The 56,456-nt window shown below is 38.1% G+C and overlaps 1 protein-coding gene across 1 annotated transcript; it reads right to left on the bottom strand.

Annotated features, from left to right (window-relative positions):
* Positions 1-3,204: 3,204 nt before the first annotated feature.
* On the bottom strand, positions 3,205-48,199 carry AHCTF1 (AT-hook containing transcription factor 1; the record flags this gene model as incomplete). Its single annotated transcript, XM_079550786.1, has 35 exons — positions 3,205-3,397; positions 4,023-4,110; positions 5,112-5,243; positions 6,443-8,288; positions 11,089-11,270; positions 11,893-11,991; positions 12,937-13,040; positions 14,246-14,676; positions 15,937-16,140; positions 16,886-17,081; positions 17,614-17,721; positions 18,239-18,389; positions 18,475-18,622; positions 20,157-20,288; positions 20,378-20,522; positions 20,681-20,868; positions 21,575-21,721; positions 22,831-22,887; positions 23,077-23,200; positions 24,164-24,257; positions 24,993-25,097; positions 25,803-25,943; positions 26,114-26,203; positions 26,288-26,378; positions 27,677-27,805; positions 28,741-28,802; positions 29,244-29,425; positions 29,524-29,656; positions 31,638-31,788; positions 36,654-36,738; positions 37,978-38,094; positions 39,234-39,441; positions 40,191-40,371; positions 46,725-46,978; positions 48,079-48,199. 35 exons carry the CDS (start codon positions 48,197-48,199, stop codon positions 3,205-3,207), a joined length of 6,819 nt encoding a protein of 2,272 aa, XP_079406912.1.
* Between the last annotated feature and the right edge of the window lie 8,257 nt (positions 48,200-56,456).

The raw sequence follows: 56,456 nt of genomic DNA, 5'->3' as shown, positions 1-56,456 counted from the left end.
TGTCAATTATCTGTGATAACTCAGTGAAACATCTTTACTAAAGCACGTCCTGACAAATGCCCTTTTGACAACAGCCTATAGCTCTATTCATGCTCAAAATCCTTTCATGAATATCTCCTACTGTTTCCTGACCATAGAATCTGCCATTGCATCTTTTTCATTCTGCTTTCTGAGAGGTGAGAATATTACAGAGGAAGTCAGTGTTCTACTGGAATTTTCTTTGGGGTCAAGGCCCCAAGGGTACAGACGCATAATTTAGCTTCAGCTTTTAGCTGCCATTTTAGCAGGAGTCTCAGCCATTTTTTCAGCAAACAAAAACAAGAATCCTTAAGAAATGTACTTTCGTGTAGAAAAACTTTGTAATTGCTCTATTCAGTGATAAGCAGCACAGAATAATCCCCGGGAAATTTTGATCTTGTTTACAGTAAGGCCTGCTGTGCAATTTCTTAGGAAGAATGCTTCTCTACATCCCCTAAGGCCTTCTGCTTACATCCACCGCAATGCTGTACCACAGCTTTCTCTTACAGGCTCCCCAAGGCCCTCTGGAACCACAGCCACTACTTCCCTGAGATAGACTAGCAGACATCTGCAATTCTGTCAGATGACTCCATTGCTCACCAACACACAAGAAGCCACTTTGTCTTTATAAAACTGCAGTCTCCTCCGTTCCTCCTCATTGTTAAAAAAAAAAACACATATGGCACGTACACTGGATATTCCTCTCCATTATATGCGACATTATCTCTTCCACTCTTGCCTTCACATACTGATTGCGAGTCAGCACAAAATAAACCAAATAAAATCTATTGTCTCCATTTCATTATACTGCAGTCTTTATCCTGTTAGGCTCTTTGTTTTCTCAGACTGTTAGAAAAAAATGATTTAAAAAATCCCAGAGCTTGCTTTTGCTGCCATTTCTCTCTGTCCTTCAATGTTCTGAAATCTCATTCATTATTATGCCAACACTCCCATTCTTTTTAAACTCCCTGGGCAATCTGGGAGTTTAAGCTTCCAAGAAATGCAAATTGAATGTAAGTATGAATTAATAATAAGATTAATAATCTTATTCTTATGAATTCTAATTATTTATTATATTAATATAATATATATTTATTAATTAAATATTAATATATTAATATTAATTAATATAATATTAATATAATTATATTATAATTAATTCTTATGAATTAATAATAAGATTAATAATAAGAATGTAACTGAATAAAAATGGAGAAAAACATTTTAACATTTAAAAGGGTTAAAAATCTCATAAAATAAAAATCACTGGAAGAAGCCTTTAGGAAGTTATTAAATCTCATGCCAATTTTCTTGTATTACCATAGCTTTCTTTTTTGTGCCAAAGCACTGCCAAGTGAGAGTAATTCAGCTGAGCTGATTATAAAATAAAAGAGGCTACAAATTGTTGCTAAAATTGTGCGTTCTCATTCATTGTATTTTCATACAAAAATAGTACCTAAGTATAAAGAAGTATCATAAAATGTTGCTGAACAATCTCCACCAACAAGTCAGTCAATTCTATCTGATCAGGAATCCAAGCACATTATAGTTTTGTGCACTACACAGAGCAAATGCTCAGTTTGAAGTCTTTTCTTTCCCTGTTACAGTATTAAAGTTCAATCTTTTGCCCATTTTCTGAGCTACTCGCAGGATGTAAAATGTACATCTAAAAAATATTCTCATAACTTCCCCTCCTCATCCTCTTCAATCATATGTACATTGTAAATAAAATTTTAAAAAATATCCAGAGTAAATAATTACTAACCTGACTGAAAGGTCTCACTCGAACTGCCACTTTCACACCGTCAACATTTGGCATTTTTTAAGCAGCATTCAGTCATGAATGCTTCCAAGAAGCAAAATATTAAAGAGCATGCAGCTACTTCTCTAGAATGTCCTGTTCTGAGACAGAAAAGTCATGGCCCCGAAAGAAATTTCTTTTACACGCTTAGTCTATTATTAATACATTCATTCATTATGTACAAGGTGTTAGTTAACCAATAAATTATTTCTTAAAGTAACCGTAGTAGCTTTTACTAATCGAAAAGTTTAATGTCAGGTTCCACCATTTTGTAGTCTTCAAAGTTGCATCCATATATAAATTAACATACATAAAAAATAATCCATTGTCTAAAAGACTGCACATCAAAATAGTACTTCCATGTCTACTTTTAAAAGAATAGTCTTTTTCATCTATTCCTACAAACTGAAACCTCATAGAGACATTGACTCTGTAGCCTAAGGTTGATAATGAGATCATTATTCAAAAATACGGTTTGTAATTCTGTACATTTTTGTACCTTCAGTGTTGTGATATGCAGGCTTCAAATACTGCAACATGTTTAGACAGTAACTATTTAGTAACTATTTCAAGTATAGTTGCTTTTGTATTAGTCTTATGAAAATATTTTGAAATTTATGCCAAAATTGTGTGGGCAATATCTCTCTAAATTTGATACGCTATTGTAAGCATCAACTCCTCTATACAGCTTTTTTGCTGACAACAAATTGTAAAAAATAGCAAAACATCTGAGATGTGATCTGGTTTTATAAACGAAGAGCAGCTTTCCCAAACTTTAAGACAAATACAAAAAAATATTGCACAGCATAAAATACAATTGTTTACATTTTGACTTCAATACAGTACAACTTAACCATGAACATAAAGAATTAACATTTTGTATTTGGGAACCCAATCATTTGTTCAAGGAGGTCAAACATTATCTATAAAATTTAAACCAGCATGTTTCAAATGTTTAGTTGGTACAGTAGTTCTAAACAAACTTTTTAAAAACTTTTGGCCTCACTTTTGAGCATCACAAACTCTCGTAAACCAACATTAAAATTTCTGAACAGTACAGGCTATTCAACCCACTATTCCCTCAAAAAGCTATCAGACAGTAAGCATATTGTGAAGTATACATTTTTATTTAACATTCCTAAAATAGGTTGTATTTACATATTATATAAATGTATGAAGTCTTAATATAAAATAGAAAACTGCATTGACTGAGGAAATCATACTCCATATGGAGTTACTTATTGAAGACCATTTGTTTATGAAATTTTACAATAATTTATATAAATTATCTCTTCCAAATTAGATGATTATTTTTCCTTTTTACTAGTCCACACAATTTTGATGACTTTATAAACAGTGGTGTACATTACAAACTTAAAAAACAGTTACAGCATCTTCCGGCGCACAACTGGCTTTGGAAAATTAGACAGTCTTTTTTTGTTCTTTCGTACAGTCTTCTCTGTCGCATCTGTGGTTTCTTTCTGTTTGCTTCTCATTTCATCCACTGGAGTTCCAAAAGGAGAAATGAAATTTATTTCCACTGGTGGAGGTGACCAAGAAACTTCTTTTCTCGTGGTTCTGCGAACACAAAAAGAATCAAATTGACTTTATAACCAACAATATTAAGTAGAGAAAAGTGGAATTACAAAATAAATACCAACAAATTAATATCTACCTTGTAGATTGGATTAAAGCAGAAGTAGTACATTAAAAAGCTTACTCTCGCTTCCAATCCTTCCCACATTGCTTCATGTAATCTCAGTCACTACTCTTAAGAGAGAGATTTTAGTGACTTTGCAGACTTTTAAAAGGTTAAGTGTCTTCAAATAAATTGTTTCCAAAAGAAAGCAAAAAAAGCAGGTCCAGAACCAAGACATTCTCTTTACTCACTGTCTGGCCCCTTCCTGCTTTACATGAGGAACTAAAGACCTTACGGGTATATGGTTTTCAAGATGGAACCAGATGACATAAGAGGACACCGAGTAACCACAGGGAGTAACTTTTTACCACTGTCCATCCCCTTTTTCTATTACCATTGGAACACAAAATCATTAAGTGGGGAAAAATGTGCTTATCAGACCAGCAAGCTGGACTGGCTCTTAAAGTGAGGGCAGAGCTACACAGCCAAATGGGGCAGATGAAACTAGGGGGCTAACAGCTGAATCACTACCATAATAAAAGTGTTCAAAAAAAAATTATGTACTTGCTTGCTTTCTTCACTTTTGATCTTGCAGGTCTACCTCTCTTCAATTTTTGTTTTCCCAGAGATTCTACGGATTTGATTTCCTCCTCTTCTTTAGTTGGAAGCTCCTGCATTAAAGCAACAAGAATGTTCTTAACATGAACGCATTCTTATACTCATAAAGAATACAAATGAAGGTTTACTGAAGTTATTATAAAGTTACAATTTATAAAGGCATTACAGTTTTTCTCTGAAAAAATAAACTTCCCATATCAAATTATGAAATCATCCTAAAATTCAGAAATAAACAAGTAACACACCACAGTGACCTAAAGTCACTGTGCCCTCTTTTAAAGCTAAGGCAACATTTATTAGTTCTTAACCTACATAGATACAAAATCAATTTTTGTAGCTAGTTTTCACATAACAACAAACTTGTTTAGCTTATTAAAGTTCTCTTTTTAGGTACATAAGGGCTGCTGCTAAAGTAATGTTTCCAGTTTTATTATGCTGGCCCACAACATCAGAGACAGCTGTTGATGGCATGTCAGTAGAGGGTGAACCTTCCCACCAATATTCCATTCCATTTTGTTGCCATGTGACAGATGGCAGCAAAGGGACAGTCTGACACAATGACATCTGACATGACAGCGTGTATGAAGTGAAAGCGTGTCACCAAATTCCTCCATGTGGAAAAAAATGGCACCCACTGACATTCATCAAAGCTTGCTGAATGTTTCCAGAAATCTAACGGTGGATAGAAGCACAGTAAAACAGTGGGTGGCACATTTCAACAGTGACAACAGCAGGTCACCTCTGCTGGTGCAAATTTTCGCAAGCATGGCACGCAGGCTCTTACACATTGCTGGCAGTAATGCATAGCTAACAGTGGTGACTGTGATGACAAACAATATTCTGGAGCTGTGAATTTGCTCTAAGAAATGGAACAATAACACTATTTGAATCTGTTGTAGTTTCCATGGCAATAAGTAGGAGGCATTACTTTCAGAGCATCCTACTTGTTTCCAAGGAAAAAGGCAAAGCGTTGAGAATAAAATTTGAAAGAGACACAGAGCAAAGTAAAAGATGTGACACAACTACAGTTTTTACTCACCGGTTCTTCCACAGTGTGGGGAGTACTAGACACATTTTTCCTCCTTGACCTCAAAAGAGGAGGTGAAAAGACAAATTGAGAAGACAAGTCTGGGTCTAAATCCTGCACATGTTGGTCTGCTTTTCCAGCTAAAACAACAATGAATTGTTAACATGCATGTACACTATAAAGGAAAGAGATGTTAAATTACACCTGAAAATCAACAGTACAATAGCTTCCTAAAATAAAGGGCCCAATCAAGTTTACAAACATACACTGTCAATGTACTATTCCATTTTAACTGCCTCTTTGAATCTGTTATTTTATAGTGAATGGCGGAACAAGAATAAATGAGTCATCATCCAGAAGGTATTCTGGTCCAGGCTGGATGGGGCTTTGAGCAACCTGGTCTGGAAAGGGGTGCCCCTGCATACAGCAGGGGAGTTGGAACTAGATGACCTTAAAGGTCCCTTCCAATGCAAACCATTCCATGAATTTATGATTCTAACATTTCAAAACAAAATTATTCATGCAGTCTAATATAAAAGAAGAGGAGAAGGCTCAGAGGTGACCTGATAGTGGCCCTTTGGTATTTAAAGGGAAGCTACAAGAAGGAAGGGGACAGTCTCTTTAACAGAGTCTGTGGTGATAAGACAAGAGGAAATGGTTTTGAACTTAGAGAGTAGATTTATGTTGGATATAAGGAAAAAGTCTTCTACAGTGAAGGTGGTGAGGCACTGGAACAGTCTGCCCAGAGACGTGGTGGATGCCTTGTTCCAGCAGACACTTAAGACCAGGCTAGACCAGGCTCTTAGCAACATGATGTAGCTGTACGTGTGCCTGTTTATCACAGGACTAGTTGGCCTTTAGAGGTCCCTCCCTACTCCAAGGATTCTACGATAAAGAACTCACTAGCAAAGTATATTTCAACAATTTCAGAAAGTTGTCTAGCCTGTAACAAGATGCACTCATTCTAACTTATAAATTGAATATAATTTAGAAGTGTGTCTTCTCTATTTCTCCACCATGGGGGAAAGGGATGGAAATAACATTAACTGACATCCTCCACTGTACTTATTTGATAGAAATTAAGCTAATGATAAGAAATTCAAATTAGACTTCACGCCGCTCAAAACTCAACCTCAACTCACTTCTTTCCACCACAACTAGCTAGCCAGACTAGTTCACAGAGTACAGATTCAGGTAGGAAGATTATTTTCCTCTTTCCAAATTTTTACTTTTGTACAGTTACAAGTCGTACAACTAAAAGCTGCACTTGTAATTATGATGTATGTTGTTTACAACTGAACAATACACTATATTTTACACATGAACATGTTACACCTACCTTTGAATTTCTTTGTCAGTTTTGTGAGAGGAGGAGAGAAAAAAAAGGATTCATTTTCCTCAACAGGCAGATCCTGATGCATGCTAGTTTTACGAGATCTGTTTCTTCTAACACGATCTGTTACAGTTCTTGACGTCTCATCATATCCTGATGTGTTTATGTCTGTAAGCAGCAAAGGACTGCCATCAGTTCCTTCAGGGAAGACTTCTTCCCTCGTGTTCTCCTCCAATATTGATGGTAATTGTCTCTTTCTGCCCCGAAACCCTGACCTTATTGTAGTCCTGGGTGTGGTCGACTGCTCATTTGGCTGCTCAGGCGTTTTTTCAATAGTATCTGTTTTTTCTGGTTTAGCTTGTGCAACTTTCCTTGTTCTTCTCCTAGGAGTATCAAGGATTTCCACTTCCCCACCTGAAGGCAGGTCTTCCCGAACAGAGACAGATTCCACGTCTGCAGAGAGATTCTGTGCTGCCTTTCTAGCACTTCTTCTGGGAGTGATAGGAAGTTTCAACTCTGTTTGAGGAAGTGATGATTTTGACAGGTCAAGGTCAGAATTTTCAGAAACATCTGAAGAACTCATTTTAATTCTTCTGCCTCTTTTAGCTGGCCCAGGTAAAAGAAGTTGGTCACCAGGCTGTAGCTCTTGATCCATAATAGTATTTTCAACAAGTGGTGAACTACTGCTTTTTAATTTTCTTGCACCCCTACTGGGACTGACTGCCATTTTTATCCTATGGTCAGTGCCACTCTGTCCAGTTTCTTGATCTCCTGCTGAGGTTTTTCCTCCTCTAGTCCTTCTAGAAGTAGTAGAAGCAATAACAGTACCTTCAGCAAGAGACGTTTCCTCATTAGCATCTTCCAAGAGTTCAGATGCAGCTTCCTTTGCTCTCCTTAATCGTCTTGGAGTAACAGCTATGGACTGTGTACTGCTGGACAATACCTGCCCATCAGATTGGCTGCTTTCTACTTTTTCTAGATTAGTCTGTTTGGGCTTTCTACCTCTTCTCTTAGGGGTAGCAGGGATCACAGATATTTGCTCATCTTGAGTATTTTCTACTGTCACAAGACTAGAAGTCTCATATGCTTTTGTTTGCCTGGTACTTCTTCGAGGTGACAGTCCAAAAAGAACTGGTTTGTCTGTCTTCAATACTTGCTCATCATCTGCTGATGGAATAATAAGAGTTCTACTCAGCTGTCTCCTTGCACGTGTTCTAGGAGTAACAACATACTCTACTTGATGTATGCTGCTTTCATCATCTGCTGCTTCTGGCACAGGTGTTAAGGGAGTTTTCGACTTCCGAAATCTAGTTACCTTTTTGCCTATGCTTTCATGAATAGACTGTTCCACAACTTCAGATGTAAATTCTTTACTTCTTGTGTCCTTGATTACATCCAGTAAGTTCTCAGCAATAGCTACCTTAATGGGTTCAGGCACATATGGGAGTGACTCTGCAATATTTTGAGACTCCTGGTCACTAGTTACAGTAGACACTGAATTCGTAACATGTTCTTCATTTTCAGTACTTCCTAAACTGTTCACAGGTCTTTCATATGTTGTTGTAACAGCTGCTTTAGAAGCATCTGCTAATGCAAGGTCTCCCATCTCTCCTTCACCTTCTTCTCCCTCCAACACTAAAGTAAAATTACTCTGAGATATAAAAAGTTCTCCATCTCCTTCAACTGCATAGCATTCACCATCTTTATTATCAGGCAAATCATATGCAAACTGTTGCTCTATAGTATCATAGTTGTATTGAAGATTGCCTGTTGGATGTAGTTCACTACATGGAGATGTTTCGGGTGATTCTTCTGAGGTTTGTGCCTTGACTGCAATGTCTTCATCAAGAACCTAAAGTTAAAGGAAAGTTTGTTAGTGCATTATTAATTACCAGACTAACTTCAAACTGAGCTAGATGAAACTAAGAGAAGTAAAATGCTGTGTTTTCCTTTTAAATCAACCACTGAAAATTAGAAACACAATGTATTCTTCACGGAAGTTCACACATTTGAGGAACAGAGCACACAACATTCAGTGTAGGCCATCACATGCTTCATTTCTGATATTTTGGTTTATGACTACCAATTTGCTACCCTTCACAAGCAAATGGAGCAGTTGTATATTCAGCTGGCAGTAATCATCACACCCTGCATCTAACTGTAAAATACAATTATGCCCCCAAAGGTTAAACAGAGATCATAACACTTATGCTCATAACAAATCATCCCTCAGTGAAACTGGCCAAATATCACAGCAAACTTGATCCTGCATTTCAAGGAATCACGGGATTTGTAAAAAAAAAATGCATATTCTAAATAACTCCATCCCACTTACTGTAGTTCCCTGTTCTGTAAAATTCTTTTCTTCTAGGTCCACGTGAAATACTCAAACTTTTACGTTGAGAGTAAATGTAAGAGAATACTGAGAATAATCCTAAAGGAAATTATCACTGGATTCAGGATGGTACATAGAACACATCCTACAAATCCAAATAACTCAAGCCCCAGTTGAACTAAGGACAGCAGGAAAAATCTAGACTAGAGCTGGCAGTTGTCTCAATTTTCAATCCATGAGTGACCTTTTAAAATTCATATTTAACCAAAGTTTAGATATTTAAAACATGTATTTTTAAAATAATTTTTTGAAGTAGCTAGAACTATAGTGACAAAGAAATTAACTCATTACTGTGAATTTTATGCTAATAAAAAAAATAATTGTAAAAGACAAGCACCTAAATCATTCTGAAAATAATTTAGGTTCCCACATCATTTTGGTAAACGATACCCTGGATCATTTGCAAATGGTACCTGGATTGAAAAATTGACCTTCCCAACATTTCCTGCTACCATAAAACAAAAGAGAGAAATGAAATATAATGTTAAAATCAACTAAGAAACATTTAAGTCATGTGGGTCCAATCTTTTGGCTTGCCTTGGCTATACTGAGTGAAGAGGAATTGTTTTGGGCAGCATATAGAATATATAATATAGTTAATGTGTGTAAGTAGCAAAGCTTTTTAAAAAATATATTTATATTTTTTATATTTTGTATTAAAACATAAAAGAGGGCAACCAAATCATAAACCTAGTTGGATCTTCGACCTTATTTTTGTGAAACTAATGCGTCAGTCTAGTTCGATGGAAGTGCAATTCTTAGTGAGTTCTCAAGGTGCTCATGAGATTTTTGATCTAATTTTACTCTTCCTGTACTTCATCCTTGAAAAAAATTGTTCACAAATTCACACACTGCTTTTTGGCAGTGAAATGAGTAAGGCAGAACTGTGAAGTGAGGGACATTTTTTCTCTGATATCTCTTACAATAGTCTAGTACTAGAGACATGATCACATTTTTCTTTGAGTTGAATGTCTGAATGCAACCCTGTAAGTTCCATTTGAAAATTCACAAGTAATGTCTCTATGTTGACTGAAAATGGAGTCATGAACATACAGGAAAAAAATCTGATTATAATTTTTTGAAAACCTGAAACCTATTCTCAAATTCCTTCATCAAAACAGAAAGTAAGATTGCATATTATCCCTGTTCACGGGACTGTTCAGCCAACGTATCGAAATGCTTAAAATTATTTGCCATAACTTGAGCTTGACATAAGTTTCATTTCAAATGCTGTTATGGTTTGCAACATAGCACAGACAACTTCTCACCCTGAAGAATATTTAACTCATTTAAATTACAAGTTTTTTCAGCACCACCTGACTACTCTTACTATGTTTTCCACAGTGAACTTCTTAAACTACTTTATGAAATAACACAAACCCAATTTCAACAATAAAGCACGTCTGCTTAACAACAAAACACACATTTCTATACAGGCACACACATTCCAAGGTAGGCTGAAATATTATGACTCATTTAAATTACAAGTTTTTTCAGCACCACCTGACTACTCTTACTATGTTTTCCACAGTGAACTTCTTAAACTACTTTATGAAATAACACAAACCCAATTTCAACAATAAAGCACGTCTGCTTAACAACAAAACACACATTTCTATACAGGCACACACATTCCAAGGTAGGCTGAAATATTATGACTGGCAGTCACTGCATTCTATGCGCCAAGCAGCACAAGTGTGGTAATGTGTAACATGTGGGTTTTGATTCTACTGGTTGTGTCATGGGTGCGAGAGGCAGAGTCAGCACTGCACTGTGCCCTCCTTTCCACAGCATTCCATCGTCCATGCTTGAGCTGGGCACAGTCAACTCATGAAAAGTACCACTACAAATCACACAGTAATGTTAGAAATGTATGATGTGGGGTCGCATTACTAGCTGTTCAGGGCCACATGTAAGCCTGCAGGTTTAGGCTGGACATACCTGATTTAAGTTACAGTAAGTCAAATGAACGTGTGCTTATTTAAAAAAAAAAAAAGAAAAATGGAGTAAGTTTTTTGTTTTAATTACTACAGCTCTCAAAGCTCAAATTCTGACAGGTTCACTTCTGTGTTACATACCCAGTAAACACGAATGGGAAACATGATCTCTGCCCTTACACATTGAGGTTAACTTAACCACCTAAAGTAGACAAGATGTTCACACGTGCGTGTCCCCCAACTGTTAAAAAAAAAAAAAAAGTCCTAAAAATTACTAACTGTTTTCTGCTTTGTAGAAAATGGGAAAATAATTGACTTACATTCATTTCTTCAGTTTTAGGAAGATTGTTAGAATTATGCATTTCCTCTTGAGGAAAAGAAGCATTTACTTCAGCTTCATTTTCTAGGTTAAACTCTTCAGGTACATCAACAAGCCTTTCTTCAGGACGATTTTCTGAACGGGTTCTGATCACATCTTCACTGTCAAGGACACTTATCACAGCTGAAAGAGATTGATGTCTTTTTAACTTAACCATTAAATAAATCATACGAGTTTAAGCAACAGGAAGCAACAGAGGGAGCGTGAACAATCAGTAGATTTCTCCATTGTGCTAAGCATATCCAAAACATGTTTTTCTCCAAAAGCTACAAAGCAGTCCCACAATAAAAATAAAATTGAGAAGGGGAAAGAGCTGCCAAATCTGTAGAGAAAAAGAAAAAAAGAAAGGGTGGCCAAAAGGCACACTGACAGCTAGTCACTGACAGCCTTAATACTGCAAATGCATTATCATTTTGATATAGTAACCCAAGAAGCAGGTCCCATAGCACACAAATTACAAGTGGTGTATAACACTAAAAGAAATTCTGAGGTCTCCATCTAGTATTTTATGTTTTTACCAGTTTTCCCAAGATCAGTAAAACTGACCACGCTTTTTTTTTTTTTTTTTTTTTTTTTAACAAGAACCTTCCTTGAGGAGTGTGCTGTCTACACAGGTTAACAAAAATTAGCACTAACAATCTTAATGATATTTCAGTCTCAGACACACAGTGTTAGAACAAACTGCACGTTTGGTTTCAGTTTAGCTACCTTAGCTCACGTAACACCTCCAACACACCATACGTACATTCATTGTCTGCCTCCGGGAATTCAGAAAGTTGAGGATTTTTTACAGTCACTGTGTCTTTCTCTTCTGATGCAGTGGTTATTTTAGGCTCCTCATGGACTGTTTCACTTTATAAACAGGAGAAAAAACATAAGAAAGAAGATAAATTCATTATAAAGCTTCAAGACAGGTATGTAAAAGGTTTAACAGGATATTCTCTCAGTGTTTCAAAACAGAGTAAAGAAAAACTCGAAATTCCTTGTCCAACATACCTACATCCAATTTATGATGCATTTTATTTAGTGAATGAGGACTGAACAGTCTTTCCATCTAACACTGCTTCCATAATAATAGAGCTGTATTAAACAATGTAATTTAATTTAATAATGTAATGTAATTTAACTACATAATTGTCTTCTGAAGAAAGAACAACTACTGTATCAAATGTTTAGAACTGAACAAAAGTTTTACCAGTTCAAATTACCGCATGAAATTAAGGGTTCTTTTTTATTATTAACATTCCTTCTTCATCTCTTCATAAACAATTCCAAGTGAAAAAACTGTTTCCCTTTCCATAAACAAGCAGATGCTAATTAAAGTCTCTCTGTTTTTTTTTGTTTTTTTTTTTTTTGAATGCTCAAGTGTACAAAATAGTGCCAGAAAGAATTCAAAGGCCAAAATAAACCTGCAAAAGTTACAGGAATCTCAGGTGTTATTTATCAGCTACTCAGTTTTCATGCAATACGTTCACAGTATCTACTCCGTAATCTTCAGAGTGTGAAAAAGTTTACATGGCCTGCTGAATGAAGTATTTTCCACAATACTTTGTGGTCTGCAACTATTTGAGAAGCACGACAGTTGACAACTAGTCAGTTTGAGCTACAGTCAGGCCAAATTATATATATTCAGAGATAGGAAGGAATAAGAAACTGTCATATGCAATAACAGAGGGAAGAGCCAATACAAACATCAGAATTTTTAACAGGAAGGTCAGCAGTTATGCTGTACAACACCAAGGATGAATTTTATAAACTTACTCTTCTCTCGAAGTCCAAGAAGTAACACCCTCAGCAGCTTTAAACACCAATTTACCATCCTTGGGAAGGGTAGGACATTCAGGAGTCGCTTCTTCCAAAAATCCTGGAAAAACAGGCAGTTGAATGACTTCACTGTTTCACTTAGCAATTACTTCTAAAATGCTGCTGTGATTTTAAGAGAGCCTTTTACGTATTTCATCCACAATAGTGGACACTGCAAGCAAGTGGTCAAATGCACAAATCTAAATTCTTCCCAGTAAAACAAGAACAGTCTGCTGCGTATTTTATGTCAAGAAAACAACAAGATCATTGGTATTTTGATCATGAACTAAACTTGATATATTACTAACCTAATAAGTAATCACTTCAGAAAACATCTTTTCTTTTTAGACTTAAATGGTTATGTTCTGTTATTTCTCCTTGGATACTTTCAGCAATGTTGAAATAAGTCATTTCAAATGCTTACTCAACTGTTTTTACCTTACAGGTTCCATTCCAGAATTTTTCTTTTTTTTTTCCCCCCCCCCTCATTTCTATTGCATGCTTCCTCAAGATCCAGCAATTACATCAGCAGATAGTATGCGCAGCTGGAATAATCTGCTAGCTCAGGGCAAACAAGAGCTATGCAGACTGCCCTCCAAGGCTTCCACAGTACTGAAACTGTACAAGAATATTTCTACTGCAGTCCAGCAGTCATGGTTTCTTTACAAGGTTATTCTTCAATGCGATCATACACAGTTATTCGTCACTACTCACCAGCTGGTGAGTTACACCCCTTTTAATCTGCCAGCAGATCTGCTTGCATGAACACATCCTAAGCAGCCTGGACAGATGTTAAAAGGCCAACTGAAATACTCTTGGAAAAGGTTATAAAAGCAGTTTGCCAGCCAACTGAATGCACACAGCTGTAATTAAAGCAGACACACTTGCAGACTTGTTTTCAGAAGGGAACTATTTAAATGAACAATAACAAGGAGGTAAAAATTAATCTAGTCATAGTTATCTAGTCTAGTTATATTCTAAACGTCCCATTAAAAAGATATATCTCTTATCTATAAAGATAAATATATGAAAGACATATATACATAAAAGCTATATATATAAAAATACCTCTGTACCCTTACAGTAGAGCGTGAAGATCAAGTTTGCAAATTCTGTCCCTTTAGCACCCATAAATCACTACTGCATCTTAGCAGCAAGCACACACAAGAAATGCCAGCCACAAGCAACATACATTCTCAACACTCATCAGAACCAAGTCTTACACTCATCAGTAATTTAACATTTTGAAGGCATTTGAAAAATTAATAAAGAAACTTCAAGTTATATGATGAAACACACCAGCTTCTTTTCCTACTTCTGATGAATGTGTATGTTCCACCTGGAAAAGTTCATCTTCAATTATTTCATTGTTCTCTTTTGCTGGTTCTTGAAAATCTGCAGGTTCTTCTGTGAAAGAACTAGCTGGTTTAGCAGCTATAAAAATGACATCATCTTCAAAGTCACTAGGTGATTTTGCATCATGATACTCCAAAGTAGTCTGGTCTGACTTCACAGAGACATTACTATTTTCTTTACTGACATCCATTTTCTCCAGACCATCTCCTGGAACGCTTTCTAAAGATTCTTCCATTTCAGCAGGATCATCCTCAGTATTGCTCAGAGTAAAGAGGGATGCTTTATCTCTACTTCCAGACCAATTGTCCTCCACTAATCCACGACAATGCTCAGATGAAGCTCCAGACTGTGCTTTTTCACTTTCTGTTACCTTTTTTAAAAACAAACAAAAAACCCCCAAAAAGTTAAGTCAGTAATACATATATGCTTTATGCAAAAACAAGAAAAGAGGAACAAAAGTTTTAAAACTGTCACCTTAAGCAAAATTACTTCCCATTCTCTAGCACTATCTTAGCTTTCAAAGCTAAGAGTAAAAACTGACCGTTCCTTTGACTGCTTATTGAGTTTTCACAACTCTGGAGAACTGAAACAAACTAGTCTTGTAAGTGATTGCTTCTAATGTTATCTCAACCCTGTTCACTGCCTCACTACTTTGTTTTCAAGAAGAGGGAACTACCCAGAAATTGCATCATTACATTTCTTTTTTAATGCTTGTGTTTTCAACCCATACGTGTTGCTAGTATATTTTAGAGTGTAGTATGCCTGTAGCATGAAACAAGCCAATTAATCTGGCTGTTATTAATGAAACACTATAAAGGAGGACAAACTTCTTGTTATAACTGAGTAGCTATTTACAACAGGCAACAAAATGTATAACTGAAGATAATAAAATACAGACTACAGTGACAATTTGATAATGTATGTATGGAAAGCTCATCTATACTAGCACGTCCCTCATTTTGGTACTACTTCTGAAACAGCCTGATAAGCTAGATCGGGGAATCAAGACAACAGAATAAAATTGTGGGAAGAGTAGAATGGGGCAGCTTTTAGGCAGATGAACTCTCAACAGCTACAAGAACACTGATCCTGGTGCAAACCAAGAGAACTTGAGGGCTGAAGAACACACTGGGGCTGAAGAATACACAACAGTAAAGCTCTGTTCATCAGGAAATTACCATAATTTAAGTAAACACAGTCTCTCAAAAAAAGCAGACAAAATAAATGCAGCTCATGTCTTCTCATGCTTTTAGAGGTGCATTATTTGCAAAGCTTAAAAAACCATTTGTCAGTTAAGAATGACTGGCTCAAACAGTTTTTCTTACTTTCTTCACAAATCAATACATGATGAGGTATGACAGGAAGGCTAACAAGCAATTTGGAACAGCCACAGCTCCTATCAACAGAAGTAAAAACGGTGAAGCCCACTAGTATTTATTACGAGTATGCTCCCAAAATGTCACATACTTGAAGGTCTAGCATAATCTTTTTTTTGACCAAATACAAATCTGGCAATGTGATTTGCAATTCAAATGCTCATTATAATAAGTTTCGGCAAACTATCTATATAAAATTCTTTATATAAAGTCTAAAACTTTTAACAGTAAAAAAAAGTTTTATATCAGCTTACTCCAACAGTCCATTTTGCGTTAGAGTTCACATCCCTGAAAGATATTCTAGGTTCCTTCGCTCGTAGGGGAGGAGTAACAGATCGTCCTGGTGATGCTGAGGGAGTTGCTAAGGGTGTGGTGCGAAGGCTGGATCTGAGAATAGACTGAGGAGTGAAGCCAGCAAAACCAGAAGCAGAAGATGACGTCACCAAAACTTTAGCTCTCTATGAAAAGAAGTAAGTTATTGTAAAATCAAATGTATCTTTTAAAAGGGAAGACTTCACATGCCAAAAGCATTAATTTCAACTAAAACTCAATATGTAAAAGCAGAGAGGACAAAATATAATCTCTATATTCTCTTTTTTTCTAAAGGTAAAGGCTGCTTTCTTTCCTTCATTTTTAATGTAGACAAAGAATGTTATCTTTCACACTGATTTCCTGAAGAAACAACAATTCAGTGTCTTCTTGTCTGTGATGTCATCCCAATGCCAGTTCTACAGCTTCTGCAATGTTCTTCTAAAATCACAGAAAAAACTGCAGATAACCACAGCTGCTGCCACTCACTTAGCTGGATTAAGAACTGAAGCATACACACTCCGGCTTCCAAGCAGGCAAGTCAAACTATGAAGCACTTAATATGATGGTTATGCTACAAAGCACGCGTGTAATTATGTACATTGAAAAGTCCAACTTCAACTTACTTACTTTTTTCCACTGCAATAAAAATAACTATTTCATAAGTTATTGGACAAGATGCATATTGCAATTAAATTAGAACTAAACTTCCAGTTTTAAATTTCCTTCTCAGGACCTACTGATGTACTTTTTCCAAAAGCCCTCCATAAAGAATAACCGTGTGCAAATTCAAAATTTGCATTCAATGCTGTTTATGTTAAATACTGTGGTTAAATTTTAAATTTCACAGGTTTTTGTTTTGGTTTGTTACTGTTTATTTTTTTAAATACCAACCTTAACCACAAGAGGAGTCTCCAGTAAATTCAGCTCTGAAGCTCTTGAAATTTTTTTTTGTGAGCTGGACCCATGTATGTTTGATTTCAATGAGCTGGATTCCATGTATGAAGTAGAAGGCAGGCACGGTGACTGCCAGCTTTCATTCTGTGCTGGAGAACACGAAGGAACAGGACGAACCACCAAATCCAGCAACCTGTTGAGATATGCCATTTTAAACCATAAATATAAAAATAAATTTGAGACAATAAATAACCAGAATACAGATTGGACAAGATATAAGAGTGAATCCTCACTGTTGGGACAGTGTATCAAGCCCCGGTCCAAATAATTGGCATGATTTCCCTAACTCATTGCCTCTGAGGCAAGAGAAATCCAATTTTACACTTACAATGCTCATGACAAAAGAGAATTAATCTCACTTCAAATTCCCTACTTAGTTGTGCCCCTACATTCATTTTTTAGCAGACACAGAACTATATGGAGATGAAGAAATCTGAAAACACAAGAATTACACGACAATCATATTCTGAAGATATTTTAAATGTAGTATTACTAACTGAATTTACCGGTGAATATTAATTCAGTAATACTAAAATTATTAACTTGCGACTTAAGACAAAATGCACCTAAAGCAGAAATTACTTTTGATATTTAGAACATAGACTACATAATACTTGTTCCCACCCCCACATCTTTCAAATCTTCACTCTGTGGATCCGCTATACCTGGAACATTTTTGTGAAAATTTTGTAATTGGTGTCCCAACAAATGCATCAGGCAACTCTGCATCAGGGAGAGGATGTGTTATGACTGGTGGTTCTGCAACTCTGGGACTAGGATTAAAAGGAAAATGTAATTTACTTACAGTCCAAATATATCTGAATTCAAGTTTACTTGAATTGACTATGCCACCTAAAGTAAATCATCTGACAACTATTAGTCTGCTTTAAGTTGTTTACAATGCTATTTTTAAAGTAAAAAGGCTAATACAATGCAAAAAAACAGACACAAAATGGTCAAAGATCACTATTTGTTCACACAATCACATCTATCAAAATCTGTACACCAACAGATTGATGGCAGTTTTCATTCCATCTATCTCAAATTCTGTGAACACATTTAACCATAATGCAAAAATACTAATTAAGACTATCTTAAGTAAAGAACTTCTTGGCAAATATTACTTATTATGTATTGAATCTTGAATGTTGTACTTTGCATATCCAAAGCAGCCATAACAAGCTTCACTTAGGTCCACCTTTCCACCCAAATACTAAAAAATTCAAATAGATTTCTGTCTCTCAGCCCCTAACGTGTAGCTAAAGACTACTTTGTTAGAAAGATTCTTACCTATCACATTGTGAGAAACTGTTTTTCTGCTCATTTCCTACCCATACTTCCCCAATTTTGGATAATACATTACTGATGAAAGTTGCTCTTGTATGCACATTTCCAGCATTAACTTGTTTTGCTACTGTTGATAAGGGCTTTGGTCTTGAGACTGGAAAGGAAAAGGGAAAAAAATATTATCTTTGTGTAATCAGAGTGGTGGCCAGTTGCTCATTACACTTTTCCCACTAAGTTACCTTCTCTGAAGACAGATGAAGGCAAACGGTAAGGTTTGGCTCTCTCTAAAGCCAGCTTCCTTTGAACTCTAGGAAGGATCTTGCCATATTGGTCTAATATAGAATTTCTGGCAACTGCTCTCTCTCTCAAACGAGGATCACGATCATTCTGATAAAAGAACAAAGGAAAAAGTTAACTAATTACAAGAAGTTCACTGCAGAGAATCTACGCTGCTCCAATTAGTGGGTACACTTCATCCACAGAGATATTAAAATATATCCATCAGCAAACACCAATTCTGCCTATTTTTAGGAAAGTGGATGGCAGACTAGCTAACAACAGAGTCTACATCTTTAAATTAAAACAATGTTTGTACCCCACCAAACCTTCTCCTCATTGCAGCTCTGTCACCTGCAATTCCCATTCTCAAACAGCTTACAAAACAGCACAACAACAATAGAAAAGTCAAGGCCAAAAATAACTGAATACACAAAACAAATATAAATTATGTTGGACAAAATGTTTTCAGTATTAAAACAAGCAAGAAAAAACTATCTAAACACACCTTCCAAAAAGATGGATGTGTTCAAATGCAGGACCTAAAAATTCTAAGATCACCTTATAAGCTTGATTCATTGGAGAACTATGGTTCTGGAAATCTGGAGTTCTTCATGGAGTTAAAATCCCTTCTCAATGAATGTTTAAGCAAAAAAATTATTCTGCTCTATACTGTTAGTAAAAGTTGATTTTTGTAATGCACGACTCTAGTGAAATTGAACTTAGTTACATATTAGAAAAAAGTAAATATATATAGCATATAACTATATGGATAGATAGATGTAGGTTGCTCCGAAAATAACACCTCCTACTTTTTTTTTTGCCCCATGGAAACATCAACAGATATAAAGAGCTCTATAATACCATTTGATAGATCAAATTCTCAGCTACAGAACATTGTTTTTCAACTGTCACCACCAGTAACTATGCATTTTTCACCAGCAATGAAGTAGAGCCCACATACCACAACTGCAGAAATCTGCATCTGCAGAGGTGACCTACTGTTTCACATCTGCTATGACGTTGCCATTGCTAGAAAAACATTGCCCATACAGTTTAGTTTTCACTGCTCAGTTCACCTCCTGGTTGGTCTCCAGAAATGTGCAGCAAGCACTGATGAATGTCAATAAATGTTTTTTATGCAGAGAAGAATCTGATGACATGCTTTTGCTTCATACACACTCCCATGTTAGATGCCACTATGTCACATTGTCTCTCTGCTGTCATTTGTCACATGGCAACAAAATGTAGAGGAATATTAGTGGGAAGGGTCTACCTCTACTGCCATGCCACCAACACATGCCTCTGACATTGAGGACCAACATGATAAAATAGGCATTATTTTCAGAGCAACCTTCCTATATTAATCAGATTTGAATTACTTTATTTAAATAGAGTCAATTGGTCTGTAACAACTTGTAAGCTCACCAAGTAGCTTTTGATAAGTGAAATATTTTGTTCAACTTCTAAGTTCAGTTTTTACTGGAGGTTCAGAAACTTATTCCTAGTATTTCAAATCATGTTCTAATAAACACTGAACAACAACAACAAAAAAACCCAACAAAGCAGGATTTTTATGGAGTAATATCAAAACCAGCAACGTGTAAAATAAATTTGCGCCCCTGGAAGGAACTTTTATGCTTACCGTAAGATTGACCTTCATTGAATGATTCAACTGCAGTGCTGGAATATAGTTGGCACGCTGCAGATGGTGGACTAAAAGAAATTCACGATTCTGAGTACCACCGTTGGTCTGTAAGAATTTCTCCAAACACTCCTATGAGAAACACATTTCAAAAAACTATTATGATTCCATCTCTTCTCCTTTTGAACAGAGATTAAGGTATTTTTCTTGTCCACACTTACTTGTTCGGTGTCTGTGAAAGGTAGCTTCAATAAGTCTTCCATTAGTCCCATCTCCTGGCAGATTTCATACACTTGTTTTAACAGTTCTTCTACATTTAACTTAGTGGAATGTTTCTGTAATAGGCTCCAAGCCTCCACCATGCACCTGGAATTAATTTTTGAGATATAAACAACAATAATAATTAAAAAGATGCCCCAAAATTGCTGTATATTCAAAATTTAAAAGTGACAGTGATTTATATTACTTTTTCTCCACCTTCCCATCATAACTGAATACTAGCATGGTGGGATATAGTTCTTTACCTATTGGACAGTAACACAGTGAGGAAAAGCTGCACTTCACTACTGCTTGACATTGATGGGTTCATCATCTGCATGTATCTGAGGGCTCGCCTATGCTCTCCTTGGCACATCAGGGATTGAATAATTCTCATATGTTGCCATGGCACAGTTTTGATTGTAGCTGGATGAAAGAGAAGGGCCAATGAATTCTGCAGAAGTCAGAAATTAGGTTTGTTAAGATATATAATATTCACTCATAATAAAAGTACTCAAAAGCTTCCTAAGTAGTGGCAAATCCGTTAGGTAATTTTAAACAACTAGCACTAATGATATACTTGATACAGGAAATGTAAATAGACTTTCTAAGCATTTACACACACACAAAAGCCAGCCATACAGAACAAAGTGTTTTGAAACACATTTCTAGGTTAATTAAGCATCTGCATATAAACGTAACTTTTTACAGAGATTCTTGAAAGTTAATAGATTTTATTAACATCATGACAAAAAAAACTACAGAAACATGAATTAAGTTCAAAAGTCACTTTTGCAATCTTCTACCTAAAACACTACTGCTATCATGACAGCTTTAGCACTTTAAATACCTAAAACATCATTTTTGGGGGAAAACTGTTCAGCTGTTCTGCCTAAAATGACTTAAATAAATGGCTTTGAAAATCCAGACATCAAAGATTATTGAAGTTCACTTCTTTTTTAATAAATTTCTTCCCAAAGTAATTAAAATCAAATTTCAAACCACAATTCATCGCTGAAAATGTTTTAACAGCGTTCTAAAAAAAGCTTCTGATCTATCAGCTGTTATTAGCTAAGCACCAATTTCAAAAAGAAAACATCTTTTCACAGTTTACAGCTCCATATTGTAACACATGCCTAATTAAGTGGTAGCATACTTACTTCAAAATCATTGTGATCCAGAAGCCAAAAGCCTTGAATAAGCTTCACAAGACCCCAGGGGATAGCAAAAACAGTTGGGAAGGAGTCAATTGAAGTTTCTGTCTTATTCGGAAAGGAATGCATGATATCCAGCAGTAAGTAAATTGTCTGATATCAAGTACATGATTAAGGCTAATACATTTGCAAGATCAAGAATTTACCACAATATATTCAGAAAAATAATAATGAAATAAGAACATAAGTGTTAGAAAGAAGAAAATGTTAATGGGTTAGTTGCCTTTTTAAGCTGTTATAATTCAAAGAAAGCCAGGATTTAAACCTCTCATTCTGATTAAATAATCAGGAAGAAATACTCTTTGATTTCTATGATGTTTTCAAAAAGGTTAACTGCAGATAATTAAAAATCCCAGTTATAAACTGAGACCCCTCCTCACAGTCAGGAGCGACCAGCTGGACATTTAAACACTCAGGGCTTATGAATTCCCTTGTGTTACTTCCTCATTTCCAGTGCATGCAAAACAAAATTTCACAACACGTATCAGTTCCCAATGAAAAAAATTGAATTAAAACAGTATTATTTTCTGGTAATGTCATTTTCTCTTTCTGACTTTTTTAGGGATATACATTAATTAGGGATCTCTGAGATTCAACAGCTTTAAACACCCTTCCTCTTTACGCTCCCCTCCCCTCTGTTTGATGAGGCAACAAAACAATTCTGTGTATTTCAGCAGCTTCAAAATACGTTCTCTGTCCAATCTTGTTTCTCTATTTATTATTCTGTGTCTGCAATTCAAGCAGAGCAAAAGCAAGCACTGTTAGCTGTGCTGGAAAAAAATAGAAAAAAATAAAAAACCAATAATCAATGATTCCAGAAAAAAAACAGGTAATGATACAGCACTACTACAACTCATTTTGCTCTGAAGCAGCACTTATATTGCATCATGCTAATATGTAGCCATTTGCTATTGCTGCTTTTAAAAAGTTCTGCTTCAGTTTTAATCTTTATCATACACTTTAACATTACTGTATGTTTACTCAGAAAAGACTTTGCAATAAAGCATGAAAGAAAAATAAAAAAAAAATCAACAGTACAGAAAAATAAAACTGCTTCTGATTACCACTTAATTCTAAACAAAATCTTTTCATCTACACTGCTTGAAGCAAAAATTTGAAAATATTATTAGGTACACAGTGAACACTTACAAGCATTTATGTGCATATACTGAAGGTGCAACTGAAGTAACTACAAAGGATACAATTGCATGCTTGTAGTTTTCTTCGATGTTTTCTAACAAATAGAGATCCAGCAGTGCCTGAAATGAAAAATTTTCTTTTCACACACACAAAAAAAAAAAACAAAAAAAACCAAAAAAAACAAAAAAAAAACCCAACACCCTCCCACACTCCATGAATTATATACTTAGATTCTTTATTTTTGTTTACTATTGTTGTTTTTGTGGTTTGTTGTTCTTGCTTTGTTTTTAAAGGAATATAACACTCACATGTAAACTAGCAGGTGGATATTTCCCAGTTCCTCCTTCATCCCTCCGCCACAATTTCTCAGCTTGTTCTCCTAACTGGGAAACCATTCCATCTATCATCAAGCAGTCAGAATCCCATCTTCCTCTGGAAAAAAAAAGTAGCAAGGATTTGGACAGAGTCAAACAGTAATTCCAACACCTCAACCAAAACACCAAAATAAATACACACATCTGAAGAAAATAAAGCAACAAACATAGAGGTGTGGACATCACTTGAAACACGTGAAGATTTCTGAGCCAGTTGAGAGATGTTCATTAGGTTGCATTCAATTATTACAGGAGCTTAAATAGAAATCCTAAAAGCTCTTCTACTAAAGAAGAAGAAAATCTGTTAAAATCTGCAATGAACTTCTAGTTTTCAGGCTGTTCCTGCCTGTGTTACTTGAAACGCAGAAGAAACTGTGGAAGTGCCAAAAATCATCACTCACAATACCTAAAAGAGGAAATTTAACAGTACTGAAATAGCACAACTTCTTTTTAATGTTATCTCATACTTCAAATTGGATGTTCCAATATAGCAACTGTGAGATAACTTGATGGTAATTCCACCTTTTGTTTTCAGCACTTCACTTCTGTTACTGAAAAACTCATTTACACAAAGTTGAACATACAGGTGAATTTCAGCATCATCACAAGCAGCATTTATGTTTATGGAAGACATACCATTACAGTTATGCATGTCTGAACTTTTAAAATCACATTCTTCAAAGACAAGCATCACTGACTGATGCTGCCCTCTCATTCTCCCAACAATCAAAACAAACTAGAAAACATACTAAATGAAGTGGGCTCCCGTTCCTCACCAGTGTACATGTGAGCTACTTGAGAAGTAAGATGCACTTAAAAGTCAGTATTAGCAGAGGAATACACACAGGCCACAGCACAGGAAAGTTATCTCTGTATTCAACAGAGCAAATGCATCGCTGAATTGGGTACTGCTGGCAAATGCATTTAGCACAGTAAATACAATTGTTGACATATAAATGATATTCGCTACTACTTCTGAATCCACAGTGGAAGTTTTCCAGAGAGCCCCAGTAAATCTCACCTTGACAAGCGCTCAAGTTTCTGTCGATGACTGGTATAGTAGCTCTGAATCAGAGGATAATTGTAGAAAGGTCTAGATAAATGCATATCATCATCTACAGGCAATCAAAGGAAAAAAAGATAATTAAAGAACTAATAAATTGCACAGATCATAACATCTGAACATCAAGAAGCATAAGCAAGCCTTCAGCTTTGAAAGAAGCCAGCTTTGTTTCTGTTTTTTCTAAAACAGAAATCACAAGACAATCCCTTCTTGTCTCCACTGCCATTTGAATTTTTTACAGTTAATCTAAAATTCAGAACATTATCAACAGTAAAGATCACAATTATTAAAAAAAGACCTCAAAAGAGTTTGCTGGGTTTTTTTTTGTTTTTAATAAGCATATAACAAGAACTTTTCTGAAACTATTAAGGCTGACAATGAAATCTATATCCCACACAAATAAAAAAGTATTTCCAATGCTTTGCTTTTTCCCCTTAAGAAATACAAAAGTTCAAAACCTTCAGGTAATGCTTTTACTGTAAGAACAGCATTCGCTGGGATGTTTTAACAGCAACTTGTTTAAAATACCAGGTATTTAAAGAATTACTTGGGTCAGCAACATTAAAGTCAAAAGCTCATTGCAGTTTGCTGTTCTTAAAGAACATACAAGGAAAGAAACTGCCTGCATTATTCCACACTACACATTTGCAAAAAACAATAAAAATATTCATTTCACCAACAGAAGTTTAGTATGCATCATCACTGAAATAACACTACTTGTTAGCAAAGAAACATTTACAGTGTTCACAGGAATCACTGTTAGATATGTATTGCAGCTAAAGCTTACCTAAGCCCTCTGGTAGGAGACTGGATCGACAGAACCAGATGACCACTTGGGCATACAAAGAAATGAGGCTAGTTACCACCTGCTTATTTGTCAAATCTGTAACACCTGAAAAACATGCAAGAATTCTTTTTTTAATTAACCTCCCTTCATCATACTAAGCAGAAAGTATGAAAATAATATGGTAAAAATTTGTCTTAGTTAAAGAAAAATACACAAGCACAACAAAAGTAAACCTTTGCAAAGCACCACCTTCACTAAATGTTTAAAATAAAATTTAAAAAATATTCTAAAGATCAAGTCTGAACTACTGAATACACTTGTAAAACACCTCTTTCTCATATGGCAGATTTTTAGTACAGCAAAGAAACTTTTCCATTTTTTTCAATATGCCAAGTTATTAAAAAAGAAACAGTACAAATTTAATTATTTATTCTTACAACTTACTCAACTGTTTCCTTTACAATCATAATGCAGTATTTGTACTCAAATAAGTTGCTAGCTAAGAACTGTAAAGAATAATCACCATATTCAACTGTTCCATTTCCAACCAACTGCTTATGCATCTTCTTGCTAAATTTAACTTCCCTTACATACTTTCACATACTCCAGAACAAATTACTTTCTTGAACAGATTCATATGAAGTGCTATTTACAATTTCTCACTCAACATAAGCCTTTCTCCTCCTATACTTGTCTGTCTTCCAAGCATCAAAACAAAAAAGCACTTATTTCCTCAACTACAACCCCAACAGCATCTTGAATGAAGAGACTGCTAAGACATACGAAAGATTTAGTAATACTATTACAAACCTTTTTCAGTAAGCTCTCGTGCTTCAGTGAGAAAACAGTTTAAGACTGTGCTGAGGTTGCTGAACAGTAACTGGCAGTGCTGAAGAGACTGCATTGTTTGTGGATCAATGAAGTTGCAAGAGCCATCGAACAGCGGAACACCTTTGCAGGATACATATTAAATCATTAGCATACAGAGCAATTTCAAATAAGTTTCAAGGTACATTTGAAGAACTGTGCACTATCACATAGAGGCAAATTGCAAATTCAATGAATACGCTCATTGAAAAAGGGTAATTTTACATTTTCAAAATCCCTGCAGTATTACTCACAGATTTGGTCAAATTCCTCTTTTGTATAGATAACTTTGTTCCATGTCCACTCAAGAACAAACCGTAAGCTGGCAGCAGAACTTGGCTGCTCTTTAAAAAAGAAAAAGAAAAAGGAATGAGCAAACAATGTCAAGCTCAAGAATATAGAACAAAATCACTACAAGTAGTTATTACCTTCAGATGTCCAATATTTAATGTATCCAGTCAGAAGTTCTAAAGAACTTGTCTGAACAGCAGCTGACAATACAGCTTCTAACTGCTCCTCCTAAACATGAGGCAAAATAAAACGAGAATCTTACATACTTTCGATGTCTAAACCATCAACAATAAGTGTTTCTTTCTATGAAAACTGTCACACAGACACCAAAAAGTCATTTAGCACAAACTCAACTAATTCCACATTCCTTAAGTTAATCTGAATCACAGGCTCATTGGTTTGACAAACACATTATCTTGTCCTCTAATGTTTCATCTTACTAAAGGCTAATTCTCACCTTTATCTGCATGTGTCTATGCTATAAACTTAATTTACCGAGCTCCAGTTAACTATTTTCAGTAACATCCCCTGCTAATACCCATAGTACGTTTTGTGCACAGAAGTTTTCCATCAGGAATGTATGATGGGGACAAAACAAATACGCAACATTTGCATGAGAAATAGTGAAACTGAAGTCAGCCCGCTTTCTAGATTATGAAGACACGAAGCAGTTCCAACATCAAAACATTGTTATAGTTTTCAAAGATTATAGAAAAGAATTGAAACGTTTAAACTGTAACAGACTTACATTTTAAATTCTTCAAAGATTGTACAACAATGTAGTGGTAATCCTTTAAGAGGATAACAGCTACGTACAGACACAGAATATTAAAGGATAAATTATTCCAGCCAGTTTTCTGATGCTTTCAGGTGAAATGATCCTTTGCATCATTTTACTGAATTTACTCCTAATTTCCGTGATTGTTTCGAACACACTGAAAACTACCCTTTCCCCTAGGTAAAATCAGTAACTTCAAAGAAACCTCTGTACACTACAATATACATGGGATATTCCCATTTTTTTCTCAGAACTGTTTGAAACAAGGAAACAGAACAAAGAATACTTCTGGTGGCACACAAAACTCTAATCCAATGCAAAAGGAATATTCTAATGGCCAGGTCAACTTGCTGAGAAATTTCCTTTAGCTGCTAAACTGTGTAAAAGAATTTTTTGTCCCAGTGTTACTTCCTCAAATCTGGAGAAGAACCCAAGAGATAGAAATATGAGGGTAGTGGAAGTGCTACCCCTTGTCCGTTAATTGCTCCACCATTAGATGAGCAGCAGATCAGCTAGACAGCTTGGATGAAAATGGGCTGCACATCACACAAATGCTCCCTCTCTTAGGAAGCTCTTCAGATGACAGAAAGTTCTGTTACTGTACTACAAAACAAAAACCTATGAAGATGCTGTGGTAGGGTAAAGCAGGTAAGAAGCAATGGTTGTCAAGTTACCGTGTCTTACAATTTCTACAGTCCTGTCAAAGAACATAGATATATTCCCCCCTTAAGTCTTGATGTGTGCTCACCTGACTCAGACTGGATGGCTGGACATCAACTAATCTTGGAGACAGCAAGCCAGCTACAAGACATCTATTGTAGCTATCGCAAATGGCTTCACTTATTGAAGGACCAGACTCCTTTAAAAAATTCAAGGTCTGCAACAGCAATAAAAAGCAAAGATTAAAGACGGCGTTATTTTTATTCCATCACATAAAAACATTCTGAACAATCACTGAAAAAAAAAAAAGAAATTACAATGTTGACAAACTATCACAAAGACTGCATCAGTAATACATTTTAGGTTAGCAATCTCACTGAGTATTACTAAGTGGACTTTAAGATGACAGACAAAAACTCAGAGTTTATAAAAATCCTATAAAATAAAATATCTGCCTGTACCATATTTCACTAAGTATTTCCCAGCTTCTCTGTTTACATGCTGGCTTTTCCAGTGAAGTAAAATACATCCTATAAAAACACTCTAGCTTTTAGACAACTTTAAATCACATTTTGGAAGATTAATGCTATGGTTGATTGTGCTGGAAATACGTAATGAGCCAAAAAAGCCTCATCATTTCTTACTGTATGTGTGGTGACTCAGCTATAATTTGGCCAAGTACAGGAGAAAAGAAGTCATTTATTCCTAAATTAAAAAAAAAATAATTATATATATACACACACACACACTTTCTCTATTCTCTGTCTTCCTGTTTCAAAAACTTAATCATGGATGAATATCCTGACTCATTATTTGAAAGATGCATCACCAAGAAGCAACAGTTTTCCCTAACCTCTACAATACTTTTGTTCTTGTTCCTAGATGAACTGTGCTCTTTGTTCCTAGAGGAACACTGCATTACTCTCTATACACCCAGATCCATCATGCTCAGCAGGTGTCAATGGAAGTTTTATAGTCCCCAAAGTGGACTTCAAACATAAACATTTGCTTAAAACTGGGAAGATGTAGTTTCATTTATGCAGGTAGATGGGCACGACGAGCATAAAATATCTCTTACACTGAAAGCAGTGCAACAGAAAACTTAAATATACACTTCTTGACATTCTCAATGAAGATACGATAAAAGATCACCTCCTTCTGGAAGCCAGTGCAAGTCATGTGAACTACTCCAGAGTTCAGCAAGCACGTACCATCTGCAGAAACAAAGAATGTTTGTTAAAACTCTACAGCCCCAACATCACATTATGACTAGCCTACATTTTTAACACAGCAAGATACAAGTCAATAACTTTCTTTTTTTTTTTTTTTTTTGCCGAGTCACTTATAAACTGCTTTGAAATATCTTCATTGTATGTTTTTTCTCTAATGTTGCTGTGTGGAAAACCTTCAGTTTGAAGTTATTTCATTTTATAACCATCGTCACTTCACAGACTACATTATAAATGCACCGGAACCCAAAAATGCCTGGTGTATTTTAGAAGACTAATTTCTTTGTTGGTAAATTGATAATAGTTGAATCTTGGTTTGGTTTGTTTGTTTGCTTTTAAAATGACAAACAACAAGCAAGAGAACCAATAAAGGACACTTGACTCAGTTCTGAAACTTATCTCTATTAAAAGCAGTGATATACCTACCAAAATTATAGGTGCTTGGATTAAAAAACTGCTCAGGCGGTGGATAGGAAGGAGGAACTCCACGACTTAAACTCCGCTCATGTACCAGAACATCCAAAATGAGGTTTGGAGAAGTCACATTTGTTACAGCATCCAGAGACCATAAAGCAAAATAGGGGCAATTATGAAGGAATTCTTCTGGCCTTTAGGGAAGCAAACATGTTAGGGAAGCAATAAGTTCAACATCAACGTTCAAATATCTTATTTGTAAGAACACTGGAAACAACTCAGTAAAGCATACCTTAGTGAATCTGGCATTTGAGCATGATACCAGCGGTTAATGTCAAATACACCCAAATAAGTAGATGGTTTTCCTTGACCATATGTATTCACTTGCCAGCTGAAGACTGATACACTGGTGTCAGGAGATATTACTGTAAAAGACAAGAAATTGTTTAGTTGTAAAAAGCATTGTACATCTGATATTTTTGAAGTATCACTTTCTCTTTTAGTTTAATTCTGTTGTATCACTCAGTCCACACATCAGTAACTGACTGACATATCTAGCTTGATAAATACTTTAGAAAAAAATCGTACGCTAGATGCATACAGTTACTTTTGTAAATATCTTCATTAAAAAAAGATTCTAGAATGCTCCTGAGAAATATATGACAAGTGAAGAAAACCCAAGGATGTTCATTAGATTTTGACACATTGTCTATAGAGGTTAGCATCACAATGACAGATGGAAGTTGCCATTTCAGGATTAAATCAAAGACAACAAACAGAAACAGCACTGCAATGTCATGCAGATGTCTTCCTTGTAACATCTGACATCCATAAAGGCCAGTAAAAACAAAGGAGGGGAAGGGTAACAAAGACAGCAAAAATTTATCACTGCAGCAGTCTCTAAGATATGGACAGGGCATAACTGAATTTGTAAACCCAGAGAGGTACCTTTAATTTTTCCAACATTACAACAGATGTGTTTCGTTTTTTTTAAACAGCATATAAAGAAAGTTATTGCTAAAGAGCTTGTAAGCATAGGAATCTATTAGATTTAGAGAAAATATGGAAAGGTAGATCCAGATGTAAGTCTGAACAGGAAGAAAAATATCCAAACCCAAAGCAATGGAAAAAAAAAAAAATCAACATTGTTCAAAGTAGCCAGTAGGAGTGATAGCTGAAGGAACAAAAGAACAAAAACTGTTACGCAAACCACCACACTATACATTGTTATAGCATGACATCAAGCATAAAACAAAACCTATAGTTTTTTCCCTAAGGAAGTCCCATTCTATAATCTAGCAGCTGCCCGTACCAATGTCTTCATCTCTTGGCCTAAAACAGACTAAAACAACTCTAAAGTAACCAGAAAAAAATCATAAGTAACGGGCATATCACAAATACTAATTCATGCAAGCCTGTATCAACTGATATTTTAACAAAGGGTTAAGAAAAGCAAATTCACTCTTGCATTAAATTTTTTTTTTTTTTTTTTTTTTTTTTTTTTTTTTTTTTAAAAAAAAACTTTCCCCATTATCAAAATATTGACTTTTAAACATGTCTTTACTTTTTCACGGAATAAAAGTAAGCTGTGGCATTCAAAGTCAAACCACTTTTACCTGATTGGCATGTTTAAAGCACATCGTATTCCCTCAGAAAGATCATCTTCCACAGGCACATACATTTTATCTTGTTAGAACAGTAAGTATTCTACTACTGAACAAATCACTTTTTCATTTAAACAGATCAATGGCATTAACTGTCGTGTCACACTGAAGTTCCAGTTCAAATACAATTATTTCTTTGAAATTTAATATAATAAGCAGCTTGGCTACCTAAAGGTATCAATACTTAGTTAAGAAAGATACATCATGAATCTGAAGCTGAATGTAAGAGTTTAGATTTAAAACTGGCTGAAGAAATGCAGAAAGAAAGGGATTGTGGAACATCTTTGTTGTATTTATTGCTAGCAGTGATGACATTTACTACCCTTAGAAAAAAGCTGTTTTCTTTCCACTGTGCTAAAAAATTACGTTTAACTGAACCTTCCTTTAATGCCATCATCAGGTCAGAACGAGTAAAAACTAGCAGAGTGCATCAATATACAACTACCAAGTTGCTTCTTAAAAGTTTTAAAAATGGCTAAGCATCAAAGATGTATATATACTTTTTTTTTTTTTAAGAAATGAATTTCTTAATGTCAGAAATCACATACTAAATACATTTTTCTCACTGCAATGTCAATTTCTGTTTGTAAATGTAACTCAAACAACACGTCTTTCTTTTTAAATAAGCCACACAAGCTACTCTGTACTGATATCTGACTTTCAGACTGCGGGTACAGAATTCATTGTTCAGATTCCAAAAACATTCCTTTTAGAATAACCAAACACGGACATCAGAACAAACCTTCGTTAACACTGTCCTCTCTATCAATATGGTTGCGAAATTTTTCTACGGTCTGACAGCTGAGTAATTTAGTATTGCTGGTCTGTCCTCTCAAGGGAAAGGCTCCACCCGTGAGATCTAAACTGTATCTTTCATCACAGTATTCAAAACCCTGTGGAAAAATAAGAGAAGAAAGGTCATTTTGAGACGAAAAAGTACATTACACCTAAATAAACAAGCCTGTTTCTAACTACAGTACTGTTTCCCAAGAGATCAGTTCCAATAGTAAACAGAAATTATTTCTGACCAGCAAGATAATTTTAGAAAGTGTGAAACTGCAACGGTTTGTTGAATGGTAAGTTGAAAAGATGTTCCCCATTTCCAAAACGTGGCCTGATTCAGTTCAAAAAATGTTCAGCAGATTTCACAGAGTCACAGAATGGTTTGGGTTGGAATAACCTTAAAGATCATCTCGTACCAACACCCATGCTGTGGGCAAGGTTGCCAAACACCAGATCAGGCTGCCTGGGCACATTCCTGGCCTTGAATGCCTCCAGGTCCTGCAAACTCAAGATTCTCTTACAGACCTATGCATGTATCTACAAATAATGCAATACAGATGCAAAGCTCTTTGCTCCCTGTTTTGATTATAGAACCCATGAAATCAGAAAAGTTGTGGCACTGTAGTAGCTAAAGTTATTCTCAGACGTATTACCTACATGCACACCACTAGGCTGAACACACACCCCTCTGCAGAAGCAGTGAGAGCTTCTTACTAATTAACAATCCTCTTAACCATGTAAAATCGTACTAGCTGTATCTTCTCAGAGACTAATGAGTGAAATCTCCCTTGGTTCCTTCACAGAACACAGCTAACAGCAGAAGAGGAAAACAGAAAAGACATGTGCAAAACCTACCTAAGATTACAAATTACTACAGAATGGGCCAACTGCTTTGAGATATTCAGAAACCTCAGCAGAACTGCACTGAATCTCTAATGCTGACATGTTCTAACTGAACACTAACTGAAAACGTCTTTCCAAATGCTGCATTGGCTCAAAACATCTACTATGAAAGAGTAATTTGTCAAAATCTCTCACACATTAGAGGAATGGGCAATCACCAACCACAGGAACATTAACACAAGTAAGTGTTGGAATCTGCACCTTGGCAACCCTGGACCTAGATACAGACTGGAGAATGAGAAGCTGGGAGCAGCCATGTAGAACGGGATCTGGGGTTTCTGCTGGGCAGCAAATGAGGCATCAGTGTGCTCTGGCAGCCCATCTGTACCGTGGGGTGCACCAAAGCCAACACTGTGTGACCTCACCTCCAGCACTGGGTGCAGGTTGGGTGTAACATAAGGACATAACACTATCAGAGCATCCAAAGGAGGGCTACAAAGATGGCGAAGGGTCTGTAGGGCAAGGTGTACGAGGAGCAGCTGAGGTCCCTTCGTGCGTTTCAACCCAGAGCAGAGGAGCTGAGGGGAAGCCTCAGCTGAGGGAAGGCTGCAGTTCCTCACAGGGAAGGGAGGGGCAGCGCTGAGCTCTGCTCTCTGTGACAGCAACAGGGCCCGAGGGAACGGCATGGAGCTGTCAGGGGAGGGGCAGCTGGGGGTTAAGGACAGGGTCTGCACCTGAGGAAGGTGGGCACGGCCCTGAGCTACCAGAATTCAAAGAGTGTTTGCGCAATGCTCTCAGAAACATGGTTTGAATTGTGTGGTTCCTTGAAGAGCCAGAGCTTGACTCAACAATCCTTGCGAGTCTCTTCCAGCTTGGAATACTCTGCGGTTCTTAATTTCACTACCAAAAAACACTAATGTATACTCAAAAGCATGCACATTCCACTCTATTTTATCAAATAACTTTGGAAATAATAGACGTGCAGGTATGTAAGAAAAACCTAAAAGATCTCCCTGGAAAACTAGAATGAAGCCATCTGTGCCAATGCTTACCTATCTATGCAGTAAAATAAGTTTCCTTATGTTAAGACAGAGCCTCTTGTGTTCCACAGTTTGCTCGCTGCCTCTCGTCTCACTGGGCACATCTAAAAAGAACCTCTTTGTGCCCTCCCTCCCGGAATTTCTGCACAATGATGACATTCCCACAGGCCTTCTCATCTCCACACTGAACAGCCCCAGCTCTCAGCCTCTCATGGAGAGGTGTGACAGTCCTTCAGTGAACTTTGCAGTCCTCTGTTGCCTCTGTTGGACTCTCTCCAGTATGTCTGTGACTCTTGCTCTGGACTATCCAGTCCTGGACACAGTAGTAGCAGTGTGGCCTCGTGATGCAGACAAGAAGGAAAGGATCCCCTCCTCTGACCTTCTGGCAACACTCCTAGTGCAGCCCAGGATCTCATAGCCCTTCCTTGTGACAAGGGCACACTGCTGGCCTGTGGTCAACCCGTTGTTTGCCAGGGATCTAAGGTCTTTTCTGCAAGGCTTCTGTCCAGGTGGCCTACCCCCAACATGCACTGGTGCCTGGGATTGTTTCTGATCAGGTGCAGGGCTTTGCATTTCCCCTTGCTGAACAATGCTACAGAAATACCGCAGAGAACAAAATATAAATACAGACTTCAAGTGATAAGTGGAAAGACGTTAAATAAACCCAACAGAATTTCAGATTATCTAAAATATGCTGCAAACAGCAATTACCATCACACTACACACAAATCCTTTTCACATACTTTTCTGCAAGTCTGACCTCTGGAAACTAAAGCACTAACACAGCAGACAAATCTTTCAAATTCCTATAAACCTTATTCAGTGATCAAAAGGTCAACAGTATTTTTATCCCTGTTTATTCAAACTTCGCCTGTCAAAAAGGAACAACCTAAAAATTTTCTGTCACTAGAAATGGACACAAAACTTTTCTCAGATGGTTGTGCAGGTAGATCTAAGTATTAAGAACTTGAGAAATTCCCTGAGAACTACAGTACAGAACAAACTGACTACATTAGATGTATTACCTTACATGTATGCCTTACATTTACTGCAGTGCACAGATTCTGCCCTGATGCATCTTTTGGGTTTTTTTTGGCAGTACATGTCAACAGTTTTTGACATGAAGCTACACACGTAAATGGCTTAAACTGAAAACTAGATGAAGAACCTATCTTTCCTCTCTAGCAGCTCCAGCTGTTTAAGTCTCTCTTTAACCACCTTGGTCACATTTCTGCAACACTCACTGAGAAGAAGAAACAGCACAGGAGTAGAATAATCTCAGATCCAGAGACTAGTTCCTGACACTTCTAAGAAGCATGCGAATGAATCACTGATTACAAGGTCTGTAGAGGGTTGCAAGTCTTAAATTAACTACACCACAGTTCTCACAGGTCACAAGCACAAAGTATTTGATCACACTACTTAAAAAAAAGGTTATAACTGGAATTTCTTGTTAATAGGATCCATTTTTAAAACCTGATGAAACATTTCAGTTCTCTGAGTTCACTTGTCACATCTTGTTCTAGTACAAAAGATGATGAAGACAAAGAAATGCTGAGCAGTAAAAGGTCCCACTTTCTAACACTGAAATACTGAGATAGAACAAAATAGCCACAAGAGAAATGGATACAGACAACTTTTTTCCAAGAAAAGCACACAGAATCGGGTACCATCTTTGTCTCTGTCAGGACTGTAGTTAAAAATAACTTAAAAGAGGATAAAAAACAAAGAAATAAAAAAAATGGAGAAAGATTAAAGATTTCTCCTATCAACCTGCCACAGTGCTCAGAGCACTGTAACAAAAGCAGAAGCAAACTATAATGAAAGCCCTTTTAAAACTGAAAATTCAATAAAGGTGTGCTCTGTTCCTCTAGAGCAAGCTATATTTATATCATAAAAGAAAACAGTCGAAGATAAAGAGATGGCATCCATATTTAGAACACACTGCATCACTTAAAGATATTTATATATGTTATCATGAGATAATGCATTTTGAAGAAACACCACCTTCTCCAGGCACGTTAACTTTACTTATTCAAAGGCAACATTTACAAATGACAAAATAGCTGTGCTACATATAAGCAAAAAGGTCAGAATTTAAAGTCAAATTTTTGCCTTTGTTCAAAAGAAAAAAAAAAAACCACGAAGGGCACAGTCCCTATAAAACCCAGTACATAACACAAGAACAACTCTATTTAATTACATGCCCATTGAGAACATTTAATTACAAAACACATTGTATCAAAAAAGGAGGAATTAATTTTCTGAGTAAGATTATTTTCCTTTTAAATAAAAGGATTTCTAAAGAGTTTCAAGCATAGTTAACTAAAAGAACTTTTTTGGTACACACAGAGTAACCATACAGATCCATCTTTTATCTATTAGATATAATTAACACTGCCATCTCACATACAATCATACTTCATCCATATTTTAAACACAACACCTTTGGAGACATTTTCAACTACTTATGTATATGCTTTTAACTAAATCATACCAATGTTTATTATATTCACATTCTGAATAAGAGTACATTTAACAGGAAATCCAATCAAGCATAAAGAGCAGTCTTTAAAGCTACTATGCTTCAGGATCAACACTTAAGACACAATAGGTGTGTTTTCTTTACAGTTCAGCTGACAAAATTCCAAAGAAAAATAATATACAACTATAGATCAGAAGAAAATAAAGATACATGACTGTATCCTAAGAAAGGATGACAGAAACTTATTCAAGTCTGCAGTTTGCTAGAACAAAGCTACTCATAGCTTTATCTTCTCTGACTACTTGCATTAATTTGATGTTTTGGTTAAGAATGATTTTATCTGTAGAACTTGTTTCCTCTTTAGGAATTGAGTTCATACAGGCTCTTAGCAGACAAATTCAGTTGTAACACATAACACTACAGTTTAAAATCATATGACTTATTTTCAAAAAGTCTGGACAAAGCTCATGACCAAGCAGACTTAAAGAAAAATTACTGTTTCAGGGCATCTCTGAATTTTGATGGTAAACATCACTGTGTCAACATCACTGATACTTCTTCAGAGAAAATTACTGTTTTTCTGTTTTCACATACACACACACCTTACCTCATACATGACCTGTCCTGATGCCAAGCGTTTTCTGTCACCAAATGCTAATTGCAACAGATGTAAACTCAAAACATCACCTTCACTGAAAAAAGTACAAATTAAGAAATTTGATTAGAAAGCTGTTTCATTGTCCTCATTATCATTTTTTTTTTTTTAAATCAGATCTACATTGAAGTTTTCTTAATAGCATGCTCTAGCAGAAAAGAAAAGCACCGTGTCTCTAAACATGACAATTGGTCACATTTAGCTGCCGAAACAGAAAGGATATTTGACACAACAGCTTCAATAGCGAATGCTACACACACAATCTGAAAGCTTCAATATTTTGTTTAGACTAAAAATTGTTGAAAATAGTCATCTACATTGAAGAATTTCTTAAACCAAACTTTCTTTATGTAAAGATTTAAGAGACTGCAATTCTATGAACAGCTGAACTGACTACATAGCTTGTTGATGCTGAAAGAAGCAGATCTCTCCCTTTTCCCATCACAAAGTTCTAATCCCTCTCTTACACACCCTAAACACTTTCACATAGTGTTCTGCTGGACCAGTATTTGATCAAACAGCATTTATTCTTATGCTGAACAATGACAGTGTTCTGCCAGGTGAGCTGAATTAACTCATGGAGGTCCCAAAGACAGCTAAAACTGGAAGAAAGTAATCAGTGATGCTATTCTTTTATCAGCACATTTAGTGTTCTAGATCGGTAGCCTAAACTACTTTCAACGGTATTTTAATACTGTGGTGTAAGTATCACACAAATCATGAAGCATTCATCAAGAAACAAAGACAATAATTGCAAGCACAAAATAAAAAATGCAATCTCATTCACTACTGTATCACCTTCTTTCAAAAACTCTGAGCAAAATAGGAACTGCAGGAACCCAAGGCTTCCAGAACACTAAAAATACACCAACACAATTCTACACCAGTAATTTAAATAAATGCAGGAAAGAAAAACTCAACATCAGAGTTAAAACTAAGTACATAAAGAAAATGACTACTAGCACTTAATTACAGGAGCTGCTCTAACAGTATGCCTCCTCTATTCCATTACGCTGGCCTACGACCTCAGGGGTAGACGTTTTCATGGAAATAAATAAGAGGCATTACTTTTGGAGCAGCCTAAGTAGAATGGCATTCTGTACCTAGTTACACCCCAAACTCTGGAACAAGTCTGCAACACAACCATGACGACGTTTCTTCACGGCATAAACTTAACACGCTCCGTACTCAAGAGAACCTCCCACATACATAAAGAAAATAAGTATACACATTAACTTAATTCAGTGAAGCATAACATGTACTTGTTTATATTCACCTTTCTTGAGTAGATTGAACAGCCCACAAGTAGCAACAATTGCGAGGATCATTTTCAGGTTCTTGGAAAGTAACAGCATAGACAGGAATCCTTCCTCCTTCAAGTTGAGAGTGGTACCTATAGGTTTAAAGAGAGAAAAAGACCACGTGTATCTATTGGCTCTGTTAGTAGAACAGTTGAAGCATCTTCTGATGGAGAACCTATGTGCCCATCCTCAAAGCAGAGGATACTCAAAACAGAGCCATACTTCTAATTCAAACAGTTGAGTCAAGGAAGCGACTGTTTTGGGTTTTTGGGTTTTGTTTTGTTTTGTTTTTTATGGAACAATCAAGAAGGGAGGAGATTACTGTCTATCAAATGCAGTAACCTGTGCTTATTACCTTGCCTGATATACTTCAAACCAGCTTCCCCTAAATAATTACTTCAACTGGCACACAAGAGATTATTCTCACTCTCGTAGGTTACTTAAATATAGAATTTAAAATTCTTCTTACAAATTCAAAGCACTGCCAAACAGAGGTAGCTTCTTGTTTCTTTACCTGGAATATGCAGACAAGCTTTCATATTCCAGAGTTAAGAACCTTATTTCTAATTCTACAATCTATCCTTGCTACCATTCCTCCACTATTTATGCGCCCAATAATTTCTGATGGGTCACCTCAGAATTGCTTAAGCAAATCTCTTTCTGAAGTGGATCAAACAGATCACAACTGTTCTTTGAAATCATCCCATAATTCTTCCATCATCTCTTATTCTAGTCTCCAGTCATTCTAAGGAAACTTTCACTCACATGCCCTCTTTCCTTGCATCAGGTCAATCTCCTATTTCAGAAAAGGCTGAAATAGGAACAAAAATATTTTCAGCCACAGATCAGCTACTGATGTTTCACTTCACACTAGTTTCATCCTGAATGCTTCAGAGAATACTGTAACCATGTTATTAACATATTCCAGGCTTACAATTTATGTCCTACAGTAACTGGTTCTTAAAAGTGAGTTTCGTCCTATAAGCATCAGCTCTGTCATACAATTAAAACAACCCCAGAGTTCCACAATTTCTCAATTCAAAGACACATAAAGAAAACAAACCTAGTCCACTGGGGAAAACATATTACTCTGTGTATGACTTCATAGTTATTTCAGAAGAGAATTTCTAAACATTCCATGATTACACTGAAGAATTTCAGTCCCTGAAAAAGTTCTCTTTAGCATATTTCCCTACAAGTCCAGACTAGCCATGCATAAAAGCCTACTTACTCCCGCTTCAAAGTTTTCATATTCCATAGTGACAGGTAGCCATCTGAAAAACCCACAACAAGCAGATTGCTTCTGCTTATGTAGCACAGGGTTGATATTGCTGTTCCTGAAGGATTCTGTACTTGAAAACAGAGATGTCGTCCCTCTCTGGTCACAGCTTCTCTTCTTTGCGGAACTTCAGCAGGAATTCCACTGACAACTTCTAGGTCTACGTACACAAAATCATATAATAAAATAATATTATACTATTCCAGTTACTATTCCAGTTACTGTGCAAATTAAACATCAACAATACAGATAATCTCATTCTACTGTCCCAAGCAAAATAACCATTTATGCAACACAAATTTACTATTTCCATTTCATATGTATCAAAAAACAAAGAACTCTCGACTTAGAAGAAGTGTAACCACAGAGATCTCTCATGAACTCTCTATGCCAAGAGTGTGAGACTCCAGGTGAAACTACCTGAAATGACAACTACTCCTGAAGCTACTGTTATAACACAAGCGTATGCAACCTGAATAGGCAAACCAGGTATTTCTTCCACCCCAATGCATGATTTTTGACAAGTTGGATTTGTTTTAAAAAATTATCGACAACTTGGCTTCCATGTCAGTTAGCAGAAACAAAACAATCCCAGGAAATATGGCACCTCTAACAACTTCTCATCAGGCAGCTGCACTGTCTCAGATGATAAAATTTCTATACCTCACTGGCAAAAATCAGTGACGTAGGGAACTGTCAGAGTAGGAGGGTGTTTTTTAGAAAGAACAGTAAGACACACCCAGCTTTCATCAGTTCAGGACTACATGATGTCAAACCACTAGATGCAATCAGCAGTCCTAAATGCCTACCTGCTACTACCCTCATAATTGGATACATAATGTTCACTTGAAAGACATATGTTTTCTTACATTTAAATGAATATTTCAAGCTGAAAAACTGCAGGCTTACCTGATGCTTCTATTTCATTTTGACTGCAAGATAAATCATCCAAACAAAGGTCAACCAGAAGTACATGTCCAACATCTGTAACTACTGCTGCCACTCCAAAGAGCCATCGCAGACTCTGATGTAGGTGCTGAGTGCTCACACTGGCTCCTCCATGATTAATTATGGGTTCTATAGCAGTTACCTACAGGAAAATTGCAAGTTAACATTTAAGCTGTTTGACAAGCTAAGTAGAAACCATTCAAGAATGAAACCCCAATTAGCGCATCAGAAAAAAAGTAAATGCACAGTCATGATATTTAAAAGCAAAGCACTGATTTCAATTATTTGAAGAAAAAATATCAAAATCCTGCACAAAAAGCTGCTGCTATCTACAGATATCCTACAGTTAGTTAATTGAATTAACTCCAACTTAAATGGTACACGCTGTTGTTACAGTTTACCAAGTTCTATTTCATACTTAGAATATTTCTATTTTCTTACTTCCTATGCTAAGAAAACTTTTAAAATTAATTGCATGTAAGAAATTTTATTTAACAAATGAATAAAACAACATGAAAACTAGTTCTCCCAGTGCTCACAGCCTATTAGCACTGTGATACAGTCTGTGCCTTCTTTATGGAGCAATTAATCCTGGAAATCATCCAGTGACATTAATGACAGGAAAATCATCAGAAGTCAGCACAATCAGAGAATCACAGTAATTTACTATGTAGATTCCCTAAGATAAAATGACTAAAGGTGTAGCTGAGGAGAAAGCAGTGAATACTGTCTACCTGGATTTCAATACAGGCTTCAACACTGTCTCCTATAAGATTCTCACAGACAAACAGTTGATACTTGGGCTGGAAGAAAAGACTAAGGTGGGCTAAAAAGCAGATATAAGGCCAAGTCCATGGTATGGTGATCAGTGTCATCAACTCCAGTTGGAGGCTGGCATCAAGAGATATACGAGGGCTCCTCCAAAAGTAATGTCTCTGGTTTTATTATGATAGCCCATCATGTCAGAGGTGGATGTTGGTGGTTTGGCAGAAGAGTATGAGCTTTCCCGGCAATATTCCATTCCATGTTGTTTCTGTGTGACAGTTGGCAGTAGAGGGGCAGTCTGCCACAATGGCATCTGACACAGAAGTGCATACGAAACATAGAGGAAGGACTGAATTGCACCATGAAGAAAAGTGGCATCCTCTAACATTCATCGGTGCTTGCTGAAACATCTATGGAGACCAAACAGTGGACGTGAGCACAGCGAGATGGTGTGTGGTGTGTTTCAGCAGTGGAAACTGCATTTCACTTCTGCTGGTACAGATTTTTACAAGCACAGCATGCAGACTCTCATTTATCGCTGGCAAAAATGCATAGCTAATGGTGATGATTAGCTTGACAAATAGTGTTCTGTAGCTGAAAACTTCATCTATCAAATACTGTTATTGCACCATTTGTATCTGTTGAAGTTTCCATGGAAACACACGGGCAGCATTACTTCCCAGAGCGACCTAGGTATCCCAGGAGTCTCATCATCTTTAACACAATTACTGATCTGGATGAGAGGACAGAGCACATGCTTGGCAAGTCTGACAATGACATAAAAGTAGGAGGAGAGTGAAACTGCACTAGAGGGTCATGCAGCCATCCAGAGGGACCAAGATATGCAGGAGAAATGCACTAACAAACTTTGGGCAGGTCAACAATGAGAAGCAATCTGACCAGAAGCAATTCCAGGCAACAACTCACTTTGGGGGTAGGCCATCTGGACAGAAGCCTTGCAGAAAAGGCCTTGGGTTCCTGGCAAACAACCAGGGTCAACCTTGTTGACCACAAGCCAGCAGCGTGCCCTTACCACAAAGAAGGGCGATGAGATCCTGGGCTGCACTAGGAGTGTTGCCAGAAGGTCAGGAGGGGATCCTTCCCTTTTTGTCTGCATCACTGCTACTACTGTGTCCAGATCTGGGTAGCCCAGAGGAAGAGAGACACACACATACTGGAGAGAGTCCAACAGAGGACTGCAAAGTTCACTAAAGGACTGGCACACTTCTCTGCTGAGAGCTGGGGCTGTTCAGTGTGGAGAAGAGAAGGCCTGTGGGAATTTTATTGATGTACAGAAATTCCAGAAGGGAGGATGCAAAGAGGTCACAGCCAGGTTCTTTTTAGCGGTGCCCACTGAGAGGACGAGAGGCAATGAGCAAAAAATGGAACACAGGAGGCTCCGCCTGAACACGATGAAACTTCTTTTTTTTACTGCGCAGATGACTAAGCCATGGCACAGGTTGCACAGAGACGTAGTGAAGTTCCCTCCTTGCAGACATTCAGAGGCCATCTGGTTCCTTTATGCATACAGCAGTCTGCATGCAACTTCATTCTAAACTGAAGCAAGGCCTTTCAGCACCCACACCACACATGTCCCAGGACAGCACTCACCCCTACACTAGAGATACAAACACCTGACAATGCCTGCACTAAAGCTACACAACAAGACATTCAAGGTCAGGCTCCACCAGTCTCTGAGCACCCTGATAGAGCTGTAGGTACCTTAGTTCAGTGCAGGGGAGTTGGGCTAGATGGCTTTTAAGAGTCCTTTCAAACTCAAACGATTCTATAGAACACTACTCCGCTTTCTTGCAAAACACAAGGCAATGAAAACAGGAAGCTTCACATCAACAACAGCTTTACATCAAACTGAAAGAAGTGATCAAAGTAGTCCTCTTCCTACATGCATTTCTTTTTCCAGAGATGGAAAATAACAGAAGATCCAAAGTTTTCTCCTGTCCCACATTTGTTAGGACTACACTGCCTGACAATCTACTACAGGATTTATCTTTTATACTTGTCACAACACTTCTAATCTTAGAAATATATGCAGTTATTTAGATAACTTCATTTTGTACCATTCTGCCCATGACTGAAACTAAATTTCCAATCTTCTCTACTCAAAGCAGTACACCAAAAGCTTTTTTTTTTTTTTTTTTCAATTCTTTCTCTTCCAAGTCTTGATGACCATGATGAGAGCAAAGCACAGTACACACTTTGCTAAAGAATTAATCACGATTCAAACATTACTTTTAATTTTTCTTTCACAATTTTTTTCATTATACAACAGGTTCTTTTCAATTTTGGCATGAAGCCTTCAAAAGATGTTTCCCAGTTTTAACACTCCAATTTTCTGTGTAAAACCCCTGAAACAGAACATTTTTCCCTGTTGTATGGGCTAGCTTTTCATATCCTCCCAGACACTGCCAACTCATTCTGGGAATGAACAAAGAGAAGCCTTCTCAGCTCACTGAATCTGAATGCTACCCTTCTGCCTCATACAAACCAGGAAATTTTGTGAAAATACTGTTCAATGGTTCTGAAACATTCAAACATTGCAAAACAATTTAATTTAATTAATGTTTTTAATTCAGATTTGCTTTTACTGGAATATAATTCAAATAGTACTGCATTAACGCTTTTAGCTTTCTGCTGCATTTTACCAAGGGCAATTGATGTCTCCACAAAATAGAAAAAGCAAATTTTTTCTCATAAGTTTGCAAGATTTTTGAATCCTTTACTCTGACCAAGTGAACATCTACTCTTCCACTAAAAGGCAGTCACACAGTTGCTATAACTACCCTGTAATACTATATTAATAGTTTAGCAGCTCTGACCAGAGGTACTATAAATTAAGCTTTACAGCTGTCTACAGAAGATATTTTCCACAGTCAAGACAGCCCATAAATTAATGGGCTCATTAAACTATTAAAGTAACAACACAAACTGCAGAAAGATGCTAACAGATGTGCTTTTCATTTTTAAAAACAATCAGTGCAAAAATCAGAAACACGTAGGTAGATTAAAATATCAAGTTATATGTTATATACGTGCTGGAAATAATTCCAGAATAATGAAACACCATACAGACAGACAGTGACACACCGCAAATGTTACCTACTTTTTGTTTACCTCTACTCCCTCTCACATCTTGGAATCTAATGTTTCAATTAGCAACACCCATCCTGTCCATCAATCTAATTAATCTAATAGCAAAAAGATAGGAACTGAAATTAACGCAACAGACCAAACATTCTTGTAATCACTAACATTCAGGGCAGAATATCAAAAATTCAGACAAGCTTTGGCTTTACTCCAAAGTCCAAACCTTTATCACAAAACAGTCAGCTTCTCCCCAAAAGCTTCCTCACATTTTCTCCTGAACAGTTTGTTACACAACAGGAAAACTCCCTAATACAACTCATACTACATTCACTTTCAGATGACTTTCACACACACAGATTAGGTATGTTACAGTGAACCCTCTTAACCTACTTTCCTCCTCCTATCACAGCTTATTCTGTTTAGATTTAAGATACAAAAACTCAAACAAAGCTACGACATTCTTCGTAAGGACAACTTATTGATTACACATTAGCCAGCACACAGCTGACACGCTACAGCATTTCAAATAAAGTACAAAAAAATAAAACCACCCATATCCAAGCAAGTCACATCAAATCACGGTATGCTAAGCCGAGTAATAAACAAGGATTTAGCTAACATGATAAAAACACAGGGAACCTTGATGGCTTATTAACTGAGACTTCCATTAACAAAATGAGAGCAGGTGACATTACATCACTTTAGCTCATGGGTTAAAGACCCACATGGAACAGAGAAAAAAAATGTATCGTCAATATGTCAGTCTATATTGTCTACAAAAAAGTGCTCACTAGAGATTCAAGGAAGACCATTGGGAAAGAAAGGACATGGGAGCAGCGTGACATATTGATTTAGAACATTCAGATAGGGGAGTGATTTAACATAGAACTATTATAAACCATTGATTAAAGAGAGTAGTGGTGAAAGGAGTTAAATCCAGCTGGCGACTGGCCACAAGTTGATACTGGAATTTGTCCAATTCAGTATCTTTATTGACGACTGGGATGATGGCATTGAGTGCACCCTTAGTAACTTTGCAGATGACACCAAGTTGGAAGGAACTGTCAATCTGCCTGGGGGTAGGAAGGCCCTACAGAGTAATTGGACAAGCTGGACCACTGGGCTGAAGTTCAGCAAGTCCAAGTGCCGAGTTCTGCACTTCGGCCACAACAACACCAGGCAATGCTACAGGCTTGTGGCACAGTGGCTGGAAGACTGTGTAGAGGAAATGGACCAGAGGGGTACTGGTTGACGCTTGGCTGAACATGAGCCAGCAGTGTGCCCAGGTGGCCAAGAAGGCCAATGGTGTCCTGGCTTCTACCAGAAATAGCACTACCAGCAAGGAAGTGATCATCTCTCTGTGTTCATCACTTGTGAGGCCACAGCTTGAATACTGTGTTCAGTTTTGAGTCCCTCAATACAAGAAAGACATTGAGGCCCTGGAGTGCGTTCAAAGAGAAGGGCAACAAAGCTCCTGAGGGGTCTGGAACACAAGTCTTATGAGGAGTAGCTGAGGGAGCTGCAATTGCTCAGTCTGGAGAAGAGGCCCAGGGGTGACTTATAGCTCTCTAGAGCTATCAGAAGGGAAGCTGTGGTAAGGTAGGGGGTCAGACTCTTCTCCCATTTAACTAGCAGTTAGACTAGAGGGAATGGTCTGAAGTTGAGCTGGGAGAGATACAGGTTGGATGTTAGAAAATACTTCTCTGAGAGGGAAGTCAGGCACTGGAATGGGCTGTCCAGGGAAGTGATGGAGTCACGAACCCTGGAGGAGTTCAAGAAATATTCAGATGTTGTACTGAGAGACATGGTTTAGTGGGAAATACTGGTGATAGGTGGACTGTTGGACTGGATGATCTTAAAGGTCTTTTCCAACCTTGGTGATTCTATGATTCATTAAAAAAAATAAAAAATAAATAAAAAAAATCAAACTGATGATCAACTTGAATGTTTTTAAACAATCACCCAAGCATGTCAAATATGATTTTGGGTAGTTTTTTTTTTTTTTTTTTCACTAGACAGGACCTAAATTGTGATCACAAATTCAGAAATTATGGTAAGGACTTCAGATATTTATTCAAAGTGAGACTTTGAATAATCTGTCAATTAAGCCTGAAAAGGCTTTCTTTTGTATCCTAGATCAACATAGATAGATATTCAGATCTAAAGTCACCTGTGTGCTAGTTTGACATTCATGGGACTATGTCTAAATCATTTATACCACAACAGCTATGGAAAACTGAGATACTTTGAAGATAGTATTTGTGACTGAAATTAGCAACTTCAGAAATGTTTACTACAGTCACTTCGAAGCTTTTTTTTTTTTCCTTTTTCACTCTTAACAGAAAAAAAATCTGATTTCTTTTTAAATTTGACAATTAGAGAATAATAAACAGATAGAACCTAGTTTACTACTAATATAACTCAAAATATAATGATACTGCTATGCCCAACATGATATGATTATCAAGACTCTCTTTATTGGATATTCTGCAGTGACAGCATGTTAATGTGATACAGAAAAAAACCCACCTCCTACAAGGAGACATTTTAGAACTTTTCCCAAAACAGGATTATGCAGCATGTAGCAAAATAAAAGTTTCATTTCTCTGATTAACAAGTACATACCCTTCCTGGAAGAACAACCGCTTTAACCACTCTTGATATTCCAAGGTCATACAGACAGAGAACACTTCCTTCTGCTTCTTCCAATCCAACCAAAAGCCCGGTTCTTTTCTGCCAGGAAAACTCCTTTACCACACGAACAGTTGGAGGCTGCTCATTTACTCCACTGAAACGATATGCAGAGAGCCTCTCTCCTGTCACAGAGTTCACCACCTCAAGTTGAGGACCACATGCCAACCATGCCAAGCCATTTCTCCCTGCAAAGACAAAGCAAGCTGAGTTCATTTTTCAAAAGGCTGAAAACAAATCAAGACACTGTTCCTTTCCTTCAACAGATGTATCTAACAAAAGAAGACTGACTAACCTAGTTATTTAAAATTACCCCTTGAAATTCTCAAGAAATACACCTTAAAATTAACAACCTTGCTACCTGGTATTTACACATAAGAATGGTTTTGACTGAGACAAGAATTGCAATACACTGATCTACACTCTTTACACTGTGTTTGGCTTGGCTTTGCTAAAAATCATTCGAATACATAAGGGCACTGAAGTCTTCAAGCATATTTCCAATGTATCAGACCTTAAACAATTCACTGATATATCCCTCCTGTAAGAACTTGGAATCTGACAAGAAAATATCTTGAAGTAGCTATCAACGCATAAGTAAATTACAACTTTTACACGTGTTGATTACAGAAAGAGTCAAACATATTTTGCTTCATACAACTACTACTTACGGTAAGGTAGTAAGATTTTACTTGGTCTTAAAAAAAAAAAAAACCAGCCTAGAAATTCAGATAGGCTCTCAGCTCTACTTTCATATCACCTAGAAAGTGAACTGTCTAATCTGCTTAGCTGCTACAGAAACTCTCACTGGATACTCATCCGCATCCTATTAAACACTTTGGAAATACGGCTGCAGCACTTAACAGTCTTATCCTCCTCCTTCTGTTTTACTCAGTTTTGAAAGGAAACATCCATTCCTTTTGTCTATAACACTGCAGAACTACTTCCACACATGGCATCATGACAGCCATACCACTGGCGCAAATAAACGCAGCCTTAAACAATGCTATTAACTAAAGGACAGATTTTAATGCAATCAAAAATTGAGGAGTGCTCACTGATTCAGCATATTTAAGTAACTGATTTTATTAGCACAGCATTGGCTTAGTCTTTAATGCAAGTTATAATTTCCAAACTTACCTAATGCTCATATATCAGCATTTTTAATAGTCCTATTTGTTCTAAGCCTGATGTATCTCAACAGCACCAATCTGACACAGCTGACACTATATGCCTCTAGACAATAATCATTTTATATGAAGACCAAATTTTAAAAGAAAATGCTCACCTGCAGAAAACTTTCCATGCAGCACAGAATCAAGGGTTATCTCATCCTCCCCAAGTGCCTGAATAGTCACCTCAGGAAACTGCAGCAGACTGCTCGTTACCTGAGCTCTTAGGTCTTGCATTCTTCACTGTTAATGAAGAAAAAGAGTGAAAACAGAGTAATGTCAGACATAACTATTCCTGAGATTCACAGAATTTTCATCTGTATATAGCATACAATCTTCAAAAAAGAAACCAAATGCACTTAGGACAGTTTTTGACCTTACAACAGAGCAAATGGAGAGTCATCTCCTTTTCTATTACCTACGAAAATTTTCAATAAGAAGTGATGCACAAGTACGCAAGGATAGGTAGGAAAACAGCAATAAACCAAGCTCAAGTCTACTCAGCTACAGGATAGTAAGACAGAATTTTGAAAAAATCGTATTTAAAAAGCTTCTGAATAACAAGCTTCCATTTGTCCTTTATTTTTACTTCAGTAATTCTAGTAATTTCATAATTAAGCCTTGTTCATTTTTTTGCATGTACAGTTGGAGCATTAAATGCTAAATTCTCAAATTCTTCACAAAAACATACAGTTGATATTTTCACATCACTTTTACAGCTCGTCAGTTAGAAAATAGTTTTCCATATACTTAAGATGTAAGCACAGAACTCTGAAACACCGATTCTTTCTGTACTCAAATTCCTTATTTGATTTCCTTCCTTGATAACCTGTTCTTATCACATTTTTGCAGTATCATACAAAATTTCTAGTGCTACTATGCAGCCTCCACATTTGCACAGATACTGCCCAGAGCTTACATTGCAGTACGTCAAGACTTTTTTTTTAAATATGAAAACTTAAAATGATGAAAGGATTTACAAGATGAAGTAGGTGGCTAAATAAGAGATATTCCACACGCGCAGAAATACAAAATACGTATAAACATATTTTGCAAGTTCAGTGATTTATTGGAAAAGCTTCCGGAAGACAAAATCGATTATCTTGTTTAAATGACAGTTTTCTTCACAAAGTCTCAGAAGAACGGTGCATCCAATTCCTGAGTGTTACACACTCACTAACTCAGGCATCAAACAGAATCCTTATCCTACGCTACCAACTATTAGAGACAGCAATTTCAACATGCACACAAAGCATACTGCATTAACTGCAACAAATACTTTGTCCTGCAAATAAAGTTTTATTGTTCAGCATGCACTAACAGCTATTTGCTGTACAGCACAGGTCACAGCCTGTTTTGAAGACCAGACTCTGCTAACAACAGGCTCGTTTTAAGCGAACATTACTTTATAAACATAACTTACATGAACTGCCCTTCTATGGATTAGTACTAACCTCTAAAATCTGGGCATTGGAATCTACTGTATCTAACTAAAGACACAAGTACTGCATTTGAAAATATATTACTGTGCCTCCTAACAGCATTCAGAGTCCTTCTCAAAGAACAAGGCAACACCTTGAGAACAACCACTGCCTCTGGCAAAGCCGGTACTGCAGGTCACTGCTGCAGCCAGCCAGCCTGGCCACTCTGCCAGCCTCCACAGACAGTTCCAAGTGGGACAACCCATTTGCAGTCAGTTAGTTGGATTTGCTTTTGGCAAGTCATGGAATGGTTTGGGGAAGGAACCTTAAAGATCACTGTGTTCCAACCCATGCCATGTGCAGACAGCTTCCCCTTGACTAGGTTGCTTAAAGCTCCATGCAGTGTGGCCACTCATATCGAACCTGTTGGTCCTCTACAGCCATGAGCACCTCTGGGCATGGGGCATCCACAGCTTCTCAGAGCAACCAGTTCTAGTGCCTCACAACCCCAAGAAAAGGGTTTCTTCCTTATATCTGGTCCAAACCTACACTTTTTTAAAATTTTAATCTCCCACCACACTTCCTGATGAAAAATTCTCTCTCCGTCTTTCCTGTTAGGCCCTCTTTAATAATTAATCATCATTTAGCAATGAAAACAGAACAAATTTCTGTACTGCGTACAGATGCTCCTGAGAGCAAAGAGCTCCACCTTTCCATCAACAGCCTGGCTTAGTTCAATTGCAATGATTTAACGACTGCATTTTACAAGTAACACATAATCTCAAACACTAAAATAGAGATGTTGGGCTGGTGAATAGTATCTTCTCAATGCCTTCAATGCCCAACTGCCTTCACAGGTGCCTTTGCAATACCGTGTTGCTGAACAAGAACGGCAGAATGACCAGAGACATAATCAGGAGAAGAAATTTCAGGAGAGGAAGAACAAGACAGCCAGCTGATACATCTGAAAGAGCAGAAAAAGGAAGCAGCCAAGCAGAAAAATAATATTCAAGTCAAATACTTGATGAAGTAATGTGGGGATACACAGTATAATGAACAAACTACCCAGCAAAGCACACAGGAGATTAACAGACTAGATGGAAGCAGGAGATAAAATAGATATGAAAAGTAGATTGTACCTACCCAAAATGCTTTTCATGTACCTGGATATAATGGGATATAATGTGTGTTCTTATTAATCTGTGTGTTGTGGTTTTTTTTTCTTTTCCTGTCAATAATCATTACTTGCTTTAGAAAACAGATAAGACAAGAAGATAAAGAAAAAAGGATATGAAACACACAATTTGCTTTCAGAGCCCTGAACTGGTATTTTGAATATAACAACAGTCTAATTCACTGTTTTCTTGAAAATAAGTTACTGGCACTAGGGGAAGGCATTATTTTTTTTCCCCCTACTGATTCTACTAAAAGTTAGTAATGGAAAAAATATTGAAAGGGAACACACGAGATTCCTGTCAGCACATCCCTCCAGCCTGCTCAAGTCCCTCTGACAAAGGCACAACCTGAGTGTACCAGCCACTCCTCCCCATCTGGAACACCACCAAACCTGCTGAGGATACACTGCCTTGTCATCCAGATCATTACTAAAAGTACTGATTTTCTTAATCATTACTTCAAAAACCCCAAGATAGCCTACTGTAAAACATCCACCTGGCTGATCCTTTGAGGGAGAACACTGATTCCAACAGCGCACACGGAATTCAAAAAAAAGAGCATGATTGTAGTGAATAAGCCATAAATCATTTTCAAAAATAAGCACTGACATCTGATAAATAAACCTGTGTGGTAAGTGCTTTGTGATAACTAACACAGAATTTTGCAGCAGTTGCAAGATAAATTTGATGAAAAGAGTGAACGTGCATCTTCCAATAGAAAGGGTAACAGGATTTAAGGCTGATTCTCAATTGCATGCCCTCAGTGAGTCCTTTCTACAGTACACAGCATGGGCACTTATCAACCCATTGCCATCACAGACACAGCTTAAGCAATGCTCCAACACCTGGATCATTCCTGTAACTTCAAATTTAAACACGCTGCAGCTATTTTAAACGCACATGGAAGCATGAGAAAATGATACATACGGCACCAAGCATGCCCACATTTCCTCTGGTAAGCCAACAGTAATTCGACATTTTTTTCCTAGACATCTGGCTCAGCCATATAGAACTAGAAAGATAAAGTCCAGAAGAGAATTATCAACAATATGCAGAGTGGTCTGATTATTAGAAAGTTTGATTAGCATTATTCTACCAAGTTAAATCAGTAACTATTGGGAAACTGGAACAGATGAATATTTGCTCACAAGAATCCTGTGACTAGTTGAAGGCACAAGACATCTACTTTAAAGAAATACATTCAAGAATAACTGCATTCCTGGTCCTTCAAAAACAATGACAAGCATTCCTCCTGTCTATCAGAAACCAAATTAGCGTAAAATGTCCTGCTGCATGTTCAGGAGTTAAACTGGAATCCAACCTTTCAGCTGCATCCCACACCCAAAGCGGCCTGTGTACACATCACCCAATTCACCATTCTCCTTTCACCATGGCTGCTTATGACTCAGAAACTCCATGAGCAATTCCTGAGGCCAGAAGTCCCAGACTCATGACAGGATTTTGAGTTAAGAGATTCCAGAAGGTGAGAGATTACATGCTCAAGTAGAATCATGTGCAGCCAAGTCAGAGTTCTGGGACATCAGTTCTGAATCATTTTTGAACCATTCAGGTTTCAAATGCAAAGTGTTATCTGCTTTCTGAAGAAAAAGCTCAAAACATGGTCAGTCACACGCAGCTGGGATTTCATAAACTGCTGCAGGTTCACTGCCATGAGAGAGGCCTTGCTGCTGCCTCCCATCACTCCATCTGCATTGTGTTCAACTCCCCCATATTCCTGCAGCTTACCTTGCACTGACTGCAACGCCTGCAGGCAATACTTTACAAGCCAAGGTATTTTACTAAGCAGATTGGAAACTAACCTAGAAAAGTAAGTCGTTTTCTGTCAGGTTAAAGAGTTAACCAGGCCTGCTCTCAGCAAGCACAAAACTGGGCACAAGAAAGAAGGCAGGACAATGTAAAAAGAATAGAGAGAGGGAATTAGCCTTCTCCATTTTATGGCAGCAAGCCATTATGCCTCATACACGTGTGAAATGATATGTTCAGCCTGCAAGGAAAGCCAAAATAGTCTTTACCTTTAAGAAAAGACACTAACCAAGACAGTCAACTCGTAACTCCATGTTTCATGTAAAGACTCACTAGATCAGGGGGGCTGGCAGCAGACAACAAGCATTATCTTTCATTCAGCCACCCATGGAAGCTAAAGGGATTTCAAGAAGCGTTGCTTGGCAATCAGAAAACAGACAACACTGCACAACATCACTCTGGTCACATTTCCTATAGAAAAAGAATAAAGAGTGGGAAGAAGCCGAAGAACATAAGACAAAGGCTAAAGAATCACAGAATGACTTGGGTTGGAAGATCATCAAGTTCCAATCACCTGTCACAGGCAAGGCCAACAACCTCCAGATCAGGTTGCCCAAGGCCCCATCCAACCTGGTCTTGAACACCTCCAGAGACAGAACAACCACAACCTCTCTGGGCAGTCTGGTCCAGCATCTCACCGCTCCCCCTGTAAGGAACTTCCCCCAATATCTAATCTAAACCTTCCGTCCTTGATCTTAAAACCATTCCCTCTTGTCCTATCACTGTCTACCCTTGTAAAAAGTTGATTCCCTTCCTATTTATAATCCCCTTTTAAATACTGAAATGCTGCAATGAAGCCTCCTCACGGCCTTCTCTTCTCCAGGTTGAACAAGCCCAGCTCCCTCAGCTATGTTTTTTAGAGACAAACAACATCCACAAGCAAGGATGGCAATTCCAGAATTTTCTGAATTAGCATTGACAGCTTCCATGACATTTTCTCCAGAAAAACAGGAAGCAACTCAGAATATTGGAAGAATAGAAAGAAAACACTTCCTGCACTTCAGTAGTCAGGTTCAGCAAATTAGCACTTTGCCATGTTTTACTCCCACAGAAAGAGAATTTAGTCAATGATTTAGCATCACTGAGATAGAGAATTTTTACCCTAATGTTTTAAGTAAAAACCCTACATTTAACTAAAAACCTAAATTTTAGTCTAAAAAGTCACCAGTATAACAGGGACAGTCGATATCAGAATTCTAGAAACAGGGTAACTTCACAGAACCATTAACATCAAAAAAGGCTGCTAATCCAACCACCAACCTATCCCCACCATGCCCACTGATCTTGTCCCTCAGTGCCACATGCACACAGTTCTGAAAACCTCCAGGGTCAGTGACTGCACCACCTCCCCAGGCAGTCTGTCACAACACATTACCACCCTTTTTGAAAAGTTTTTCCTATTATCCATCCTGAACCTCCCTCCATGGCTAACTTGAGCCCATTCCCTCCCATCCTGTTGATAGTTATACGGGAGAAGAAGCCAACTTCCACCTCACCGCAACCTCCCTTTCAGGTCATTGCACAGAGCGATAAGGTCTCCCCTGAGCCTTCGCTTCTCCAGACTGAACAATTCCAGTTCCTTCAGCTGCTCCTCATTAGACTTATGCTCCAGATCCATCCCGACAGCCTGCCTTATAGGGGCTGTGTGGATGCTCCACAAGCTCTGTGGAGCTCAAGGGAAGCTGAGAAGCACAGATCCCCAGGAGAAGGTGAGAAGAAGAGAGTTTCAGCCCTCTGTTCCAACAACCTCCAACAGCTAAAATCCTGTATGTGATGCAGACCACAGACCTGACTTCCCTTCTAAAGGGAAAAGCATAGGAAACCACACCATACTAGAGTGTCACAGCATGGCCAGCTCACCCAGATAACCGCTATTCTCTAACATGACAATGCTTATCCAAGCACAACAGTCCCTTCTTTAACACTGCTAAGCCAAGTTCCTAAAGTCAGCCCTCGAATTACACTCTTCCCCCCTCCTTCTGAGGCAGGTGCAGGTGAGGACTGCCCCAGCAAAGAGCATGCTCAGCCTACCCAGCTCCCAGAGGACAGCTGGCGAGGTGCTCCCCAGCAAGGTCTTCCCAAACACACTTTTCACAAAGAGCAGCACTGACAGAATGAGTGGCATGAGAGTCCACAATGCTGGCAAACAGTCCTGGGTTTTTGGGGACTCTCTCATATCAGTTTAAGCATTCTGTTCACCGCACAAGTGGTGGGTGAAACAATACCACCCCAGAAAATGCCTATCACCATCATTTCTCTAAAACTGTAGCTAACAGCCTACCAGGTAGAACACACAAAATTAAGCAAAGCCTGATTAAGTTCATTTGGCTGTGTTACGAGAGCAATCTCGAGGTAAATCAGTGCAATATGGCAAACTGATGCAGAGGGCGTTAGGAGCTGTCCCTGCTTGGGCAGGTCACAGCCATGCCCCAATGCTTAGTAGCTGCCAGCCAGGACCGATGCAAGCACCTGCATGGATGGTACTCACCACATTTCACCACACATTTTGAGTAGGACTCAGCATTCCCTGAATTTCACATTATTTTATTACACACAATCTAGAAAGGAGATATTAGACCCAAAAGACAGACACTGTGCTTCTCTGTGCTGGCAGAAGCTCCAGCCCTGGAGTCACCACTTATGAAGAAATCAGGCACTTTAGCCTAAGTCAGCAACTCAGCAGCGTGATGTGCGCCCCGTGCACCAACCCAGGGCCGCAAAACGCTCAGCACCACGCCCGGGAAAGTTGGTGTGTCAAAGAGCGAGGGGACGGCGCAGGTCAGGGAGGAGCCGACCCTCGGGGTTTCGCTTCGCCGCCGGTTCTGCTCCCCTCATTGCTCCCAGTAGGGAGCCAACGTCCCACCCCCTCCTAGGAAATCGCACCCGGAGAGAGGGGCGGAGAGGGTGGGAAGAGAGGAGAGAGAAAAAAAAAAAAAAAAAAAAAAAAAAAAAAAAGCGAGGGAAGGGGAAAGGAGGGCCGGCCTCTCCCGAGACGCACCGAAAGCGGGAGGCGCGGAGCGGCCCGCACGGGCACAGGAGAGCCCTCGGCCGCCCCCTCAGCCTCTCGCCGCCGCCGCCCCCACACGCTGCCCAGGCCTCACCGCCCGCCTCCCGCCGCGGCCGGGCCACGTGCGGCGCGGCCCGGGGGTCACTTACATAATTACATAAGGTCCGCGCCCCGCCGCGGCCTACCACCCGGAAAGCGCCCGGTACCTGCCGCCGGGGGGCGGGCAACACCACCTCCGCTTCCAACCCGCGCAGCCGCCGCCGCCCGCCCCCTGCCCGCCGCGGCCCGTTTTCCCCGTACGTGCCGATGAGGGCGGCGGCATCTCCCGCAGCGGTTAGAGCGGCCTCCACCTGCCCCGTTCGGCCCACCCGCCTGCGCCGCCCTCCTTGCCTGCGCAACCACGCGCGCACCCCACTCGCCTCGGCTCCGCGCCCCTCCCCCGCGCACGGCACCCACCTCGCTCGCTCACCCGCCGCGCCGGAGGCGGGGCGGGACGGAGGGGGGAGCGGGGGGCGGAAATCTCGCGATGACTGTCTCCGCTGTCGCGGGAATTTTCAAATTCGCGGAACCGCGGCCCGGGCGGCGGCCGTCTGCGCACTACGTGTCCCGGCGTACCGTTGCGCGGCCACTTCCGCTCCCTGAGCCGGCTTCCTTCCGCCGCGGGGCACGTCGGGAAGCGTAGTTCCCCACCTCCATTTTGTCTCGGGTACTTGCCGCAACCGCAGCTTCCTGGCAGCAGGCAAGACGGGCGACCCTAGCCACGGCAACACGGCCTGCTGAGTGCGCGCGACAGTTCACCTTTAGCACTAATGGGGAGTCCGTCATGGCGGTCACACCGAGCCGGGATCTGGGGGCTGCCCCATCTGTGTGTGTGCCTCTCTGACCTCCCGACCAACTCGAGCATCCTCCTGCTGCCCACAGTCGGCCTCGGGAGCTGGGCCCTCCGGTTCTGCAAGCTGAGCATGGAGAGTAAACTCTGTGCTAAGAGCTTTGGCGCCTGTCCATGGGCTTGTGCCAGCACAGCTGTATCAGCAACAGCTGCAGTGTTAGCAATGTCACTGAGAAGT

This window comes from Tetrao urogallus (assembly GCF_951394365.1).
Source record: "Tetrao urogallus genome assembly, chromosome: 2".
NCBI classification, from domain to species: Eukaryota; Metazoa; Chordata; class Aves; order Galliformes; family Phasianidae; genus Tetrao; species Tetrao urogallus.
Note: the sequence above shows the minus strand (reverse complement) of the source record. Positions and strands in the feature narration are given on the sequence as shown.